The sequence below is a fragment of the Cibotium barometz genome, chromosome 48, assembly GCF_041138505.1.
Source record: "Cibotium barometz isolate CiBa-2024 chromosome 48, ASM4113850v1, whole genome shotgun sequence".
Taxonomy (NCBI): Eukaryota; Viridiplantae; Streptophyta; class Polypodiopsida; order Cyatheales; family Cibotiaceae; genus Cibotium; species Cibotium barometz.
In genome coordinates this window covers 8465917-8538005 of record NC_141093.1, presented here as the reverse complement: position 1 = coordinate 8538005, position 72089 = coordinate 8465917, and the positions used below count along the sequence as shown (strand labels likewise).

Sequence of the window (72089 nt, the reverse complement as noted above, 5' to 3'; positions counted from 1 at the left end):
ATTAAATAAAATATTTTATTAAATCATTCAACAAGACGTAACATTCGAATCTATAATATTACAAAAAATATAGAATATTGGCCTCCATAACTTTGTCTTTCATTGAACTTGCAATGCAGAAATATCAATGAAGAGAAAGTTGATTTTTTAGTTCCAACTCTATGGCATCTGAAAACCAACACACTCTTCATCTTTAATCCTTTTTTCCCATCCTAATCTTTATCGGTTTTGAACATCTATATATCACCATTAACGTGATCACCATTAATGTGAGAATGGAGGAAAAATGGAGAGAGCTACCCACAAAGAAAGGAGGGAAATTAAAAATTCATATTGAAAATTTTATTGAAAAATAAACCTTACAATCAAAGAATAATCATGGAATTGCTCAAACTATCAAAAATTCAAAATACTAAGCTAGATCATATAAATTATGCAAATCTTGACACATTTAAAATAATTAGAATGTCAATAGCATCAAAAGTCTAATTTCCCCTTAGACTTGGTTAGGGTAATTCCCATGAGTCTATTATAATATTAGTAAAACGTGATCCCCAAGAGAATGAATATTTTCAATATTTTCTTTTGGCTCTAAGAAAGAGAAAGCTCTTAGACGGCCCTTTCTAGGTGCAGATTTTTCCAAATGTTGAGTAAGAATCAAACACGCTTATCAGTAGATAACCCCAAAACCATAAACACGCGTCTAACAGCAACTTCAAGAAAAGAAAAAATTGCCGCAGATTTCTAGCCGCTCTCCAGGAGCTTCTTGTAACACAAATTGTGGATTATCAAGAGACCTGTCAAGCCTAATCACTTATCCATATGCTAGGCACCTATATGAGCATTAAACATAGTATATAGAGCTCAAAATTATCACAAAGTAGGTGCCCAAATCAGCCTGCAAACACGCGTAAGCTATGATGGATATCTCTCAGCAAGATTAGAGCTGCAAATTGACATGAGAAAATAGAAACAAGAAGCTCCCATTATCCACAAAGAAATGCCACTCACCTTTCAGTTACCAATAGAGATTTTGGTAAACTGATTGCTTTGTATCCGGGTAGTAGCTTATTTATAGTATATGTGCTTTTAGTACGCGGCTGTGGTGCTGTTGCCTAGATAGAGGGCTAAGTGGTCAAATTAAGCCTGAGGGCTAATTAAGCTTCTTTCTCATTAATAGGGTTAGCGTCCTTTGCGTGTGATGCAGTGCAGAACGAGAGAGGACGCAACAAATATCGCAGGTGACAAGAGCCTCACAAACAGAACAGGCTGCATTGACAAACCAGAGCTGAGAGCTTGCGAATGCGACGGAGACTTACCATAATCGAGCTGCTAGCTTGCTGAGAGATTTTGCTACCAAGGAACGAACAAACTTCACCTCCATCAAAAGCAACTGGTACGTTTAGTTAAGGACATAAGAAAATCAAGATCGTCAGCTTAAGTTGAAATTGCCGCTGCTTTTTTCATAAAAAAGGCTGCGTGCTTTTCCTCGCTCGAAGGACCAACTTCAACAGCACCACAAGGAACTTTTGGTGGTTCCCTATATATTGAACTTCACCATATATAGGAAATTTTGAGAGATTTCCTGGTTACGTTGATTTCCTATATATATCTAGACAATCGTATTCCCATTCACTTAATCCTCTATGTGTAGGAAATATGGGCTTATATCTGGGGTAATTCAATTTCTTATATAAGAAATATGGGCCAATATATAGGTAATTAAATTTCCTATATAGAGAGTATGAGCCAATATCTAGGTAATTCAATGTACTATATACACAATATGGGCCAATTCAATTTCCTATATAGAGAATGAATAAGAAATATAGGCTACTATCTAGATAATACAATTTCCTATATAGAGAATGGATTGCCTATGTGGAGAATTGAACCACAAATGAGTAAATGGTTATTTAAAAAAATTGGTTATTTTATACTTAATATTCAAGCATCAATATTATTACAAATTGAAATACTTAAATTCTCCTCTCTCTCTCTCTCTCTCTCTCTCTCTCTCTCTCTCTCTCTACACACACAAACACACATACACACATACAAAAAAAAAACTCAATGTAACATACGTGAAAATGTAGGTATGTCCTCTCATCTTATATCAAAAAGTAAGAGAATGATTTTACCAATACTAGCAGGCCCATATTCAAGTTAAACGGCCATATACCTTAGAAACTAAGGTTTTCTCTCTCCTCATCAAACAGATAGATATTCTCTCTCTCTCTCCCTCTCGTACGTAATCCAAAATCTTAGATTTTTATCGCTCTCTAATGTGTCGCAGCACTAATTCATGATTATAGTAAGGTTTTACACCTTAGCTAAAACATGTCCCTCTCTCCCCCTCTTAGTGTGTTCATGTCCATCTCTTTTTCTCACTCTGTGTAAAACATCTCTTAGAATGTAAATTTTAAATTAAAAAAAAACATATACAATAGTCTTTCTGTCTCTTTCACTAGGTCATGGCCCAACGAGAAAATACTACACATAGCGTATTTAATGCCTCTCTCCGAACTCTCCAGAGTACAAAAACCTCTAGAGCTTCGAACCTCCGGTCATCCACACGTCAAGATTTCATCTCTAAGGATCTCTAAGGTTACCTCTCACCACTTCAAATTAATTAATTGAAAACAAAATTGGGAAACCATATTAAGCTTGCACTAAGTTAAAATATATACAAATAGGACAAAAGATTTGTGTTGATATTGCAAAACAATGGGAAAGAACATTTTGCATGGGAATGGTGAGAAAGAGTGAGTGTTTTGATAGAATTTACCTACATAGCTTTCAAAGGGTAGCTGTAAAACCTCTTAACACTAGTTTGGTACCAAAACAGGACACTTGAGTGTCCTTTTTTGGGAGTTGCGAAAAAAATCAAACTCCTAATGTAGGCTTTAAAAACCAAAATGCTTCATTGGGCATGTAGAACATAACCCTATGCTTATGTAAAAAATGCTAAACATATAAAATGCCTTTTCATTTGGAAGTACATAAGCAACAAAGTAGCATATGTCTTGAAAAAGAATATTTTTCAGGATCTTTCCAAATATGCAAGCATCATTCTCTCAAAAAAAAAATCCAATGATATCAATAGCATTTTTCCCAAGATATTTTGATAGCATACATCAGGCCAAGGAGGTAGAAGTTCACCAAAAAAATCATTTTCCTTTCCTAGAATTTTTTTCCAAAAAGTTGCATAAAATCAGCAAAAGTAACGCGTATTATCAAAACTCAATCACGCTACTAAAAAATAATGTAGCCCTATCAATGAGAATATTGATTATTGGTTTTCATACTTGAGATGAGATAAATAAGCCATAATTTGATGTGTATGACACTAACTTAGCCTCCACTTAAGTAGGTTCTTATCGCCTAGTTCTAAAAAAATTATAAAAAATAAAAATGCAAAATTTGATCATCTTTTATCAAACACTAATCATAACTATGCTTGCACAAGTAGTCTACACCTATAGTTACAACAAATAATGCACTTACACAGTTTTTTCCTTTGATGAAAATCAAACTTAGGCTCATAATTAGACATTTTATGTATTAAAAACAGGTTGCGCAAAAGGCCGTGTATGAGAAGAGGCCCAAAAAGTGGCTCTAAAGTTTTGGAAAATTCAAAAAAAAGTAGTATTTACCCTATATAACATGGGTGCACCTCAAGTTTTACATTATTAGCTTGCATATGGAAGGAGAAAAATTCATGCTCCACTTGTATAAAAAACGTCATTTCAATATTAGCGAGTCAAAAATTTATCCAATAATTGTCGTTTGATGATTCTAAGATTTAGTTTACATCATGGGCTTTCCATCAAGCCAAGTTTCATGATCAAACTATGTCCCTTCTAAAAGTTATGTCCAAATTACTACTATTTTGAAAACAGCAAAAATCATACGTTTTTTTTTTTTTTCCGGAAAAAAATCATACGTTTTATCAGCATGTGTCTAAGAAAATTAAAATATTACCTTGCAAAAGCTAAGAAAAGTGCAATTTAAAAAATCTCAAGTATTTTTTGGGTCTTGAGGAACATCTGTGGATGTTAAGCATTTCAAAACTCTTAATAGATTGCCCACAAAAATTCATGAAAAATGCTAACTTTTCAGGACACTTTAGTGTCCTCAGGACACTTTAGTGTCCTCAGGACACTTTAGTGTCCAATTACAGAACTAGTGTTAAGATTTCATAATACCATATACGTGAGTTCATGATCTTTCTTAAGATCTCATATAATTTCATAAAATCTTTTTAGAGATCTAATGAGATCATAAGATCCGTAAGACTTCCTCTATGAGTCCATAGGATCACATAAGGGTTGAGAAGGGCTCATCGAACTTAGCCTGGTCCTAGTGCTTATAACATTTTGAGATGATCAAAGCTAAGTTCCCTAGGAATGTACCCACACAACAGATTTTCTCCTAGTCTTAGGTATACTAGCTGTGAGAGCAACATTGAGAGAGTGATGCCAATGTCCCACTCGTGAGATTGCTACTTTGTGGAGATACAATGTTTCTTATGTCATCTAAACCAATCACCAACCCACTCTCAAAACTAGGAATCTTTGGCATTGACATAGGAGATGCCAACATAGGAGAGCAAGAGATAGACACTAGCGCTACACTAGTGTAACTATAGCCATGATAAATTAATCCGCCAAAACCAGTGCAGCGCTATAGCTCTAATAGTGATATTTTTTTGCCCCCAATTGTAAGTGACTCCACGTCACTTAGATGAGAAGTTTTTAGCATTCAAAAAAACGTTATTATGCTACCCAAGTCAAACCTTACAAAAACACATATGCAAGTGACAAGTTAGAGAAGCAAGGAACTTGCTAGGAAATAGAATTATACTTAAAGACTTGAGTCTTAAAGTAAAGATATCATGCCATGAGTGCTTGGCCCATAAATAATTATAATAGTTCAAAATAAAAGTGGACACAATAGTTGCTTTATGCTCATAAGAGAAGTAAAAGTGGACACAAGAGTTGCTTTATACTCATAAGAGTTCTTTAAACTTAATATACATTTGCCATTGTGCTTCTTCCTTTTCATATTAAGGCAGTAGTCATAAACATGATTTTTCTTGCACGACTAGGAATCGTTTGAGAAGTAAAAGTGAACAAAAGAGTTGCTTTATGCTCATAAGAGTTCTTTAAACTTAATATACATTTGCCACTATGCTTCTCCCTTTCCATGTTGAGGTGGTAATCTTTAACATGATTTTGCTTGCATGTATACAATTTAGATTAATGTGGTCACCTTATAATGTCTAAGCTTGGATTTTATGACCACATAGTGTATGGTAGAAGCTCTTAAGATCTAATAAGACCATATATGAGGTCATGAAATTTCCTAGATCAATGTGATCATCCTTTAATGTCTAAGATTAGCTTTTATGACCACATAGTGTATGGTAGAAGCTGTCAAGATCTCATAAGACCATACACGAGCTCATAATATTTCTTAAGACCTCATAATTAATCTAAGATCTCATAATTTATGTAAGAGCTCATATAATTCATGTAAGAGCTAATATAATTTCAAAAAATCTTGTTAGAGATTAATCATAAGACCCATAAGACTTCCTACGAGCACATAAGATCACATAAGGGTTGAGAAGCGCTCATAGAACTTATCTTGGTCCTTTCACTTATAGAATCTTGAGATGATAAAAGCTAAGGTCACTAGAAATGACTAGGTTTCTTCTTTAATATCTTGCTATCATAGTCTTTCATGATTTCTAATCTATTGGAAACACTCCATTGTTTTTTCTAAAAGCTTTGTTCTTATGATTCCTTGGGATTTTCCTTATCTGATTTAAATCAAGACTTAGGGCATGGTTGCCAAATATGGATAGAACTTGTGAGTATTTCTCTATGGCTTTGGCACTTTCTAGTGGTCTAGCTAAGGGTTTGATTCACTGCATGTTCTATATCCATTCGTGCTTTCCTTGTTTCAGCAACATGAGCCCTCATGTGCTTCCAGGTTGTCATCTCAGAGAGGGTGATCATAACAATGGCATCTAAAACAGGCTCGTCTCATTTTGGGTACCTCCATTTCTTGAGCTTCCCATGCTAAGGCGATATTGTCACACAAAGCACGATTTTCATACCGAGCATGGGCTTAGCTTTGAAGGGCCAACCCGAGGCAATTGATGGATGCAAACATACTAGTCAAAGATTGACTATCACTATTCTCGGGATTTAAATCCTCACCTCTATTCAAAAATGGTGACCTTGCATTATAAGGTGTACCACCGAGAGCCCATCAATCATGAGCTTTTGATTGCCTTCACTCGTGGTTTTGTTTATGAGAATAGCACAACAACCCCCTTTACTACTGTTGACATAGGAAAGTATAGGGTTGTATGGGCTGAGTTTGCAGAGTCTGTTGATGCAAATGTTAAATAGACTACACATGAATGAAATATCACCAAGTGTTTTGATGGCCATGGTCACAAGTTGAATTTGTCGTTTGATTTGAGTGGTTCAAACAATCAACATATTCATATTCTAGAATTTTAATCATATCAATGTAAGATTATCTATTAGGCTCATGATTTAAGGCCTAAGATGATTAATATTAAGATATTGTATGATCATACCTAAAACATTACCTCTTTTGATATAATATTAGGGATTGGAAGATTTCACATAAGACTAGTTATTTATAGAGCTGTTATGAGCTATCATACTTATAGCTTCCAAAAAGATCAATAGTATGCTCCAATATCAATTTGATAATCTATCTTGTGAGCTATATGAATTATATAATATGAGCTATATTTAAATTTTGGTATCTTTAATTACAACACTTTTTACTCCTTTATTTTGTTTTACACCTCCACTAATGGTGGTGTATCAATATCACTCTTAGCATAGGCTAGAGGTAAGGCCATCATCGAATTCACTCATCTTCCATATAAACAACACACAAAAAAAGGACCCTTTGAGACCAAAGAACCAAATACAAAGACCATAATTAAGGTCTGAACATCTAGATATAATACAGGCTGTTGTGCTCACCATCATCAAGAGACACATATATGTGATCCACAAAGCTTTACTTACAATTAAGAGAGAACTTCACCTGTAGGCAACCGAAAGCTTCACCTATAGGCACCGAGATGGATGATGCTTGAAGGGTCGTCACGTGCACACATCCCTTCACGTGCGTGAGCTATAGCCATGATTAGTGTAGCCATTGATGATGGCCCATCCAAACTCTTTGGCATCCCCATATCACCACTCACCCTCTTCTACACTACTTGCATCCATCAAAGCCCTTGTCTTCATCTCACCACAATGAAATCCATCTTTGAATTCAATCGTAAAGATCATAGGTAAGGTCATATAGTAGGAGCTCTTATTGGCTCGAGCAAGACAACAAAGAGATTACTAGAGATGATTGTGATCTGACCTAAGATGACTTTAAGAATAAGAACCTAGATTGGCCCTAAGTGTTTATAAAATCTCGAGATGATCAAAGCTTAGGTCATGTGAGATGTTATTGGTTCGAGCGAGATAACAAAGATATTACTAGAGATGATCATGATCTAAGACCTAAGATGGCTTTAAGAATAAGGACCTAGCTCGGCCCTAAGTGCTTATAAAATCCTAAGATGATCAAAGCTAAGATCATGTGAGCTTTTATTGGTTCGAGTGAGACAACAAAGAGATTACTAGAGATGATTATGATTTAAGACCTAAGATGACTTTGAGAATAAGGTCCTAGCTTAGTCCTAAGTGCTTATAACATCTTGAGATGATCAAAGCTAAGGTCACTAGAGATGACGAGATTTTAGAAATTAATCTTTGAATTTTCACACTGAAAAATCTATGAGTTTAAAGAAGAATACTAAATGGTGAATGTATAAAAGAAACATATATATACATATATTTATAATATATATATATATATTATACACACACATACACACATATATATGTGTTATATATATATGTATATAATATATATACATATATATATATGTATATACATATATATTATAATATATATGTATATATACATATATATAATATATACATATGTATATGTATGTATATTATAATATAATATATATATATAGAATAAAGAATATATAATATATAATCTATATTATATGTTATATATTATATATATTATATATAATATATAATAGATAATCTATATTATATATAACATATAATCTATATTATATGTTATATATTATATATATTATATATAATATATAATATATAATATATAATCTATATTATATATATAATATATAATATATAAAATATATAATATATAACACGTACCCGTTACTAATTCCTGCCCGTTACACCTACCCCTGCTCTCTCTTAAATTTTCTGCAAAGATCTCGACGCCCAAATTTGTTTCATCTGCCCTCTGCCCCCTGTGCAGCTCATCTGCCCTCCATTTCGATCAGCGCCTCGACCATTTGCAGCCAATCAGCGCCTTGACCATTTCTGCAGCTGCACGGCGCGTGGTCGTGTCGACTGCTAGCATCACCTGCTCGCTCGCGCGCTTGTGTTGCACGTCACGTCTGCGCCTATAAGGTGGGCGCAAGCTGTGGCCGCCCAGTACCAGCTCGAGCAGCTACAGCTGCAACGCCAGGACACCAGGCCAGCGTGTTCGAGTTCGGCTATTCGGGCTAATTCGCCGGTGAGGACCGCATCACCATCGATCGCTAGTTACTGCCCGGCCCCGTCTCCAACGATCGGCTCGAGTCGCCCTACCGTTGGGAGGTCCTGCCAGCATCAGTTGGAACCTTCGACGCCCACCTAGCAAAGGTACGTACCCTCACATTAATTTATTTAATTTAATTAATTTTTTTAATATATATATATATATATATATATATATATATATATATATAGCTCATCCGTGCTCACACAGAAAGCGTTTCTCTTTTTTCAGCCAGTCGAAACTAATTCGAATTTTCTATTTTTTCTAAAAAGTATACAAATGTATGACTTTTTGAAAGGCAATATTGCAATTTATAAATTTTAATTGGAAAATATTATGTCTCATTTTTCCTACAAGAAATCACAAAACAACTTCATACAACTTGCAAATAAATAAATAGACTATTTTTAAAAATTGACATGATTTGTTACACACTCTTTTCAACCCACTCCTTATATATATATATATATATATATATATATATATATATATATATATATACATATATATATATACATATACACACACACACACACACACATATATATATATATGTATATATGTACATATATATATATATATATGTATATGTATATATATATATATATATACATATATATACATATGTATATATATAATATATATACACATTATACATATGTATAATATGTATATAATATATATACATATTTATATTATATATATATGTGTGTGTGTGTGTGTGTGTGTGTGTGTGTGTATGTATATATATTATATACATTATACATATGTATAATATGTATATATATATTATATATATACATATGTATAATGTATATAATATATATACATATATATATATATATATACACATATATATATACACACATATATATGTGTATATATATATACATGTATATATGTATATATAATATGTATAGTTAGTGTTTTAATTAATATGTTTTGAATATTAATTAATATGTATAATTTAATATATATATAATATTAAATTATATATATATATATATATATATATATATATATATATATACAGATGTATATATATGTATATATATATATATACATATGTATATATGTATAATATATATATATATATATGTATGTATGTATATATACATATATATATATATATATATATATATAACGTGTAATGTATAATGTGTATATATATTATATATACATATGTATACGTATGTATATATACATATATATATACATATGTATATACATATATATACATACATACATACATACATATATATATATATATATATATATATATATATATATATATATATACACATATGTAAATACATATATATACATACATACATATATATATATATATATATATATATATATATGTATGTATGTATGTATGTATGTATGTATATACATATATGTTTTGAATATATGTTTTCCACCCGTGTTGGTCTATTAATTCAAACACCATTGTGTGAGATTAGCTTACATCATTGTGTGGGATTAGCTTACACCATTGTGTAGTAGAGAGAGAGAGAGAGAGAGAGAGAGAGAGAGAGAGAGAGAGAGATGTTATATGTTGTATTTTTATAACAATACTACATTTCCATTTCAGATGGCAACAATAGATAATAGTCTATGGAGATGTAAATGTAATTACAAGTGCAGGCATTCACATCTTGGTTATGAAGATGTGAGCAAGATGTGAGCAAAAGGACATATTATTCACATTGTCACCAAGACTTACGTGGAAATATACATCCATCGGTTTTGGTAAATGTGAGTGAGCTTAATTCTATGGAAAATAATAGGTCGATGCATGGAAAGCCACCCAAATCATCTATTGGACGAAGGAAAGTGTGGTGTAGATGTAGAACATATTGCCACGGTGGAAGAATGGTTGCTCCATCAACTTATGCAAGGCATATGCGATTTGAAACTATTGCAACAAATCTTGGGTTGCAAACTTCAAGATTTGGCTCTTCAGAACTTAGAGAAGAAGACAATGGACCTTTGCATGGGATGATGTATGAAGATGATAATAATGTGTTTATTGATACACATGATGAACATTATGAGGAGGAGGAGGAGGAGGACATGGTTGACATGGAGTTGTCTTTGGTTGATAAAATCGTACAGAGGGTGATTGAACTGCAAGCACTTTGGGATGAACATCAGGCTTCAGTGGAATTTCAAGATAGTATGCTTAGGATTCTATTTGGAGACATGGGTGGTTCTAGGAATAGAGCAGATAAAGATAAAATCAATACACCAAGCCTGAGTAAACTATTAGTGCAGTTGCCAGAAACATGGGATGGAGATCTAGATGGCATAAGTGTTCCCACATGTTGGGAGCAGTTAAATACCATGTTTTCGACACTTGGTATGGTTCATGCAAATCGATATAGAATATGCCAAGGATTAGACAATTCTATACATGATGTTGAGCTCTATCCCACCAAGTAAAGAAGACAACTACATTGGCGACACTCTTGAATGTCAATGCAATAACAATGAAAGAGGTAAGAAAAAATTAAAGGTGATTGCTTAACATGCAATGAGAAGTGTTCAAAGTGTGCCAAGCTTAGAAAGGATATGTTATGTTTTGATTATGTTCCCATTGGTGAACAATTGAAGCTTCTTGCAAAAAGTAGATCTTTGTGCCATGACTTGTTGGAAATGTGGCGAAATAAAGAGAGATGGTTGGTATCTAATAGCTCTGATGATTTGAAAAGAATTTATGATTTTTGGGATGGTACAAAGTGTAATAGTGTTAAAAAGTTTTGGGATCCACAATCATATTTTGAGTTGCCCTTGATATGTGATAATGTCCATTGTAAACAAGCTAATCGAGCATGGCCTTCTTCACTAAAATCAGAAGAACTTCTAGAGGGTTGGAATGAAAGTGAGCAAATGTACAAGTTTATTTGTAAGGGTTGTCGAGCTCCAATACAAGGTCTCAAAAGACTTTGTGTAAGGTAAGACTTTTGTTATGTGTATATTCTCAAGCGTTATATATATTAAAGTGTGTTACATACTACTACACCTTAATGTGTTACATACTACTACACCCTAATGTGTCTTCTTTTGAATGGACAGGGAGATCCACGTAATTTTGCTTTATTATTACATTGGGATGGCTTCCAAGCATCAAAGATGACCCAAAAAAAATTTTGGTGTGGTTGAGATCAAAGTTCTCAATTGTGGGAAGAAATCTTTGATTGGAGTGATACCTGTGTTATTTATTCCATTCAGTTGCAAGAAAGTTGTTGGAAGCTCGAGCAAACTTTTCCATGTTTTTATGAAACCTTTGATGGATGAGTTGGAAAGTCTCTTCATACATGGAATTGACTTACACTGCAATTATCCTGTGTCATCTATCTTTGCAGATGACCACTTTTATAACCAAAGATTCCAAGCTCGTGCTATGCTAATGATGGTGACTGGAGACCATCTAGCTCAATGCAAGATTGGATCATGTAAAGAAGGTGGTCAAGCTTTCTGTCGTAGAGACAAAGCAATAGCCACTTTGGACAGTGCAGGCTCGGGGCGATACTTGTATGATCAAAAAAGGTATCAATTTAGATATGCTCCAATGAAAAGATCTACCAAAGAGATGTCCAAACATTGTTGGATATAGGTTCCGGGTTGGATGATATTTTACGTCATGGTAGCCATGATGGATTTTGGTGTTATATATATGAGCGTAAGGTCTCAATCTATGCAAACATCAAAACCAACAACAAGGACAATGAAATCTCTTATGCAAACTCATCGAAGAAGATTGTTTACATAGGTATTTATGTATATTCAAAAAGATGTTGATAGACTTTTGCCTCACCAAAGAATGTTCAGAGAGTTTCATCAAGCTCTTTCTACATACTTAGTAGATAAAGATGGCTATTATGAATGTCCTGAGTGGCATGCATTGGGTATTATGCATGTATCATCCATTGTAAAGGCCAAAGAATTATGGACCTTATCTACTATGAATGCCATACCAAGTGGATGCCAAAGAGCAATTCATGAAAAAGGTATTCATTGCAGGGAAGAAGCTAAAATACACTGGGATTGAGAGAGTAGCAGAATATAAGAAAGTCCTATTTAAGGGAGAGGTCTATAATATTTGGGATCAAGTTATGGTGAAATGTGATAAAGATGTAACATTAGTCTCCATGGTGGGATATTGGAAAGCATGCATAACATCTCTTTTCTCATTTCAGTGTAATGGTGAGTTAAGGCTACTTTTTGGAGCCAACTACTACAGGCAATGTATTGTGGTTGAGGGAGGATTTGAAAGGTTAGATGTTGATTATACCACTGGCATGAGTGTGTTACAAAATGTGTATTTGCCATACACATGGGATTGCATAAGGCCCTATTATTTCTTTACTTCATAAGTTTATTCCCTTTCAACATGGCAAAAAAATCATCGCATATGAGATAAAAGACCTAAGATTGAGAACACGCTTGATTCAGCCGAGCTGTGTGAGATGCATTCCACCTTGGCTAGAGGTGAATGATATTGTTCAGTTGAAGCCGAATTTTGATGTATTATGCTCCTCAATTGATCTAAAATATGCAGTTATTAGAGTAGTGAGTTACACAACAAAACAAGTGAAAGTAGCATGGTTAAAAATGATTCATAATCAAGAAAAGAGATGGAAGGTAGAAATGGAGGACAATGATTGGAAGGATTGGTGGTTATGTGTATCTATTAATGATAAATGGAAAGTTATCAAAACAAGGAGCATAATAATAGAGGGAGAAGCAAAGGTAGTTCCAATCATATGGCAATCGTAGCTCAGTTTCTCATCAATGGTACTTTTGGAGCTTAAGCAACTCTATGAATCGTTGGTATGTTTCAATGTACAATGAGTGTTTTTTATCTTATGTCATTTTATTCCTTATAGTTTTCTATTGATGTGCTTGCATGTAATATGTTCTCCTTGGATTGAATTTATGTAGGTTGGAGATGGCAACTACGAATGTGGACATGCAAGCAATGCTAAAGAAATTGATGTGTGAAGATAAAAATTTATTGGGTCTCATGAGCACAATCATAAAGTTCTCCAACCTCAAAGGAAGGTACACACGTTTTAACGATCTTAAATGTTGTAATCTTTTATATATAAAGATATACTAGTGTGTTTGTAATTGGTTTATGCATGTTATGCAAATTGTTTTCTATGTCACATGGTTATGCAAGCAATGGGGAGATTAAAGATAAGGAACCTCCTTTTTCACATGCTCTTGGCCAACAAGTCTTAGCAGGTGTTATTCCTACACCTACATATGATGAGGTGTTTCGAGCACCTAGATTGGTGAGTAGAGACCAAAACAAGCTCTATGGGAAAGAATTATTAGAGAAATGCTTCAAGGATCAACATGCCATTTTGCTTGGCAACTACCACCTTGTACGAAGGTGGTTTAATGGAGTTGATACTCCTAAAGATCTTCGCCATAACAAAGAGGCACAAGAAAAGATCAAGAGAATTATTTGTGAGCATCATCATGAGATTGCAACTCTAAAGTTCATTGAAGCTGAATATGTTTGGTTGGAGGAAGATATCTATAGATGCTGGGTCTCAGGTAGACAAGCAAATAGAAAGTACAATAAGAAGAAGAGTATCAAGGACAATGTAAGTGTTAATGTTTAAACTTATGAATGTTCTTTTAGAAACTAATAATTGGATTGATAATTTTAAAACTAATCTAATGCATTTGACATTTTGTGTTTGATAGAAGGATACATTAAAAGCACAAGGGATGACTCAATCCATAGATGAAGCAAGTAATGACATGGATGCTAGCTCATCACTTCATGTAAGTATATTTTATAGTTTTTTAAACCATAAATTGTATGCTTCAACTGTGTGTGTGTGTGTGTGTGTGTGTGTGTGTGTGTGTGTGTGTGTGTGTGTGTGTGTATTATATATATATATGATTTAAGAAGCTTAATACATAGTTCATCACTTTTTTTATTTGGTCTAAATTCATAGGTCTTGGAGCTTGCATTGACTCCTCAAGGAAATATTAATTCTAATGAAGAGGTAAAAGAACTAAACTTGATATTTTCTTTTCCTATGTAAGCAGCTTTTTTACATGGGTATGTTTATATTATATATTTATGTGGTTCTAGTTTTAACTTTATGTTATTTTACATGTCATGGTCTTAAAGACAACACTCAATCTTCAAGCATATAATCATTCTTATGAAGAGGTAAGAGCTAGAAAGATGTTTCATAAGGAGAATGTATAATGGTTTTTTCTTTGAATCATGTATAGTAACTTATGCAATGTTACATGTTTTGAACGTTTTGTTTAAAAGGTTTTGTTACTAATGTAAACTTTATAGACAAACTTTGAGATTCAAGCTAGCTCTCCTTACATTGATGCGATAAAAAATGATCAACCTATAGAGAATGTAAGTGTATTATATAATTGATTTTATTCTAAGTAGGATTTCTTTTGGTTTTATATTAAACGTATGCTCTTCTATATAGATGGATAACTTTATATTCGAGACAAAGAGGTTTGAAGGTTTGCAAGGTTATATATCCGATGAGGTGTACTCTTAGTCCACATAAAGATTTGATTTTAAGACTACTATTTTTTGAATTCTATGTGATTTTGATAACATCTTATAAACCAGGATTCTTATAATACAACAATGGAGGAGAATAATTATTCCTTTACGGAGCTACTACATCATGACACATCAAAAAGAGTGAGAGCCATAAGAAATCAAGAAGTGAGAGTATATATGACAAGTGAAGACAAGGTTTGGTTGAGTTTTTCTTTGTATATGTGATAAGTTGTCAATATTTCTTCTAATATTTTATTGTACTTATAGGATCCAATGTTGAATTTGGCTAGTATACGAATGAGGTTTCAAGAAAAAGTCGAATAAAGAGAAAGGTAATGCAAAACTTACAAAAGTTTTCTACTCTCTCTTTGTACTCCTATTTTTTTTCTCTTTCTCTTTTTACTTTTGTGATTATTAATGCTAGTTTTTGGCTTGTTTCAAAGGTAAGTGAGAAGTTGAAAACTCACTTGGAAGAAAGAAGTCACCAAAAGGGTGAAAATATTATACCAACAACCATTTTAAAGGTATTGTTAGATAGATGTATAATGTTATGATTCTCCTATTTTTAACGTAATGGATTTGATTTTTCTATTTTTAACATGATGGGTTTGATTTTGTTATTTCAAATAGGATTTAGAACACATTGGAAAATCAAATGTAGAGGCATCATGTGAACCTTTACAAGTAAGTGATATTATATTAGAGAAATTTATCATTGATAAGTTTATTATTTAGAATCTTTTTATTTAGGTAAATTGAATATGCTTTAAAATTTTATATATTTTATTATCATGAATGTAGGTGAGCCACATTTCAAAGGAGGATATGGAGGCAATCTTATTAAAGTACATGAGAGTGCATACAATCCAAGACATGTACTTTTCTCTTAAGAGTACATATGTCAATCTAAAGAAGGAGAATATTAGTTTCAAAAACTACTCAAAGGATATGAAAAGGCCTGGGAGTGACATTATGATTCATGACATTGTGCATTGGCTTATTGCCAATAAGAAAATCAAATTCAATGCACAATCCACACCTATTAGTTTAGAAGATGTAGACATAATCCCATGACATTTAGATGAACATGATGTATGTTGACTACTTTTGGCCCTCTTTTTAAATATGCAAGACTTTTTTGCTTAATCTTTGATAAATAAAGAGATTTATATTTTATAATGCTTAATAGAACTACTTAATCTATTATGTTGTAATAAGTAGTATATTAGCATGATTTATAGAACTATCTAGAGGATAAGCTACTAAGCATTCTCTATATAGAGAATCAATGGATTCACTATATAATTTCCTAGATACAAATAAGGATATCTAGGAAAAGTGCAAAAACTAGGAAAAATGTAACAGTTTCCTAGATAGGCTACCTAGAAAATACAATGCATGGATTTCTCTACATAGATAAATTTACATATATAGAAAAAAATTTCCTATGTAAGCAAATTTTTCTATATAGAGAAAATCTTCCTACATAGGAGATTTTTTCCTTTGTAGGAAAATTTGTTATATAGGAAATTTTTACTATATAGATAAATTTTCCTATATAGAAAAATCCATCCATTCTATTTCCTAGTTAGCTATCTAGGAAAGTGTTTCCTTTTCTCTAGTTTGCACTTTTCCTAGATGTGCTCATTTATATCTAGGAAATTATATAGTGAATGGTTTTTTTAACTATATAGAGGATGAACAAAAGTGCCTTGTGCACTCGCACCTGCATTCTTTGTCCAATCAGCGCTTTTCATAATCGAGCCCTTCAACGTTGCATAAGAGATGGCGGACCCCACCCCACGATCCATGGGCTTGATCAATCATCATAAGACTACTGAAGATTTAGAGCTATTAATCTGGCATGGTTGCATAGTGTTTGGGTGGATCTCTAGAATGTGATGGGCAATAACTACACAAACATTTGCTGGCAAGATGTAGTCTAATTGTTCCAAGGATATTTGAACTCCACAAGCATGGAATGGCTGTGGAGTGTTGCAGACATGCTTGTTCAAGTTTTAGCTCCCTATGTGCGTGATGAAACATCTTCGTATGGTATGGGAATGCACTGAGATAGAGAATAAAAAGGATGAGAAGTGAAGGTGGCCCATGCTCTTTTGAGGAGACCAACGTCACTCTACCCAAGAGCTAACGAAAATAATCTACCCATTTAAAAACTGTGGACCGCAAGTTAGTGAAGTGGGTAAAGGTGTTGCTTGACAGTCCCAAGGTCATGGGTTCAAGCCTACACTCTGAAAAACATCTACCCATAAAAACTCTGGACCGCAAGTTAGTGAAGTGGGTAAAGGTGTTGCTTGAGAGTCCCAAGGTCATGGGTTCAACCCCACACTTTGCAAGCAGTGAATAGTCCCAAGGTCATAGATTCAAGCCCACACTGTGCAAGCAGTGGATGGGTGTGTGTTGTGTTGCACTATGATTGATAGATCACAAGGTCATGGGTTCAAGCCCACACTCTACAAGGTATGAATAATCCCAAGGTCATAGATTCAAGCCCACACTGTAGAAGCGGTGGATGGGTGCAAGCCCACACTCTGCAAGCGATGAATAGTCCCAAGGTCATAGATTCAAGCCCACACTATGCAAGCGGTGGATGGGTGTGTGTTGTGTTGCACAGTGATGGATAGATCCCAAGGTCATGGGTTCAAGCCCACACTCTGCAAGCGATGAATAATCCCAAGGTCACATATTCAAGCCCACGCTGTGCAAGCGATGGATGGGTGTTCTCCTTTCTAATTCCTGGCAATTCAAAAAAAAACACCCTATCAACCACTTGAACAATAAGCGACATTGACATACTTGTTGGTATGTTGGATGATACGAGAGAGACTAAAACAACTGGCTTTAATTTTTAGATGGTAACACGTAAACTATGATGTCATAGCCATAGAGTCTTTGCCACACTCATACACATGACCATAATCAAAATGATTAACTTCATTAACCACTTACCAACATGTGTACAAATTTTGTGAGGCTTCTTTATATGCTTTATATTCAACAATATACTCATAACAATCAGAACTTTAGGAGTTCACTTTTTAAGAAGAAATTTTATAAAGTGGATTCCTCACAAATTTGGAAACGCAATGTGAATATAAACACCAAAACCTCGCTTCTTTATATGACTTTATTGACTCGGTTAACCACGTCGTGCCTCAATAAATAACCTAACGTCTCTTGTGTATGATTTTCTATTACAAAAGGGGACGACTCATTACACTGAAATTGAAAAGGAAGGCCCTAATTATTTGATACGGATAGGATATATATATATATATCGTGATCTCCCAACAAATGCATTTGTGGCTTTACTTGACCTTAGCTTTGCCGTAAGGTTCAAAACTGTTGACAATTAAATTGAAAAGGGAGGCCTAATTATTTGCATATATTATTAGGAGGAAGTGCCCGACAGCACACACAACGGTCATATTGGAGCAAAAGTTAGAGATCGTTCAACGAGTACACCTATGCTTTCGCATAAATAAATTAAAAAACGGTGGAACCGCCTGCAAGGAAAAAAATAAAAGTTGGGCACGTGGTGGGGGAGGGACCACATGGCCTTGCCGTTTTCCCCTAGAATGTGTGCACAATAATATATATTATCATCTCTGACCCTGCCTCCCATTGTTGCAAATACGATATTGCCGCCCTTTACGAGGCTTTGTAAGTGTACGCGCAAGACCCATAGCCTGCATAAAGCAAACCTGAATAAATAAATAACAAAATTTTAATCATAATGTACACATTTGGCATTTAAAATTTATAAACTTACTTGGATCCTTGTAAACAACCATCCCATTGCCATTGAAATCACAGTTCCAACTGTGTCTCCCTTGGAACTGATAATAGCTGTTCATAGCATATGATGCATGAGACTGCATGGTGTTGGGGTTGTAGCAGGACTGGCTTGGTTGTATTTGAGTGCAATCTGTCCCTGCTTGTTGGCATGCCCACTTAATGACTGCTTGCAGCTGAGCATTGCTTGCCCCAGTTTTAGCCACACACCACTGCTTATTTATCAAGGCAGTCGAAGTCCCAGAGGCGGTACCCTGAAATAATAATCCCCCCACCCAAAAAAAAAGAGTCATTTACAGGAAGAAAAATATAAACTATAATCAATAATCAATATTTGTATTTAGAATAATTAAATTCACATAGCAAGGATAGAGAAACGCACCTGTGTGGTCTTCTTCATGACACCACAATCATACACAGGCGTCATGTCCGGCTTGAAGAGACCATAGTTTCTCTCCGAAGCTGCCCCAGCCTTGAGATCTTCATTGAAAAGAGCAAATATGTAGGTCTCCACAGGGGTCTTAGGCTTGAGGGGTGTGCCTTTCCCAGAAGTGATGTGCTTGACAAGGTTAGTGTTGAAGGTTTTAGCATTTTCAAGGCTAACACCAGGCTCATACTGGTCTCCTAGTGAAGGCCATCCAGTCTCACCAACGGCAACAGTGACGTTGCGAAAGCCGAGGCGAGCGATGGCAGAGTAGACTGCATCAATCTGAGCATCAAACATGTTGTAATAGGTGAGCTTTGTGACATTGTCATAGTGAGGGATGGATGAGTTGAATAGGGCATATTGGAGGTTGGTAGAATTGGGCTTTCCTAGGTAACCGAAGAAGGGGTAAGCATTAGCAACGAAAGGGGAGGAGGTTTTAGCCAAAAATGACAAAATTGGGCCTAGGATAGCAGCAGGGCCAGCCCCAAAAGTGCCATTGGAAGGGGGCACAGAGCTTTGGAGCAGGCCCATAGAGTGAGGGGTGGTTACTTTGACACTAGTAAAGCCAGCTTGTTGACATGCTGTATAGAGGTTTTGCATGGCAAATTGGAGATCATAGATCATTTCTCCATCTGAGCTGGACAGAACCTCATTGCCAACTGAGAGGTAGCTTATCTTGGTGGCCGGCATGAAGGGTGCCACATTGCTCTTCACCCATTGCTCGGCAGTTGCGAGATCGGCCAACGGTTTGATCTGGTCATTGCCTATGCCCACCATGATCTCTATCCCTGTGTTGGCAAAGGCATTGAGGATGCCAGAGTCCACAGCGAAGAGCTTCACTTTGGTGATGATGGTGGATTGGATGAGGGTTACCACTTGAGATGGAGAGGGTAAGTTGTCTGCTACTGTGCCATAGTTTACACCCAATGGGACGTCACCTGCAGCAGATAGAAGCCACAGAACAAGTTAGCATGAGCTACAGACACACACACTCACACACACACAAAAATCAAGGGAGTTAGTTGAAGAGGGTTACCAGCTGAGGCGGATGCTATCAAAATGGTAGCAGCTACGAGGCCGATTAGAGAAGGCCAAGCCATGGCAGACACAGAGAGAGAGAGACGGGAGAGGGGGACCGATGAGAGCAGTATGTGAATCGATGAAGGCCGGACTTTGAAGAGACTGTTGGCTTTCTCTCACTTTGAACCTGGGATGGGGTACCTAGGTACATGTAGGTGCGGCTTTTTGTGCGTGGGCGGCTGCTGAAAATTGCAGCCGCGTTGGAAAAGCGACCTCAACAGCGCTCCAACTAGGCGCGCTCTGGAGACTGGTGGCATACGCGGCCTTCCACCTCCATAAGACTCCCACACCAACGACTCTAAAAGCACATGCCCCATTAGAAAATCAGTAAAAAAACAGGTGCACCTGACGGTAAGAGAAGAAAAAAAAATTACTCTACACTCGGAATCGCAAAAAGACACTGAAAACTTTTTTAAAAATGTTAAATATTTGATACTTTGTGTGACCCGAAACCAAAAAACAAAAGTTTTTTTATACCGCTTCTGTTTCCCACCAGTTCAGATATTTAACATTTGGTTTTTTAAGTAGTACTCGTTTGGAAAAAAAAAAACTAACAATTTAGGCCAAGTCTCCATAAAAGGCCGAATTTCCAACTGGTTTCCAATTTTCAAGCATTGAAGTAGAAGAAGATAAACGATTAGAAATTATCTTATGGTTGTGAGCTAAATACATAGGATTTTTGAAGTGTTCACTGCTCGCACAACTAGTCTCACCAATTTGATGGGGCGTGAAAATGGGCCCTTATGCCAATCCACACCACTGGGCCTTAAAGACTCTTATCGTGGCATCCACGGTCACCATGCACTGAAGATTGTGCGCACAAATCTTGACCGTCCATCTTCAAAGTAAACTCGGCCTAGTAAACTCGGACATGTAAGCACCGCAAAGTAATATAATTGCTTGACACCACATCATTTCATTACTTGAAGGTATAGTGTAGTGGTAAGATGTTTCCATCGGAAACCACGGTCTCAAATTCAAATCCTCTTTTGCACATAACATCTTCTTCCAAATTTTTCTAAATCCCAAACCCAAATTCACCCTCATCCCATGATGTAGTTTACTTGATGATGTAAACTACGAAGTAAACTATGATTTGTCGAAGCGAACTATGATTTCGAGTACACTAGGAAGTAAACTAAGATGACGTAGTTTACTCGACCGAGTTTACTTCATCCGACGGCCCCAAAAAGGCATCGTGATTTGGATCAATGCCATCCATTGATGCCAACTGACAAGGGTCTTTAAGACTCCATGGTAGATAGTGCTGAGGGTTGCCAACACTCATTCGTTGATGCCTACCGACCTTTTCCCTTTTGTTGAAGTCAAGAGCTTATCTTAGCCTTTGAGCAATGCATTGTGGGTGTGCTAGCTCGTCCGTCGCGTCCTCACTTCGTTGTTACACTAGAATGCTTCTTGCCAGAGGGGTGAAAGGAGAGTTCTCAATCCTTAGATAGATGTAAGAAGAGATGGTCCTTCGTGATGGTTCTCTCACAAAAAACAGGGAAAGAAGAGGCTGATCAAAGAGGGGAACCTTCAATCAAACCTATTCGAGCATGATTTCAAAATCATACAAGCAAGCCAGAAGATGGAAGAAAGAGAGCTCACAAGAAAACTATTGCAAGGGAATGATTTTATCTTGCTTATTATCAAAAATGACTTATATACAAATGACTAGTTTTCACACTAGGTTGACCAAACTCAAAAATAGGTTGGTCTCTATTACTAGTCTTAACAACTATGTACACTAAGTCCGTAGACTGACATTAAGCACATGGTAAGGTTTCTTTATATGTTCTAGTGTCGTCTTACAAAAGTTAAGTGTAAGTTCATGCATATAAGGTTACTTTATATATTATAGTGTCATCTTACAAAAGTTAAGTATACGTTCATCTTCCAGCCTGGGGTGTGCATCATCTGTTATAATTGTTGTATCCCTCTTGTGTGGACTGGGTGAGTCCTCCGCCTGCAGAAGCAATAACTGATCATAAATGTCACCATTCTGATTTCCAAACAACAACAAGTCAACCAATTGTGGATTTGCTAATTTGGTTTGCCGTGCCACGTTAGACCATAAGGTGCCCTCCCCAGCCAAAGGTAGTAGTTCTTCTAATTTCGAGCGAGGTGCTCGGAGAGGGTACGGTACATCCCACAGCGACGCACTTGTGGCCACTACCCCTTCCAGTCTTACATGCGACAGATTTAGTAGCTCATCCAGTCCTTCCATAGTTTCTTGAAAGAATTTTTCATAGTCCAGATTATGTAGGAATAACGTCTCTGGTATCACCTCTTCGTCCTCCACATGCTTCCTTTTTCTTGGACTAGGTGTATCTCAGCCCTTGGCCTTTTACCGATATCAAATGGCGCTGCTGTGACTTGCACTGGGAGCGATGTTACTTCTTCAAGTTCTTGGGGTGGTTCTTTCACTGGCACTGCTTTTGCTTTAGTCTTGGGCTGCAGTCGCGCAACAGGCCTGTCTGACATAGTAGAATTCTTTAGGGGGGATAGGTTTTTGAAGATTAGCTGAGCTGAGTCCTTTGCTGTGTTTCTTCTTCTATGGCTCGCTGCTGACAATGGCTTCTTGCTGCTCTAGTACTTCTTGGTATGACTTGATTTCTTGTGCGAGCTCAGCCTCAATTCTTTGTGTTTCTTCAGCCACATCTGGTATGATACCTCTCATCTTTCTTTTAGTCTTTTTTTTAATCCTCTATTGATTTCCTTCATTATCGCCTTAGTTTCCATGAGGGCAGCTTGTCCCTCTTGCATTTCTGGAGCAGTCAGCGCTGGTTGCTCTATTAGGAGTGCTAACTGCACTCTCTCTTCTTTTGGTTCTGGTTCTAGGAGAAGCCTTCGAGCCACATGGTTCAGTACCTGTATCATCAGGTACGGGTTGCATGTCTTTGACTGATGCGCCTTAAGGTAGTTCTCCATCTCCCTATGGTTGTAATATGCCAAGTCCTCCTCCTTTTCTTCATATGCCTTTGCAATTCGGTTCAGTGGCACCCTATTGCACGTGTTCGCTGGCTTCACTTGCATGATTAATGACATCGCACTGCATGCCTTTTCTATGGCTTCATCCCTGATGTTCTTGTATTCAGCTCCATTAGAGTTGTAGGAGCTCTTCTTCAACATGGCATCTAGGGGCATCTCGTCAAAGGCATGTGTGTATCTTGATTGGTGGTTGGAGCTACTAAGCCTCACGTATTAACTCTTCTGAGATCATTGCTTGCTCCGTGGTGCTATCTGCTTTTGTTACTGTCCCCCTCTTGGTGGCTTTGTCATACGTCTTTATATATTTTGCACAAAGTTCTGTGTCGATGTTTTGGGGGAGAACTTGTGCCATCCTTCCAAGGCCCACCTTCTCCAGCTTTTCTTTAACTTTTGCCTCTTCTAGAATCCGGAGACACTCCGGGATATGATATTGCAAGGCCACCTTTCCATGTGCTATGGATCTCCATATTGATGATGGCACCATGGAAAGCCTAGGCGTATGGACCCAGGTAGTTCATCTTCAGGCCCCATGTAGGTCTTTTCTTCTGGCTCACCTGGGATCCCATCGCACTGGCCTGTGTTATTGCGGGGGTCTCTGTGGCTTCTAGGTCTAAGGTTGACATTTGTACATGGAAAAAAGATCAGTCTATAGACTCGTGGGGCATGTGCCACTTCTTGTTGTTGTCTTATTTGTTTTTCTTTTTTTTTAATGGTAAGAAGGTTAATTGAGTGATGGGAAGGCTGTTAGTGGTGTGAGCAATAAACGAGGTATGTTAGCTATGATATGACAAGGTCAAATTAAGTACTGTGAAAGTGCAAGTCGTGAGGGGTAATCTCGTGAACCAGGGTAAACCCGTGAGTTGGATTTCCGTGAGAGTTAGTTCCATGAGATGGAAATCTGTGAGATTTAGTTTCGTGAGGTGGATTTCCCTGAGATGGAAATCCATGAGACGGATTTCTGAGAGTTAGCTTCGTAAGATGGATTTCCATGAGATTTAGTGTCATGAGATGGATTTCCATGAGATGGAAATCCGTGAGAGTTAGTTTTGTGAGGTGGATTTTTGTGAGACGGATTTCTGTGAGAGTTAGTTCCATGAGATGGAAATCCGTGAGAGTTAGTTTCGTGAGATGGACTTTCATGAGAGTTAGTTTCGTCTCGTGAGGTAGATTTCCGTGAGATGGAAATCCATGAGGCAGATTTCCGTGAGATGGAAATCCATGAGATGACGGAGTTCTGTAAGATGGAAATCAGTGAGACGTATTTCCATGAGACTGCAGGTTTTGGCCGTAGCCACCCATGAGACTACAGGTTTTGGTCTGTGAAGTATTTAGGTTTTGTTTTTCTGCATTTGATGAATGCATTATTGGATCAGATTGCAGAGCAGAGTTTTGTATAAGGATTATCACGAGGCAGTTAAAGATGATGACAGCGTTTTGACAATTTAAGACATTGTTGAAATGCAAGAGCTTTGTTCGACATGCAAAGACATTGTTTGTCCAGCATTTAATTGATTACGATCAATGTTTGAAAATATGAAAGAAAAGAAAAAACAAAGAAAGGCCCAAGCTCCCACCTAAACACATAGGTGTCGATTGAACACGAAGAAGCGAGAAAGAAGGCCATGCAAGGAAGGCGTGATTACGTTTGTGCACACGATGACTGATGATTGCAAAATGATGGAAAAAGGAAAGAATTTTGAATTTATGGCACAGCCGTCGGACTAGGCAGCTACCTTAATGAAGAATGCCATGTGTCTTCCTACGATTGGTCTAGAAAAAGTAATCGTTTCACAGCGTGAACCATTTCATACTAGTTCACAACATGAACCTTTTAAGAGCAGATCACGGCGTGAACCTTTTTGTACCAGTTCACGGCGTGAAGCATTTTGGATCAGTTTACGGCGTGAACCTTTTTGGATCCTGTGTATGTAAGATTGATACCCTATATTTCTCTTCATGCTCAAACATTCAAACATGCATTTAAAGGAGTGAATGATACCCAGTTTTACCTTGTATCCATTTTGTGACTAATGGATACCTTCATCTTTTTATTGCCATGGAAACCAAGGTGGTACTTTGGCACTTCTTCTGGGTAGGTGTTGTTGCAGGTGTTTTAACTACATGTGGGAGTGCTTGATTCTTCCCTCCACCCAACTGAACAGTGTTTCTATTGAGTCCTATATGGATTGGGGGTTGTATTAGTGTCCATTTGTTGAACCTTTTTTTTCTCCTTTCAAGGTCCTTGCCCAGCTCCTTGATCGAGGTGGTTACAGGTATTGGTTTGGCTATATTTAACCCATCTTGTTGGGTTGGCTTCTTTCTCCACACCAGTGTTTGTGCACATTTAGCATTGGTTTTAGTTGGGAGTTGGTTCTGAATGCCTTTACTACCCTTTCCTTTGTATCTAGAGGTGTTTGCAACAACGGTGGCCACTGGGTGGGGTTTGGGCACCCATACTGTCGTATTGCCTTGGTAGTAACCTTGTGCCATTAGCAAGTCCTTTCGGACCCATTAAGGTGGAAAAGCAAGTAAAATCGGCAAGAAAGGCGCTGAGTGTCAGTATGGTGTAGTTGGTTGCATTAGATGAAGCCCCGACAGTCAATATTGTAACTAGATCCGCCGATGCCAAGGTGAAGGCACAAGATATTGTAGACAAGGATCCTAGATTGGCCACATCAGGAGGTGATAAGGCATGAATTGTCCACTTGGGTTGCCAACCAGCCGCGCCAGTTTATTCTGAAGTGGGGCATAGTGCGGGTCCTATTCGGGAAAGCGAAGGAAGTAATTCCAGTAGCCAGAGTACCACAACGGGAATGGACTTACAAATGATTTGTGGAGTGTTGTTTTGTTTGAAGTACCGCCAACTTACCTATGAAGACCATTTCTGTCCCTTCTCTCGCTTTTGAACCCTTCTTGTTGATTCCTTATCGACCCCCTTCTCCTCCTTGTAGAGCTGGTTTCCATGTTGACCCTTGCGCACCCAATGCTGTGTACCCTATGACTTGGTATGCTTTTTGCGTAGGGATTGCAAATTGCTGCCTTTTTTGCTTTATGAGTTGATGTCACCGTGCTTGGTGTTTCTATCTCCTCAATCATGGCCTGCTTCCCTGTGTTTATCGGGCTCCATAAGGGTACATATATGACATTGTTTCCCTCGTTCAGCAGTGCTATCCTCTTCTCCCATTGGATATTACAGTTGCTGGTGCAAATCCAAGACTGTTCTAGGATCATTTCCTCCGATCACACTGAGTTCCCTCTCTGCAGCCAAGTTTATCTCCTCTCCAACCTCTTGAACCTCATCATCTTCTGCTCTTGAAGGTTCCTCTGACCTCTCCTCATCTCCTTCTATTAAAAATTTCTCATTCTCAAGGAGCAGATGCAAATAGCAAATAAACCCGTAGTGGTAGTCAACAAGACGGCATTTATGCTTATACTGGGCACTTACTGTGTGTTTTCTTCGTATCCCCTGGCACCAATATCCCTATTTACCTTATATCTTGATGATATGGAACAAGATTATCCACATGCACATACTGAACATTGTCTAGGATGACTACATCATTCGAAGTTGTCCCCTAGTATTGCTGCTCTTTCTCTTGGAGATATAAGCATCCAAACAAGATCATACTCTCAATGGAGACATTGCATGTGAACATACGTGAAATTTGAGGTTGGAGATGGTGCTGGCCGACTTTGTAATTGAACAATTTCTTGTTAGGTGTTTCTTCAAACCCAATATCGAGTTTGACCTCGATCTCAAAAGGATGCATCTACAAGCAGACAAAAGATGTCAAAATGATTATTAACTACATAGCAATGAAAGAATAATGGATATTTATAGTGCAAACGTTAGTACAACATGATTCACGGTAGAGTTGGTGAGTGAATCTTAATATCACGTTGTGCTAAATCAGAAGCTAGCGGCGATACTATAACTTTTCATTATGACACAACTATGGGCTAGCCAGTGATCCCCCATAAAGTTCTATATTCAAGCTATACTAAGTTTGTATTGTTAAAATTTCAGCAAACACAACTATGAGAGAGAGATATGGAATAGGGTTCCATATCCGAGCTAAAAAGACCTTGTATATTGCAAGTCAATACAACACAATTTAGGTTGGACACTGGTGAGGGAAAACCTTATATCGCGTTCTACTGATTTGCACTATACAAGGTCTATATTGCACTAATATGCATTAAAAGCTAGTGATACTACAACTTATCAATACAACACAACTATTGGGCCACCCAGCGATCCCCCATAAGGTTACTAACCACGTATATTACAAGTTAGTACAATGCGATATAGCGTGGATGTTGGAGAGTGAAGCCTTTTATCACGTTGTACTGAATTATAATATGCTAGGCCTATATTGCACAAATATGTAGAAAACACTAAAATTGGCTTCTAAAGCTTGTGAACCTAGCCTATTTTTATTAGGCCTATTTTGTGCAATATAGGCCTATAATATGCTAGGCCTATATTGCACAAATATGTAGAAAACACTAAAATTGGCTTCTAAAGCTTGTGAACCTAGCCTATTTTTATTAAAAATGCCAGTACAGGCCGGTGATCTCCCATAGGGTTCCAAATTTGCTCTATACTGACCTTGTATAATGCAAATCACTACATCACGATTTAGGGTGGGCATTCTCTAGTGAAACCCTACATCGCATTGTACCGAAGCTCAAAATCATTTTTCAATTATACTACATGATTTTCATAGGTAAAGGAATGATGCTTTACAATCATTTTTCAATTATGAAAACGAACATTTTAAGACCGATAAAGAACTCACCTTAAAATTACCTTAGGGTTGGAGACTGTCACACGGATCAACGTTGGGAAGATTATATCACCTAGGAGAATTGCCAACAGCAGTCACACCATTGCAGAGGAGAAAGAGCAAAAAAATAGTAGAAAAAAAATCCAAGACTTTCTGTCATGCTATCAATAATGCATGTGGGAGTGCGTGAGTTATCCCACGGTCTTTACATGTGGCATGATTACATTGGCGGCGGTTGCTCTTGTTCTTTCACACGGGTGATAGACATGTGTCACTCATGCATTTGATCATCATTGCATGCCACGTGCACCTAATGCCATTACTTCTGACATCATCATGCGACGTCACACCTACTTAAGGGGGGACCCCTTCTATTGAACCCTTAATCGTCAAATTAAGCAGCGAGCTTTTCATAAACAACAACTTATTTTTATCAATTATAATCAACGTGATCTTCTCTCCATCGTTTTTTGCCATCTCATCCCTTCGTGGATGACATCCTGTTTTGAGACAACAAGTGTTCATTTCTCAATCCAATGTTTATTAACTTGTGTCATGTCTTCTTCTTCCTTTTCTATGTGGACTCCCGAGAGATTCCTAACAAAAAACATAGCACTCCAACACTGCTCTCCCCTGTAACGTGATCACTACAACACGAGGACAACACTTTTATAGGCTCTCTCTCGTGTTGTATTGATTGGTACCAGTACTTGTAAAATAGGTGTTTAACATGTGTAGGCTTCCTTCATTATATGAAGTCAATACAACGCGATATGGGGGTTTCAATGTGTTGGAAATCTTTCCATTTACATTGTAGTGAATCCAAAGTTATTTCCTTGTTTATTATTTGAGCCTATTTTGCGTTTCTTTGATTGTGAATGCATTACAATAATGTGATTTCTTGGTTTGAATATGTTGTTTGTTTTCATATCATGTTGTATCTAAGCCTATTTTGTGTGTTGGAGTTTCTTTCATTGTGAATGTAATACAATGCGATATGGGGGATTCAATGTGTTAGATGTCCTCTTATCGCGTTATAGTGAATTTTATCCAAAAAGTTTTCTTTGTTTGTCACGTGAGCCTATTTTGCATGTTGGAGTTCCTTTGATTATGAATGTAGTACAATGTGATATATGGGGGATTAAATGTGTTGGATGTCCTCTTCTCGCATTGTAGTGAGTTTTATTCAAAATTTGTCCTTATTGGTCCTTTGAGCTGATTATATGTTGGAGTTTTCATTGTGAATTCAATATAACGGAATATGGGGGGTTCAATTTGTTGGAAGTCTTCCCATTGCATTGTAGTGAATTTAATCCAATTTGTTGGAAGTCTTCCCATTGCGTTGTAGTGAATTTAATCCAATTTTTTCCCTTGTTTTTCTTTTGAGCCTATTTTGTGTGTTGGAGTTTCTTTGATTGTGAATGCAATACAATAATGCAATGTTTGGGTTTGAGTGTGTTCATTGTCTAGATATCGCGTTGTAGTGATTTTTTTCCAAAATTTTTCCAGGTTAGTCATTTGAGCCATCCGCCTAATTTTGTTATAGATGGCATGGACAAAGAGGACTACGAGGGCCTCCTCGTCAAAGAATCCTAAAATAGGTTAGAAATTTGCACCACCGGGAAAGAATATTTCCAGCCTTTGGTCAATGACGTACGATCAGCATAGGTCTGTTTTACGTGAACTATGAAAGGTGCAAAGGCACATGTAGTGCATAATTCCAAATCTCCCATTCTAGCGCCTTGTGAGATCCATTTGCAAAAGGAACCACTATGGTGTGCATTGGTAGGGCTCGGTGCTGGGTTGCTTACATGAGGCTGTCGAGGATTGGCTCATTGAGCATTTTCACGAAATCTACGTTCTAGATGCCTATGCACATAGAGTAAGAGTAATGTCAAAGGACATGTACTCGCTACGGCTTCTTAGGTTCAAATATGACAAGTCCCTAGAGCTAGTGAGTCTCACTGATACAAAGATAAAAGATATCCTAGAGATACCCCCTGAGGGAAAGAGTTACTATCACTGAAGAGACAAAGATCAATCATTCGTGTGTAACACACGACACAACTTACAAAAGATCAACAACAAAGATAGAAATAGGGAGGCTGATAGGCTGAGGTATTGAAAGTCTCTTGCCTAAGAAAGGCCAATGGCCAATGGCTTTATAGATTGACCACTAATGGGTCTTGACCTTGTAATTAGATTAAAACATTGATGATGGAAGAGTGAGTTCCATCATGCATGTCTTGATCCAATCTTTACCATCATTCGCCTCTCCATAGTCTCACAATCTTCTAACAAAATCGTATGCATAATGTTCGCCTCCCAATGAAATACCTGGTCATAAAAATAATCAATGCTAAAAATAACTAATGTCACCCTAATAGAATTTTCTACAGACACAAACAACCTTTATGTTTTGATTTCACCTGAATGTAACATCTGGCATTGTTACTTTACATTCAAGTTCATCTTCTATATCCTCTTTACATCCCATCCCGCCCCCAAAAATTGGTTCATCCAATCATTATCAAGGGACCTCACTTGATATGTTAACTTTGTTTTCTTGACATCCTCACATGATGCAAACATTTGTACAAAGGCGCTAAATGGTATAAACCAACTCAAATGGACATGCTTAGAACCTGTTTTGATGGTTTCATTGCTGCATGCATATCTGTTCTTATCTTATTCTTGTATGCTGCAATGATGTATGTGCAAGAATAAACCCATTCTTAGTTAGATAATGGTGGTAGTGGGATAGACTCTAGTCTACCAACATTATCATTTGCATTAGCCAAAACATACATGGAATTATAAAAGAAGATTCCATGTGCTGCTAAATGGTTGGGTGGGTTATCATATAGCAATGTGCCTATCTCTATGTGGTGGAAGACATTGATTCTTCCATTGATGCACTCTGCATTCTACCACTCCTTCACATTTAATGGATATAAAGCTGTAAGAAAATTTTCATGCTTAGCTATAGATCACAAAACAATTAGGTATTGAACATAAAAACAAAGACTACTTATTGAATCTTACTATTTGTCTTAGATCTTGTACTTTCATCATGGTGATGTAGCATTATGTCCGTGTGCATATAAACATACTGCACAAGGATCTCGATTACACCATTTAGCTACCTGCTGCTGCAGAACTCCATGATCATATCTTTCCAATGCTTGTTACGATCACCAATGTCTTTTCATTTTACCTTGAACGCTCCTGGAGTGCTAGGTCTCATTGTGATCGAGTCTGACTTCCTGAATGCTTAGGGATCCAGTTGCCATTAGCATCCTTCCTATTGAAAAGCTCCACACTTTCAATGCTACAGATGTGTTTTCTCCTAAACCTTATCTACAAAGGGGAAAAAATGTTACCATTTTGTTGGGCTCAACAATCTAAATAATGAAAATAAGACTTTAAATAAATGTTGTGAACATTGCACTCCGTTTTCCTTGCAGGTCGTGTTGACAAATAACCCTCTAAGTTTTCACAAATGACATCATGGTCAGGAATATTAACGAACATAACAAACAAAATAAAATCACAAAGAAATCATGATTAACAAACATTGCTTAATTAAGTTTACCAGACTATTAAGATGGAATAAAAAAGAGGCTGAGAGAAGAAGACAAGATGAAGCAGATATGGCAGAAATAAGTGACGTTGTAAGAGAGGCGGGAAACAAATAGAACTAAGTTCAAATTGTGGAGAAAGTCTTCACTCAGAGTAGCTTTCAATTAGTTTGGCCTCCTTTCCTAATATATACGTTTTGGTAGGTGGTATTTAGGCTTGACATTGTTCTATTTTTGAGTTTTATGCCAATATATTTTATTCCTTCTTTTTGAGCTCCAAATTGTGGAGACCACTCTGACAAAAAAGATACATATTATGTAGATCTAGAATCCAAGCACTCTCATTGGCTAGCCTTATATTATTTTAATGGGCTCTAAAAGGGCCCATTTGGAGCTCAAATTTTCCCTAATGTACGCAGCTCGAAAATCTTACAAATGGAAAGGATTTCTTTGATAAGTACCAAGATTGGCATGAGAAGAAGCAACAATTCACAATAGAGAAGCTGCAACTCATAGCTTGCTCCAGCTTGCCTCCAAATGAGTAAGTCAAATAATGTTTGAGAGTGTAATGTATGGCTGCTCTATTTGTGTAGAAAGATCAAGTTGGTTCAAATATTTGCTAAAGGAAAGAATGCATGAAGACTGCACATGAATACGAAAAACTTGCATTCTTCAACAAGCACGTGTATTGGCATCACTTAATAACCACATCACTTAATATGAAGTGCAAAATGGAAGAAGAGAAGCCAATCTTGCAGGAGGTTCATGCTAAAGGAGAATCAAAGGGAATAATGTCCTTGAAAGATTGATTGAGCGATTGTAAAGCAAAACACTTCAACACTGCATTTGTGTCTTGGCCAAAAGCAACATTGTGGTCTTTTGTCAAGGCATTGGCTTAGCCCACACCTCATGTGTACAACAAGACGCACCATATATAGATATGCTTAGAACAGAATAATTCATTCCATGATCTTGTGCACCAGAGGTATGCTAATAAGACTACTTTTGAATTGTCCTATTTATTACAAGGTGGTGGGTTTTGATGAAGGACATATTTTTTTTCCCCAAGCTTCGTCATCCCACAGATGGGTGGGTGTTGATTGAGGTCAAGGATAATGGCATATATCCAAAAATATGGATAGAAGAACTTACTAAAAAAGAGGTCTGGAGTTTTATTAAAAAACAATCTTTTATGCATCCTCCTATGCATAAAATCAAAATTGATGAAAATAACTCTTTTGAACTAAAAATAGATTTCTTTATGCATCTTTCTATGCATAAAATCAAAATTGATGAGAATAACACTTTTTGGATTAAATTAAATTCTTTATGCATCTTTTCATGCATAAATCCAATTTAGTAGGAATTACACTTTTAGAATAAAAGAATTTCTCTTATGCATCTAATTTATGCATAAAATCCATTTATCATGAAAATCACACTTTTAATATATATATAAAATCTTTTATGCATATGTTTATGCATACAAATCATTTATGATGAAGATCACTCTTTTAATATAAAAGAATTTCTTTTATGCATCCATTTATGCATAAAAATCATTTATGATGAAAATCACACTTTTAATATAAAAAATATCTTTTATGCATATGTTTATGCATACAAATCATTTATGAAAATCACTCTTTTAATACAAAAGAATTTCTTTTATGCATCCATTTTATGCATAAAAATCATTTATGATGAAAATCACACTTTTAATATAAAAATATCTTTTATGCATATAAATCATTTATGATGAAAATCACTCTTTTAATATAAAAGAATTTCTTTTATGCATCCATTTATGCATAAAAATCATTTATGATGAAAATAACACTTTTATAATCAAAATAACAATTTCAATATGCTTCCTTCTATGCATAGAATTTAATTCTAAAGAAACACTTTTTTAATAAAATATTTTTAGTATGCATTTTTCTATACCTAGGATGAAAAATAACACTTTAAGAACACATATACAATGGGAGTTACTCTTTTTGAATTTAAAAAAATAAAACTTATTTTACAAAATTTTAGAAAATTTTACCATTAACCTCCTTTGTATTGTTGACCATTTTTCAATTTTTAACTCTCTAAAATTAATTAGAATTTCACCAAGAGTATTTAAATCATTCTAATGTAAACATTTTCTACTTATTTAAGAGAAACATTATGAAAAACTTGATTTTATCCATTAATCATTCATCTAGGATAAAGAATGGTTGGATTTACTAAAGAAGAGAGGGGAATGCCTTTTTTTCAATGAGGCATAACATCATATTCATTTTAGAGAAGACAAAAATTATAAAAACCATAAAATGAACAGAAAAAAGAGAGAACTTCCAACTTACGAAGGAATTTGAGAGCTTTCCTTTGGCTTGATGGTTTGAGGGATGTGGCCACCAATCTTTAGAAGAGGGAAGGTCAAAAACTAATGAATTATGAGTAAATTCACAGTTTTTGGCTCTTGGGAGAAGCAGGGTAACAGTGCAAAAAACACTATTAAGCTTCAACAAAGGGGATGGCTTCTATTTATAGGAAAAAGTGAGCCTCTAACCAAGCAAATTGATTCTAGAATTTTCCAGATCAATTTGGTCAATTTTTGACCATTTTTAGGTCAGTTTAGCTTACTTTTTGGAACTAAATTTGGAGAGAGGAGAGATGAAATATCTCAATTTTTTATAATTTTAAACTCCACCACACATATGAAGTAGGCGCCTCCTTCATGAGGGGGAATCCCCATCTTGAGGTGTCAAAAATTCATTATTTCACTAAATATCTCTTCTTTTTTAACTAATATCCTTGTCCTTAGTCAACTCTTCATCTTATGTGAGTATTTACTCATTTGGGGGGGGGGGGATTTTCTTTATTTCTTCCATCTATCTCCTCCACACATTTGGATGAATCTGATTGGCGCCTCAAAACCTTAATTTAAAATTTTCAGAAAATCTGGACCCCCAAGATAAGGCCTTTTGAATAGATTATATTTCGAATGCACCTTCTGAAAATCTTTTTGAACTTCTGTTTCGGGGGAACTTATTTAAATATGAAGAGATATTTTTCCATCCAAAAATATCCAAAATCTAAATAATCTCTCTCTAGAATATTTTCTCTCTCTAGGCCAAAACAAGTAGAAACAAGGTCTTTTATATTTCTGAAGAGGGATTTGACTACAGGGGAAGATACTGGACATCCTGAGAGGCTAGGGAGGAATCTTACAACACTAGGTTGGCAAAGTTTTTGGGGGCTTGAACAAGTCTGAAAATATAGGAAGGCCCTCATCTTTGGGAGGATGTTCAATGTCGTGGGTAGATTTTCCAATAGGCTTGCCTATAGATAAGGACACTCTGCTGGTCCCTCGCTAGAACATTTGGAAGAAAGAGCTTGTTGAGGTTACATGTGTTCTTGCCAATTAATTCTTAAGAGAGGATGGAACCTTTGTAACCACTTGCATCACTGATCATTTTGGTGACATAGTGGAGACAACAAGAGTGTATGATATAGCTCTACAATGCACTTTATATCTTGAGTTGCAAAAGAGTTAGTAATAATTTTGATAGTTGGGGTGTTTGTTTGGCACCCACCAAGCATCCGCGACCTCCAACATATATGAGAATGAATGGTAATGATGCATCAGCCTAACGAACTGTTGGTTTACACACTACACTAACCTTTTGAGTGAGTCCCTCCACCTAAAAGGAAATTGTGCTCCTCATATTAGAGGGATAGATAATCATCCCACTATGGGGTGCAGCTGAGCGGCCCATTCAGACTGCAAGGTATAGAATAAACACTACGCACTTTTTGTTGGTAATGATTCAATACAGTCATGGACATTAATCTAAAGCTTTTCTTCATTTTGATAGGTGGCTCCTTGTTGTTGGTACTTTCACAATGGAGGGGGAACTAGTCCTTGATTGCTTTGTAGAGGGACTAGTGTCATGTGGCTAAGGCATGCAATGAGCTTTGCCGACATTGTATAAGCATAAAAAATGACTGGCTATGATATAATCAACAGTTTTCTCATTTGCAAGATGTGCCCCGTGGTTTCAAGAAAAAGAATCCAAGAAAATTTTTCAAGCAAGCACGTAACCTTAAATTTTATTGGAGGAACCTTGGCGTGGATGACCTCAATGGTTGCCGGGGCATGATGCATATGTACTACGTGGTGCTACTTCTACAGCTCGACAACTTTCTTAATGTTCACCACACCACCTGGAGCTACCAATATAGCCCGGCAACTTGCTTATTATCCACCACCACCTAGAGTAGGAATGACACCGGTAAATGATGCCATACCCTTATGGTATACCATAGCCTAACATGACCAACCCATGTTAGTATAGGAATTGGGGGGGACCTACACGACCCAACACAAACCAATAAGATCATGCAACTTCAAGTAGTGATGGTGCCCCACATGGAATATGAGTCATGGAGATTTCCTTGGATTTGGTATTGATGTTTTTCCAAGGATTTTGTATTCAATGTCTCATGTATGGAAGTGACTTTTATCAATATCTCTCAAAAGTGTGCAATGTGTTGGTGTGTACATGTTTCAATAACCACAGAGAGAGAGAGAGAGAGAGAGAGAGAGAGAGAGAGAGAGAGAGAGAGAGAAATGCTAGAGGTACCTATGTATTACGATTTCAGCCAAGAACACTTATTGATGTTTTCCAAGAATTTTGTATTCAATGTGTCATGTATGGAAGTGACTTTTATCTATATCTCTCAAAAGTATGCAATGTGTTGGTGTGTGCATGTGTCAATAACCAGAGAGAGAGAGAGAGAGAGAGAGAGTTAATGAGAGAGAGAAATGTTAGAGGTGCCTATGTATTACTATTTCAACCAGGAATACTTATTGATGTTTTCCAAGGATTTTGTATTCAATGTCATGTATGGAAGTGACTTTTATCAATATCTCTCAAAAGTGTGCAATGTGTTGGTGTGTACATGTGTCAATAACCTGAGAGAGAGAGAGAGAGAGAGAGAGAGAGAGAGAGAGAGAGAGTGAATGAGAGAGAGAAATGTTAGAGGTACCTACGTGTTACGATTTCAACTAAGAGAGTGAAAGAGGGAAAAAGAGTGTGAAAGACAGTAATGTTAGAGGTACTATGTGTTACAATTTCAACCGCTCGCTAGTTTCACAGAATTGCTCGCCAAAAAAAATCACCCTGCTTTTTGAGGTTGTGATAGAGAACTTCTACCCATGCCATCCTTGTGCCTGCATCTACAGACTTCACCATGCCATATGTCTTTTTGGACATGCAGTAAGGTTTGTGGATGAGGTTTATCATCTCCACCACAAACCTCATTTTCTTCTGTCTATCCTCATCGGCAGTTCTAGTTATCTTAGATTCCTTGTCTTTCCCCTCTAGTAGACTGAATTTTGCCTTGAGGTCATCATCTTCCGCTGGCTTGATCTCAACTTTACCTTCTGTTGGTAGTTGGAACACCTCTGCTGCCACAGGAACAAGGGGGTGAACTCCCTCCTCTCCTGTTTAGGTCCAACTTTTCTAGCCACTCAGCATGTTTGTTTGCTTCCTTATACATAGTGGATGATAGGTATTCAAATTTCACCATCCTCTCAATAGGGAATAGCTAGCTAGTGTTGGGTGAGGAGGCAAGGATCACAACAAATCTTAGAAATGAGGGGGCAAGTAGCGCAATGTAGCAGAGAGCTTTTGCATCTTAGAAACATGCAGCCCCTAGGTGATCGAGTGAGATGCTTCAGTGCCTCCTGGCCATTGTCATGGTGCATGCCTCCCCTTGGTATGGCCTTAATTGCCTACTATTTTAATGATTTTCCATAATTCCAGTGCCTATTACACAAGCCGCGAGGTTATTTATGGCTAGGTAGTGGTGGGGAAAATTTGATGTGACACCTTTCCTTTTCCATCCATGCACTTTTTATAGGGCAGCACCATCAATTTCCCCACCACCTCCATGCAATTGCCAAAGCTAGTTCCTCGATGTCCACACATGCTGAAAGTACTTTTACACCAACAGTATCTATTTTTAAATTTTGTGCTTTTTCCCTTTTTTTCCAAAATCATGTCCCGATTCCCATTCCTGATCTTGACTAGATTCGAATTTTCCAAAATCATGTCCCGATTCCCATTCCTGATCTTGACTAGATTCGAATTTTGCTCCTTGGATGCTTTTTGGTTCTTGGCATGCTTGTCCTTCTTATGTTAGCTTTATTTCAAAAGTCCATCTCAAAGAGTCTAGGAAGTTTGTTCTGATCCAAAATTCCATACAACAAGTTCTCTCATGTGTCCAAAAACTACAACACCCAAAAAGTTACTATGTTCTAGAAATCATCATCCTTCTATAATTTCCTTATGCTTTTAACATTTTGATTTTGGTTTACATTCTATTTTTCTTGGACTTATAGGCGGCTCGGTAGGGACCTCATGGGCCTCTCCTCTCGCCCTCATACCTCATTCTTGGACTTACAGGTGTCTCGGTGTAGGAACCTTGTTGGGCCTCGCCTCCAGCCCTCATGCCTCATTCCTAGACTTACAGGTGGCTTGGTAGGGACCTCATTGGGCCTCTCCTCCGGCCGTCATGCCTTATTCTTGGACTTCTAGGAGACACGGTAGGGACCTCTCTCAGCCTCTCCTCTGACCCTCATGCCGCATTCTTTTTAATGTTTTTGTTCATATAATATTTCCAGGAAACATACAACAATTTATGTATTTGCAATTGTCCAATTACTCACCATTGTAAATTCATTAGGTCATCCCGATGGAGTCAGATCTAGATGTCTTGACCCTCTATTTGGATTCCTATCACCTCCTCGGGTTCAATGATCAGGACTTCTGGGTTGTATTATTGGCCAAACCTCTCTATGTCTACTTTGAATATAGTAATAGTCGGTCAAGATTATCTCAGGACTCGCTCTTCTTCTTCATCTTCCACTCCTTCCAAGTAGTTTAGTTCCTATGAATGCAATGGTCGGCTGGCCAAGCTAATCTTATCCTTTCCTGCAACCGAGATGCATACATTCTTCCTTCCATTCTAGATTGCAGTGTTGGATTTTTTTGCTTCTGAGCCTCGGTCTTTGTGGATGACTCCATCGTTCCTCACTAGGGAGCTTGAGGACTATTGACACAAACACTAGGGTTGGGAGCGTGGATCCTCTCACAAGGAAGTATACCCACGCCAAGGATGAGTCAACCTCACCGGCTAGACATGCAAGACCTATGCTCTACACTATCTATGATGCTCTCCAACCACCACCTAGCACCACAATATCCCTACAAGCCTCTCACACACACCACTAACCACTTACTCACCTCGCTCACACAGAGAGATAGACCAAACCCACAAGAGCATAACACTGTATATCATGATACTAAAAGGAATGATACAAGAGAGACTCTGCTCCAATACAGAATGTGCTACAATCTGTCCTCCCAGAGGTGTCTATCTGTGAGAGTGTGTCCGAGATTGTCTGTGTCTTGCTACTGGCTGAGAGAGTGATCGATGGTGCTCAAGAGGATCTCTCCCTACCTTGGGAAAGGGAGAGGGGAAAGGAAGATGGTGCTCAAGATCTCAAAGAGGATCACTCCCTGCCTTGGGAAAGGGAGAGGGTGCCTCCATGAGTGCCATCAGAGTTTTCCATGCACATTGGAGATGTCGAAGGGCACTGGCAGTGTGACGCGGTCAGTGATGTCGAAGGGCAGCAGCGGTTTAGAGGGGTCAAAGAGCACAGTGATCGACGATCAGTGTGATGTCGAAGGGCAGTAGCGGTCAGAGGGGTTGGAGAGCACAGTGACGGTAGTCAAAGTGGTAAGAGAGCACTGGTAGTAACAGTGGTCAAAGGGAACTGGCGGTCAAAGAAATCGAAGGGCACCGGTGATGATGGTGGTCAGAGCCATCGGAGGGCACCAGCGGTCGAAGCAATAGTCGAAGCACACTGGTGTGGTGACGACAGTTGGAGCTATCAGAGCGGTCAGAGGGCACTGGCAGTCAGAGCGAACGAAGGGCACCGGTACTGTGATGGTGGTTGGAGCCATTGGAGAGGGCAGCGGCGATCGGAGCGATCAAAGCACACTGACGGTGACGCCGATCGGAGCTATTGGAGGGCACCACTGGTCGAAACGGTCGGTGGAGTGTGGAGGACCTAGTGCCCCGCCCACTATTACTCAATTCACTGTCCCCCGTGAATGCCACAAAAAAAACAGGTGGTTCTCTGGCAAGCTAAACTCTGGGCAAAGCATCCGATAGGCGGGCTCCCAGGCATACCTCATACAATGATCGTTCCAGAGGAAAACCTTCTGGTGGAGAGATACACAAATAATAAAAATGATGCAAATAGGCTCCATGGCAACTTCATCCCTGGCTAGCTTTTTCTATGAGCTCTTGGGCACTTCATCAGCAAGCCATCACTACCTATATTACCCCACTGTCATCCCCTGGGCAAAGCATATGGCAAGAAGGTTACTCTGTACATAAAAGATCTGCTTCTCATTAATAGAAAAGACCCGCTTCTCCCAAGCATCAGTAGCATGTGCTGCAGTAGCCTCCAAGAGAACTCATGCTTCAAGTTTAAGACTACTCATAAACTACCACAAAGATGGTCATACCAAGGGCTCTCTAGCCAAAGAGAAGAGCTGCACATGAACATGTTGTGTTATTGTACTGCACAGCAATAAAGAAGGGGTGTTCCCTTGAGAGTTTCTCTCTGCAACCTAGCTACACCCCATGCCAAGAGCTCTTTAACACATTCAGATGATCCTCCACGTGCTGCAAAATGCAATGGTGTGCTTCCGAAACCACAACCGCTTCCACCAGATCTTGTGGTCGGTGTACACATGAGAGACCCCTTACTTAAAACCAAGCAAACTACTGTAGAATGGCTGGACCCAGCTGCCAAAAGTGTAGAGGTGTAGCTCCACATGTTTATGCCACTGTGGGCATATGGGCAAAATCCAAACTCGTGGGACACAATCAAGGTGGCCCTCTTTGCTGCATAATGGAGGCATGTCCTCCCATTGGGAGCATCAAACATAAGGATATTACCTCCCAAGGCCACAAGCCACTCAATGCAAAATACCCTTCCATTTTTATAAGCAAGCATGAGAGGCATCTATCGATGATGATTCCTTGCTTTCAATGACACACCCTTCTCCAATAGCAATAAAATTACCTCAGATTGGCCATGTGAGGCAGCATAATGCAAAGGTGAGAGGTGGAGAGAGGGTTCCGCCGATGGGGAGTGATGGGAGGGGGGCGGTGACTATACATGGAGGGAAGTGAGGGCAGTGAGAGAGGGGGAGGGGGGTCGGGTGAGTTATCGAGATGGGTGAGGTGAGAGAGGGGGGGTTGGTCGGTGAGGGGGGAAGGGGTGGGCATGGTGTTGGTGAGGGGGACAGGGGGGTTGGTTGGTGTGGTGGGGGGAGGGGGAGGGGGAGGGGGAGGGGGGGAGGGGGTGGTTGGTTGATCAGGGGGAAAGGTTGTGGGCATGGTTGGTGAGGGGGACAGGGGGGTTTGGTCAGTGGGGTGGGGGAAAGGGGGGAAGGGGGTGGGTTGGTCGGTCGAGTGGGCTGGTGGGGTGGGGGAAAAGGCATGGTCGGGGAGGGGTGAAGTAAGAGGGGGAGAAACCTTTTGGTTTGTTTTTTATATATATAAATATTATTATTATAATTGGTTTTTTTTAAAGGGGGGAATGGGGTGGTGGGGCGTGGCAGGAAGGTTTGCCCAGAGTACAAATCCAAGAGGCTAGTCAAAGAACTCAGCTTGACAATGTGCTAAAATTGATCAATCTCCTTTCTATCTAAATGAACTGCCCTCAGAAGTTGGGCACATCCTCCTGTTGGCTGGCATAAGATGGTAGAACAGCTTCCACATAGCACAACAGTTTGGGAGTGACTAAACATCATGGTGAGGCTAAAACATCCTGACATTTCACATCCATGAAGACGAAGGAATTTGGAGATTGCACAAGAGGTTTCAATTTGTGTTTTTTCTTCTCCACTGGAGGTTACAGTAAGTCAATGTCATTGATGATCGCCCAAGGCGGAAGGTTGAGGATAGCTCGTTAGCACTACTGCGATGGCCTGCAGCACCAACGAGCTCCATCAATGGTGCACAGCCACGAAAGAGAGGGGGAATGGGGTGGTCGGTGAGGGGGGGGGGGGAGAGAGAGAGAGAGAGAGAGAGGGGGGGGGGTCGGTTGGTCGGTGAGGGGGGAAAGAAAGGGTTAGTGAGTGACGAGGGGTGATGGTGAGTGATAGATAAGGAGGGGGGGTGAGATTTGGTGAGGTGAGGGTTGCAGGAGGTTGGGTCGGTTAAGAGGGAGAAGGTGGTCGGTGAGAGAGGGGGCACGGGTGAGTGAGCAAGGGGGGTTGGTCGGTAGGGAATGACGCGAGGGGGAGAGAGCTGCTGCGGGGGGAGTGAAAGTGGGAGAGGAGTGGGGGGTGGGGTAAGGAGGGGGTTGGTCGGTGGGGATAGAGAGAAGGAGAGTGGTCAGTGGGGAGTGAGAGAGGGGGTTGCCTTGTAAGCTCTGCGCGATAGGCCCACAATACACCACCCAAGAGGGCTTTATCCCATTGGTGAGAGTTCTCCTTGGCTACCCATAATAGGGACTTGCAAAAGATCTTGTTGGTGCTCTCCACTTGCCCACTCCACTTGCCCATTAGCCCTAGGGTAGTATGAACAGGACCTCCAATGGAAGATTTGATAATGTGCGAGCAAGGTATCTATGACTTCATTCACAAAATGTTTCCATCTATCACTAATGATTTCAATGGGACACCCAAACCTCGTGAAGATGCTCTCATATATAAACTTGGCAACTATGAGAGTGGTGTTGTCTCGAGTGGCTCTAGCCTCAACCCATTTACTCGCATAGTGGGTGACCAACAAAATGTACTCGCTATGCCATATAAGAATATGGCATAGCGGAAAGAGATAGCAAGACAAAGCACAATAGACAATGCAATAGATACACAATGGAGAGAATTTAAAAATTTTGATTATACCAAAGAGGTACAAGTGATGGTGCTTTCCACCCGTGCGCTCTCAAGTAGATGGCGATCTAGACAGACTCTGGATGGAGTATGTACAAAGTGTAGAAGGGGATGGATACTCACAAGCATTGGATACCTTAGCTCATGGCAACCATGTCCATATATAGTACTATCGGCGGTGTGGTAAACGTGTATACAATGAGGGCGGTTACATTGCATAGACACAGTCACTGCTCGCGTATTAAGAACGCGGCCCACTGACCACCGCCCACTAATGATGGACCTGGTATCCAAGGGAATATTTTAGGTGACCCCATCGGCATCTAAGCCGAGGTTCCCACTAAAGACATATGTACCATGGCTACTCCTCATAATGGGGGCCTAACAAATGTGCATTAGACATCAAAGTTAGATACATGCTAAGAGGCAGACATTGAGTGTATACTAACAAGCTAGTGGTGGGGTGGGACTTTGGGATGATGGGACCCACAAAATCAATGCCCCACTTCTCAAAGGGTTCCCAGGGTGGTGAATGGAGAGGCAAGTAGTGCCTACTATCTAGTTTGGGTCTAGACCTTTGATATATGTCGCATTGTTGCACCAAATTTTTGCAGTCAAAGAACAGGGAGGGCCACCATAGACTAGACTACATGATCTTCCAGGTAGTGACAAGGACAGGTGAGTGACCTCCACCTAGTCCAAAATGCGTATCCTCCATGATGAGGGAAACCACATGAGGGTTGATACATCTCCTCAATACTTCATCCTTGCCCCTCTTGTACAACTATCCTGCAATGAGTTGATAAGGCCTACTCTTAAGTAGAAGAATCCTCTTTGCCCTGGCATTGGCATTCTGGGGAAACCTATGTCCTGATACCAAATAGGGGTGGCATCCACCGCAAACATGCTGTCCGAGAGATCATCACAAATCCGATCTTCAGAGCCTGGCTCCCCACTTGGGATTCTGGATAGATGATCGGCCATGACATGGTCCTTCCCTAGGTGGACCATAATCTCAAAGTCAAATTCTTGAAAGAGAAGGAGCCATCTACAGATCCTGCCGGCCACCTAGGCTTTATTCAATAAATACTTCAGGGCTTGATGGTCCGTGATCACCACAAAGTGATGCCCTAATAAATAATGTCTGAATTTTTGAAATGAGTATACTATGGCCAAAGCCTCCCTCTCTGTGGTGGAGTAGTTTCTCTTGGCCCGATTGAGCTACCTCCTTGCATAGTGAATAGGCCTATCCATTTTTCGTTTTACATATGGCTACACTAGCACTACTCCTACTGCTATTACACTGGCATACGTGTGCACATGGAAGATCAATTCCCAATTTGGGGTGATGAGTACCGGAGCATGCACCAGCATGTGCTCGATAAAAGTGAAGGCTCTCTCTTGATCAGGCCCCCAATGGAAGGGAACATCCAATTGGAGCAAGCGGTTGAGTGGAAAACAAATATCTGCATACATGCGGACAAACTGGCATTGGTATCTTGTATGCTCGAGCAATTCTTGCACATCTTTAGGATTGGACAAAGGGCCTAATCTAAGAATAACAATGATCTTGTCAGGATCCAGAGAAAGACCATCGGCTGAGATGATGTGACCTAGCAAGGCACCATGACCCACAAGGAAGTGGCACTTGAAGGGGTTAAGGCGGATACCAAATACCTTGCACTTCACGAACACCAAAGTGAGTTGAGGCTGGTGTTCCTCTAGAACCACCACCTTGAGCATGCCTTTTTTTTCCTATTGAAGGTAGAGAAGTCATCCAAGAAGATGCATAAGAAATCATTCAAATACTCTTGGAAAATCTTGGTGGCGGTCCCTTGAAAGGAGGTTGGGACATTGCAAAGACCAAAGGGCATAATCCTGTAGGCATATGTTCCCCACTGTGTGACAAATGTTATCTTAAGTTGATCCTTCTCATCGATCACTACTTGATTTCAACCGCTAAACCCATCCATGAAGGAATAGAGCACATGACCTTGGCAACGTCTTCTAGAATCTGCTCTATGAAGGGCAAGGGAAACCCATCTTTGATTGTGCACTGATTGAGGGGTTTGAAGTCAACACATATCCTGATCATGTTGGTCTTCTTTTTGGGAATCACCACTATAGGTGACAACCACTCGGAGTGCTCAATGGGAACAATGATACAAGCCTCTTCCATCTTGTCCAGCTCTTTCTTCACTACCTTGGAATATTTTGGGTTCATGTGGTAAATGCCCTTCCTGACTCCCTTCTTTTAGTGAAATTCTGTGAGTGCAAATGGTTGGGTCTATCGCTGGGAGGTCCTTGTAAGTCCATGAAAACACATCTTGGTACTCTTTGAAAACATTGGAGAGTGGAAGGGTCCTCCTAGACCCAAGTTGCCACCAAGATGGGGCGTGGCTCCTCTATTGTGCCCAAGTTCAACTCTCTCACCTCCTCATGGTGGTAAGTGGTGGGTGGAAGAGGAGCAGTGCCGAGTGCTACTGCTTGATGGAGAGATAAGGGGTCATGGGCTGGGGTGATGTCCAGAGGGAAATCACCAATGCTTTCTTCCATCCAGCCAATGGGTATCTCTTTTACTGGCAAGGCTTCTTCCCTAGTCTTGAGGTTCTCTGCCCTACACTCTTTGGGTATGTCTAGGAGGGGTTATAGGTGCCTCTAATGACTCCTCTTGAGAAACCTTCTTGCGAGGTTGTCGAGAAAACTCAGGTTTCCCTAGACCTATGACCTCTATCTCTTCCTATTGAGGCACTGGTGCAGAAGAGGAGGCTAGACTGAGCAAGAATTCTATCCAATCCCGTACTACTTCTTCTTCTGAGAGCTCTTCTTCTTTTGGGACACCGTTTGAATGGGTTATGGGTCCAACTCCACTATGTCCACCATATTCCATTGGAACCCCTTATAGGAATTTAACCAATTCCATAGAGGCTCTACTATATCTCCTTCTGAGAGAGCTGAATGGATCCCAAGCCTCATCCTTCTGAGCTGAATGGATCCCAAGCCTCATCCAATGGTAATCCTTTCCATTCCTCCTGCTCTTCCTTGTCATTGGGTCCTTCCTCCCAAATGGGAATCATGCCATGTAAGGCAATGCCCCTTGCACTCTCATCGAGGCTTTTTCCCAAGGGCAAGGTCATTGTCCCCTCCAGGTTAGGGATATGCAAAATTTCCTGACCCCAATCATGGATCACCTGCTGAGCTGCCCTCAACCAAGGCCTTACAATGAGTAAGTTGTAGGCCCCTCGAGCTGATGGGAGGTCTAACACCACAAAAGTCATTTTGCATACTAATCCCTCAAAACTGATTAGAACTTGCTTGACTAGTCCCAGGGCATCACTTCTCTCTGGTCTACCACTCGGATGGTGAAGGGAGCTGGCTCGATCATTCGGAGACCCAAGATTTTCCTAGTAGCTTCAAGCATGATGTTAACACTAGAACCACCATCCACAATGGCCCCTGTAATTTGAGTTCCTCCCACGGAGACTATCACCCTTGGGATTCGGTGATTGGCCACTCCTGGGATTTGAGGCATACCCTTGCTTGCTGCCTCCTGGACCGTCGCCCACTACTACTAGATGTGGCTTCTCAGTAGGGGGAGTTGGGGGAATGACCAAGGTAGGCACCTCTTCCTTCTCTGTGGTGGTGGGTGGTGTTTGAATGAATTCCTCCACAACCTCCTTTTATAAGCTTGGTCCACAATGGATGGGTAGACTGCACCACCAGGGAGGCAGGAGTTGGTGTCTTTGGGGCACCTTAGGACCGGCGGGTGGTGGCTGCCACTATTTGAGTGCTAGCAATGGGAGGTGGCATCACTGCCATGATTGGAGTGTCAACCTTGGGAGATGGCACCACTTCTTCCACCATGTTAACCAGTGGGGTTCTAGGACAATCCCCAGTGTAGTGGTCTTGAATCTTCCTAGGAAATGGAGGCATAGGTGCAAGCCTTTTGGTACAATGTAGTGAGCTTGCATGTGGCCGCTCCCCCCACAACAGTAGCATATAAGAGGCCAGGTGGGGTTGTTGGGAGGACGACCATTGGTTAGGCCGAGCCCCATTGTGAGCAACCGGGGAGGAGATGCCACATAGACCACCAAGGGTGGGTTTTGATAGAGTTGAGGTGTTTGTGGGACTGGCACGGGCGGGAGGTACGGCTAATAGGTTGGGAGAGTTCCTGCTTGATATTGGATCTGCATAGGCAGGGGGTTGTATGTTAGGGTTTCTCTAGGATGAGGGGTATTGGTGTATGCTACCATGGTTACTGGAGCTCCCTCACATGATGTAGGCGGTGGTTATGGAGGGGTTTGTACAAAAGTAGCCATGGGGGAGGGAAGGGTATGTGGGGCAGCTAAGTAGGACGGGCCAGTGGTGACAGGATTAATATAAGCTTGGGATTGGAGGGTAGCTACTCCACCTGATAGAGGGTTCAAGAAGGTTGTTGGGTTTGGTTGGTGGTTAGGGGCCTGGGCAGAAGTTGAAGCACTACTAGTTGGGGTCACCATGTAGTCTTCGGCGAAGGGATTAAGTGGGGTGGCACCTTGCTTAAGTTGTTGTTGCATAAGGCGAAGTCCCTTGAGGTAGTAACACTCATCCTCATGGCGGCCCGCCTTTGAGAAAAATGAGCAATATTTCTTGGTGGGACAATCATTTGGAAGATGGGCTTGTGAGCTACATACCGGGCCCCATGGACTTGTCTTGGGATCTTTGACCTTGAGCTGCTCGATCTCCTTCCTGAGCGCTACCACGGCCACGTCCTCTTGTTGTGACCTTTTGAAATCTTCAAGCTCCTTCTTGAGCTTAGCTAGATCATCCATCGGAGCGGATGTAGAAGCTATCGTCAGGGCTAGAGGAATAGTCGAAGGAGCCGAAGACATGCTAGGGATAAGTGGGGGACGAAGAGGTACTGCGCTCCGCCATCATGAGGTGAGCATTCTCCAATTGTGTAGCTATGACTTGGAAGTCTTGCAAGGTGCCTTTGGGTGGAAAGGTCTCTCTCATCTTCATCCCCATTTGAGTAGGGAGTGCTCGAAGAACCCACTGTTGTAGCATGTAGTTTCTAGGATCTTGGGGTAGCCGAGCGACCAAAACTTTAGCTCTTGTGACAATTTGGGCCACTGACTCCCCTGCCTTCATAGAGAGTTGGTTGAGCTCTTATGAGTAATGAGGTCGATGTAGCTCCCTGGCCAAAAGGTAGCCAAGAACTGTAACCTGAGGGTGGCCCAATCCAGGAAGTGGTTGATGGGAAATTGACTGTACCACACTGGTCGCGGCACCTTCTTCCAGCATTGTTGAGAACAAGACCAAGCGTGCATCATCTCGATCGAGACATCTTGAGTCACACATAGTGAGGAACCATTGCACATGATCTTCTGCATCTTCAGTGATGGTACCTGTGAAGGTTGGTAGTTTAACTTGCACACAATTAAGAACAGTAGCCAATGGCTCTAGCCTTAGAGCTGCCATAGGGTTAGAAGAGGAAGATGCTAAGGGAAGAGTATGGGAACAAGGAAGAACCCTGCGAGATGACTAGTTTGAAGAGGAGAATGAAGGGGTGAATCACCTCTAGAAGCTCTAGTCTTCAGGGACATGCACAACACTCCTCTCACCACCACGATAAAAAATCATGAAAAAAGAAAAAGAAATTATTTTGAGACTATTCTTGACCTCTAGGAGAGTCCCACCGTGATCACCAAATTTTGTCTTGACTCCATCAGTCCTCGCTAGGGAACTCGAGGACTACTGACATAAACACTAGGGTTAGGGAAAAGGGAGCATGGATCCTCTCAGGTGTAAGATTCCTCCCCTTATGATCTTGTAATTATTCCCCTCTTTGAAATAAAAGAAAGATTCTATTTTACCCTGTTTTGACCTAGAGAGAGAAAATGTCTAGAGAGAGGTAATCCAAAATTGAGAGAGGTAATCCAAAATTGGGATATTTTTGGATATAAAAATCCTCCTAGCGTCTAAAATGGTTTCCCCTGAAACAAAAATTCAAAAAGAACTTTCCAATGTGCATTTGGAATTAATTGAAAATAAGTATAAAGGACCTTAGCCTAAGGGTCTAGATTTTTTAGAAATTTTTGGATTATAGTCCAATTAAGGTTCCTATGGGCCAATAGGATCAATCCAAGTGTGGGGAGGAGATAAATCCAATTTATAAAAGAAAAATACCCAAAAATGAGTAAATGCCCACTTAAGATGAAGAGTTGACTGAGTACAAGGTTTATTAGTAAAAAACTATGTATATTACTAAAAAAATGAGATATTTTGGGTATAATGATTCAATTTTGACACCTTGGTAAGGAGAAGGGGGCTCTTCAAGGAGGTGCCTATTTCACATGTGTGGTGGAGTTTTAAACTCAAAAATATTGTGATATTTTTATCTCTCCTCTCTCCTGGATCAAACCAGATCAAAAGGGAGCCAAACTAGATCCAAATCTTGTCCAAATTGAGCCAAACTGAACCTGGAAAATTCTAGAAACTAGTTGGACTTGGTTAGAGGTCTCCCTCACCTATAAATAGATCCTTAGCCCTTTGTAAAAAAAATATAAGAACTATGCCATGCTAGTATTATACTGAAATAATGATATTTTCTATTATCCTCTAAAAATCCTCTACAAATTCAAGAGATTGGAGCTTCTCTCTCTCTTCAATCTTCCTTAGAGTCTTCATCAACATACCAAACCAATTGATTGGTTGGGGGCCCTCTACATTGATTAAAGGATCAAGCAGTCTAGGAGGTAAAGTGTGGTTTATGGTCTTTTTTTTTAAATCTCCAAATATTCTCTCTTCTCAACCCCTCTCAAGCTTGAGAAGCATTCAATTGAATGGTTTCTTAATACAATTGAAGTTCTTTAATGAATTGTAGTGATAAAATACATAAATTTTTATTTATGCTTAAATTAAATGTTTTTTTTTAGCATGTCTCCCCCCCTCCCCCCCCCCCAAAGAATGGTCATTCCTATGACCTATTCTATATTCAAATGAAGCTTTTCTAATCTAAAAGTAATTTCTATGCATGTCCAATTGAGGCCAAATAAGTGGCTATTTAATTCATGGAAAAATTAGGAATCAAGTCCATAATTGGATATTGATCCAATTAATGGTTATTCTATAATATGATATTACTAAACTTTATGTTTTCAAAATTATTGAGAATTATCAGTAATAGCAGCGAAGCTATGGTAAAATTTCTGAAAAATTAACACATAAATCATTTTCATTCATAATATGAAAAGAGGACTTCCTACCATATTCTAGGATTAATCATCCTAGATTAATTGAATGATTCTCATTATAATTATGAAAATTTTGATTTTTATGTTTATGCATAAATAGTTAATTAGAAAAAAGAGAAATTTCTAGTAATTAATTTTTATGTTAAAAGAGTAATCCCCATGACAATGGAAATCCATGTATTCCAATGAAGTAAGAGAAAATTTGGGATGCTAAAATAATGTATATTTTATTTAAAAATTAAAGAAGGATTTTAGTTTAATTTCTCTTTTTGCATAGATAAATTTAAATGATGAAAGAGGAATTCCCACCATATTGGAATTCAAATATTTAAATGAGGAAAGTGTAATTTTTAGCATATTGAAATTAATGGGTATTTATTTAAATTCAAATATGAATTTTAGATAAATTTATTTTATCTATGAGAAATATTTAAATGGTAAAAGAGAAATTCCTATGACATTTGGAATTCCATCATTTAGATGGAAAAAGAGAAATTCCTAGCATATTGAAATTAATGGGTATTTTATTTAAATTCAAAGATAAATTTTAGATAAATTTATTTTATCTATGAGAAATATTTAAATGGTAAAAGAGGAATTCCTATGACATTTGGAATTCCATCATTTAGATGGAAAAAGAGAAATTCTTAGCTTATTGAAATTAATGGGTATTTTATTTAAATTCAAAGATGAATTTTAGATAAATTTATTTTATCTATGAGAAATATTTAGATGGTAAAAGAGGAATTCCTATGACATTTGGAATTCCATCATTTAGATGGGAAAAGAGAAATTCCTAGCATATTAAATTAATGGGTATTTTATTATGAGAAATATTGATGATAAAAGAGAAATTCCCATGACATTGGAATGCAAATAATTAAATGCAAAAAATAGGAATTCCCATGGTATTTGAGATCCAAGAAATTCAATGGAAAGAAGAGGAATTTTTAGTATAATTTAATTTATGATTATTTATCAAAAGTGGAAATATGGGTAGAATTGATTTCTGTAAATCCCATGAATTCCTTTATTCAAAAGAGGAATATTGAATATAATTCAATTTAGGAATTGAGAAGGAATATAGAAATAGTCGTTCGAGAAAAGGAACCTTTAATTAGGCTAAGCAATTAGTAGAAATTTAGAAAAAGTCCCATTATCAGAATCAAACTAGAAAAAGCTATTAAATGGGAATAGCATGTGAAATGGATGTGATAAGATGTGAATGGATGTGATAAGATGTAAATAGGATGCGATAAGATGTAAATAGGATGCGATAAGATGTGAAATAGATGTGATAAGATGTAATAAGATGAAAATAGAATGTGATAAGATGTAAATAAGATGTGATAAGATGTGAATGGGAATGGATGTAATAAGATAAAAACAAAATGTGATAAGATGTAAATGGGATGCAATAAGATGTGTATGAGATGTGATAGGATGTGATAAGATAAAAATAAGATGTGATGTAATGGAAATGGATGTGGATGTGTATGTGAAAGAATGGATGTGGATGTGTATGTGGATGAATGGATGTGGATGTGTATGTGAAAGAATGGATGTGGATGTGTATGTGGAAGAATGGGTGTGGACGTGTACGTGGAAGAATGGATGTGAATGTGTATGTGAAAGAATGGATGTGGATGTGGATGTGAAAGGATGTGATATCATGTGAATCGGCGGATGTAAATGAATGATATGGGATGTGAATGGATGAGAGGTGATGTGATGTGAATCGGGATAAGAATAAATGAGATGAGATGTGAAATAAATGTGATGTAAATTGAGATAGATGTGAATGAATGATATGTGATGTAAATGAATGATGTGTGATGGGATGTGAATATGGGTAGATGCGAGTGGATGAGATGTGATGAGGATAAATGAGGAAAGATGTGATGAGACAAAAAATAATGTGATTGGATGAGAATAGGGATACATATGAATTGAATATGGATTAAGTAATGTGGGGACAGATGTGGAACAATGTGAAAGACGAGAGTTCATTATAGAAACTGTATTTATGACCTGTTTTTAAATGACTATTTTATGTCAATAATGCTAGGGAAGCATTTTGACCGTCTTGAGAATGAGGTCATGGAGACCTAACTGATAAAGTTGCAACAGCTGCTAAGATGGAGAGTCAACGGAGGACGTCTCACGTAGCAAGGTCGGCTGAGGTCTTGACCAGCCTCAGTTTGATTTAAATGGTAAGCTTCCAGTACGGTGGATGAGGGACCAAGGAAGCAGCCTAGGAGTGAAGCGCTAGGTGACCTAGAGGGTCCTAGAGGGTGCTGACTATACGGTGCTCGGGCTCTGGGTCGCCGAAGATACCCACACGTGTATCGTGGAAGATACTAGAACAAGGAGTAAGAGTTGTTTTCTGAATTCGGGCATGGATCTGGTTGATTGACCTTGCTGGTCCTCAACGGATGAGTCCATGGCTCTTTATATGGATCTGTTGGTTGATCTTGCTGATCTTCAGCAGAGATTCCATCTTGATTTTTATAAGTGAATATATTGTCGGGTACTATGAGCTAGGAACTATCGACTGAGGGACAGGTGGTGGTTGTTGCCAATGATGCCATAGGTACACCGATGAAGGAATGATTGGAAATAAGGATTCAACCGGATATTTTGGAGGATTATGATGAGTGACACTATGGTTTCATTAAATGATTGTTTTAAAGATAGCTGAATCTGTGAAAAAAGAAATTTCATATTGGGTGTGTAAGTAGTGTGACTAGCATTAAATTTGCATGAATATCCGGGCCTAGGAACTCTTTTCCCTGGTACCCTAGACAAAACCTAACCAAATTCCTAATTAGATCCTATCACTAAAGTGGTTGGGCGGTTGGCTAACCCATGGGACTAGATGGGGCTAGGTTGGACTGATGGATCTGTAAAATGAGACTCAATTCTGTTATAGTACGATAGATGAAGTAAATCCTGGATAGTAATTGTTCTATGGAAAAAGAATCAATGGCTATGCCTCTCGATGGAAAAAAGCGTTGGTTTCTATGATCCAAGTGCAAGTTTCTTCCTTGATCTGACCAAGTGACTCTCAGGTTTGGTCGGATCAGTTTAGTCAGTAATAATGACCTTGACTACGTTAGAGTACAAATACCCTGGAGGAATCGCCTGTGCTTTATGGGTGAGGGAAGTTTTTCCGGGTTCAGTTTTGGAAGAACCGAGGGATTAGTCTCTTGTCCGGATATCCGTGGGCGAGGCCCCGAGTGAGAGGCCTTGCCCCGCGTAAGAAGTGCTACTTCCGCTGCTAGTACCCTCGAATCCATTGCGCGGAGTAGGCAGGGATCTTTCATCAGGGAAGTATACCCACCAAGGATGAGTCGACCTCACCAGCTAGACATGCAAGACCTATCCTCTACACTATCTACCATGCTCTCCGCCGACCACCACCTAGCACCGCAGTATCCCTACAGGCCTCTCACACACACACACCACACACACCATTGACCACTCACTCACCTCAATCTTTGTGGATGACTCTGCCGTTCCTCGCTAGGGAACTCGAGGACTATTGACACAAACACTAGGTTTGGGAGCGTGGATCCTCTCAAGGAAGTATACTCGCCAAGGATGAGTCGACCTCACCGGCTAGACATGCAAGACCTATGCTCTACACTGTCTATGATGCTAGCACCACAGTATCCTGACAAGCCTCTCACACACACCACTAACCACTCACTCACCTCACTCACACAGAGAGATAGACCAAACCCACAAGAGCGTAACACTATATATCACGATACCAAAAGGAATGATACAAGAGAGAATTTGCTCCAATAGAGAATGCGCTACAATCTATGTCCGATAGAGAATGCGCTACAATCTATGTCCTCCCAAAGAGAGTCTGTCTGTGAGAGTGTGTCCGAGACTGTGTGTGTCTTGCTTGCCGAGAGATTGCTCCCCTTATCTCCTCCTTGGGTGTCCTCCTCCTTGAACTCCCAACCCTCATCATGTAGTGTTAGAGGGAAGATTGATGATGCTCAAGAGGATCTTGAAGAGGATCTCTCCTTGCCTTGGAAAGGGAGAGGCGAAAGGAAGATGGTGCTCAAGATTGCGAAGAGGATCTCTCCCTGCTTTGGGAAAGGGAGAGGGGTGTTGCCTCCATGAGTGTCATCGGAGTTGGCCATACACGTCGGAGATGTCGAAGGGAATTGGCGGTGATAGGGGCAGTCGGAGATGTCGAAGGGCACCGGCGGTCGGAGGGATTGGAGAGCATCGGCAGTCAGGCACCAACGATGATGGCGGCCGGAGCGGTCGAAGGGCACTGGCAGTTGGAGAGTGGTCGAAGGGCACCGGCAGTCGGAGCGATAGCACACCAGCAGTGACAATGGTCGGAGCCATCGAAGGGCACCGGTGGTCGAAGCAATCAGAGGGAACTAGAGGTCGAATCGGTTGAAGGAAACCGGTGGTGATAGCAGTCGGAGCCATCAGAGGGCACCGACGGTTGGAGCGGTTGGAGCACACCGGCAGTGACGGTGGTCAAAGCCGTTGGTGGAGTGTGGAGGACCTGGCTTCCGCCCATAGCCTTCCCAAAAACATGGGATACGCTCCTGCGATCTCAATCATCTTTAATACAATAGTGAACATACATCCTGCTATCTCACTTTGTTCTCCTCTGATGATTCCAACTAGTTGAACCCTCCGTTGATCAACCACCTAATCTAGAATGGAGGAGCCTGCATTTATGTGATTCCTAGATTCTTAGCTATGCTACCTGATATTATGTTGACTTCAGATCCTCCATCTATGATGACTCGAGACACCGTCTACCCTCTTATTTTTACAGTCACTTTTGAAATAGTTGTGTCGCAGTCCTAAGCTATTTCCACATTTCAACATTCTATAGTCAGCTTCTCCCTTTCCAGACTTGGCATAATTTGGCTTCTACTGATCCTTCCTTCTTCCTTATTGTTATCTTTTTGCTTCTCTTTACCTTCCCCTATCAGTTATTTTACGCAGACTCACCCGGATCCTTTTCCACTTCCTTTTCCAAGATGCTTTTACTGCTTTGGGCTATTGTAGGCCCGAGTTGGCACTCCTGCATCCCCCTAACTGAGTCATCTTCACACTGCCTAGCAGCTCTTTGCCTCCTGCAATGTTTTCTCTCTTCCTGAACAGGCTTGTACTATCTGCGTTTGTGCCAGCACGCTCATTCCGAAGTGAGCTTTTTTGCATCATCTGCAACATTTCTTACACACTCTACACAAGTTCAGTGTGATTAGTTTTCGATCCCCTTCCTGCCCATCTCACTATTCTAGCTTCTTCTTTCAAATCAACATCTCTACTTGTCTTCATAGTCTTGACAAATCCTTGTTACGACCTTGTCACTACCATTACTAATGGTGACTTTTCTTGATGCTCCACTTCCCATACATCCACCCTATCACCATATTTACTACTGCATTGGCTCCTCATGTGGTCGCCTCCCTTTGAAACCTTGATTCTTGCAATTCTTGTTGATGCCATTGTAGTATGGGACATTCCATTTGCCTATTCCCATGATTGTTGCAGTAGTAGCATATCAGTCTAGCTCCTCTTTTTTCTGAATCTTCCACCTCCTCCTCTTCCATAAGGTTTTTTGTTTTGAGGTCCAGTGGAGACGTGATTGATGGCTACAACCTTTTGTTGTTGTGCTGCTGCCTTTCCATCACTCTCAGATTCTTGTTCCAAGTGGTGTAAAGGCATGTGTCAATGGTGTGGTCACTCTTATTGTAGATAGCACATGGCTACTATGTGGGTTTGTCTGACACTCCTTTCATGTGACCCTAGTTATTAAACTTCGTGCACTAGATGCCCGGTCTCAATCCAAATCCTATGTGTCCCCTGGCAAGCTTTTGGCTATGGCGGCCTTCAGTTCTTCCTAAATATCTACTGCCTACTTCCTGCCTTTGTTTTTCCAAGGCTTTTGATCTTCGGCAAAAACCGAATCTTGAATGGAGTCTGATTCTAAGGTGTCTTCTCCGAATTTGACTCGGAAGTTTCTTCTTTCTTTTTTGTTTTGTCATCTCCTTTTTTTTTCTTCTTGAAGTCCTTGCTTGTCTGCTTCAAGATCCCTTTGGCTTTGGTTGCTCCTCCCCGCCACCTTCTTAAAGGTGAGGGTCTCCAAATCATAAGAGGCTACCGCCTTCTGGAGCTCATTCCTCAATCCTCTCACAAACCATTGACTCAACGTGGCTGGTCCATACACATTAACAATGCTATGAATTATGTTGCATAATCTTTTGTTGACCTCTCCTTTGAGTCAGCCTTTACAGCTCTTTGAGTACCTCAATGGTGGTCTTGTCTTTTCGGAATCTTTGTAGGAAAGCTATTTTCAGTTCTTCAAATGTTTGGAAGTGCTCTAGACCATACTGAGCATACCAGCCTCGTGGATTTTTCACCTAGGGTTGTTGTAAAGTACTCTATCTTCTATGGCACTGGCCACGAACATGGTCTTGAGAGGAAAATACATGAGTGTCTGGACCCTCCTCACTCTTGTCCTTGAACTTTGGGTATTTTAGAGGCATCCTTCGAAAGGCCAATGGGTTCTTCTTCTTCTTTGAAAGATCTCTATCCCCACCGCGCAACGAATTCACGGGTGCTAGCAGTGGAAGTAACACTTTTTGTGTGGGGCAGGGTCCCTCACTCAGGGCCTCGCCCACCACGGATATCCAAACAAGAGACTAATCCCTCGGTTCTTCCAAAACCAAACCCGAAAAAACTTCCCTCGCCCAAAAAGCACGGGCGATTCTTCTAGGATATTTTTACTCTACGTAGTCAAAGCCTTAACTAACTGAACTGATTTGACCGAACCCGTAAGTCCCAGAATCAAATCAAGGAAAAGATTGCACTTGGATCATAGAGACCAACGCTTTTTTCCTCATTGAGAGGCACAGCTGTTTTGATTCTTTTCCATAGAATAATTTTTATCCGGGATTTACTTCATCTATCGTACCATAATAGAATTGAGTCTTATTTTAGGGATCCATCAGTCCAGCCAGTCGCGTGGGTTAGCCAACCGCCCAACCACTGTAGTGATAGGGGATCCAATTAAGAATTTGGTTAGGTTTTGTCTCGGCTATCTGGGAAAAGAGTTCCCATGTCCCCTAGCCGGACATTCATGCAAACTTAGAACTAGTCACACCACTTACACACCCAATATGAAATTGCCTTTTTCATAAATTCAGCTATCTTTAAAACAATCTTTTAATGAAACTATAGTATCACTGATCATAAACTTCCAAAATATCCGGTTGAATCCTAATTTCTAATTTTTCCTTCATCAGTGTACCTATGGCATCATTGGCAACCAGAACGCTCACCACCTGTCCACTCAGGGGCCTTTTCAATAGTTCCTAGGAACCGGTAATATTTTCACTTATAAAAATCAAAAATAGAATCTCCATTGAAGATCAGCAAGATCAACCAACAGATCCATATAAAAGAGCCATGGACTCATCCGTTGAGGACCAGCAAGGTCAATCAACCAGATCCATGCCCAAATTCAGAAAACAACTCTTACTCCTTGTTCCAAAATCTTCCATGACGCACGTGTGGGTATCTTTGGCGACCCAAAGCCTGAGCACTGTATGGTCAGCACCCTCTAGGATCCTTCGCAGGTCACCTAGCGCTTCACTCATAGGCCGCTTCCTTTGTCCCTCATCCACCGTACCGGAAGCTCACCATTTAAATCAAACCGAGGCTGGTCAAGACCGAGCTTGCTATGCGAGACGTCCTCCATTGACTCTTTGTCAGCTGTTGCAACTTTATCAGATAGGTCTCCCCGACCTCATTCACAAGACGGTCAAAATGCTTCCCTGGCATTTTTGACATAAAAGAGTCATTTAAAAATAGGTCATAAATACACTTTCTATAACGAACTCTCATCTTTCCACATTATTCCACATCAATCCTCATTTATTTCATATGTATTCCCATTAACATCACATCATTTTCCATCTCATCACATCTTTTCTCATTTATCCGCATCAGTTCTCATCACTCGTATCTACCCATATCCACATCTCATCACATCATATTCATTCACATCACATATCACATCTATCCCAATTTACATCACATCTCATTCACTCAAATCCCGATTCACATCACATTTCATAACATACACATTTATATCCATTCTTCACATACACATTCACATCCATTTTCATCACATATCATCCACTCACATCCCATATCAGTCATTTACATCCTGATTCACATCTCATTCATTCATTCACATCTCATTACATCCATCCATTCATTCACATCTATCTGATTCACATCGCATCTCATCATAGCTATTCACATCACATTACATCCATCCATTCATTCACATCTATTTGATTCACATCGCTTCTCATCACATCGATTCACATCACATCACCTCTATTCATAGAATTTAAACATAGAATTTAAGAGAATTCTATGTTTAAATATGAAAATAATTCCTTTATGCATCTCTCTATGCATAAAAATCAATTTTAATGGGAATAACACTTTTGAAATAAAAATAATTCCTTCATGCATCTCTCTATGCATAAAAATCAATTTTAATGAGAATAACACTTTTGAAATAAAAATAATTCCTTTATGAATCTCTCTATGCATAAAAATCAATTTTAATGAGAATAACACTTTTAAAATAAAAATAATTCCTTCATGCATCTCTCTGCATAAAAATCAATTTTAATGAGAATAACACTTTTGAAATAAAAATAATTCCTTTATGCATCTCTCTATGCATAAAAATCAATTTTAATGAGAACATAAGAATACTTGCCATCTCTTTCTTGATTGGACACTCAACTACTCGATGAGGTCCAACACAATGATAGCATTGCATAGGTGGTTATTTAGATACATTGTTTAAGTCTTGCCCTCGCGGTGTTGTTACTCACCCTCCATCACATAATGACTTAGGATTTGTCGAGGTGAGATACTTGGTTTCATTGGCTTAAAAACGATATTGTTAGCGCCATCTCCTCGTCACCTTCTTCGAAAATCTCTACCAAGGTCAACTAGTGAACTAGGGTCACTCTTGGACAAAGGAGATTGTGGCAGAAGGACTGGTGGTGGCAAGAGTACATTAAGTACCTTGAGAATACCTTGCTAGACTACTTCATGGCTAGGCTAAAGTGCACCCTTCAAAAACCGGTGTCGAATGAAGCCTTGTAAAGATGCTCTTGTTCCATATCATCGTCATCCATACCTTTGGGATCATCCTTAAAAAGATACCGCACCATATCATCAAACACTTCCTCTTCCACAACTTCGTGGGGTGCAGGGCTATTGTCATCCCTTTCTCACTCATCTCTGAGACAATAGATCCCGAAGCTCTAGCATCATCTCGTCAACGCTTTGCGTGCTCTCGCCGTGTGTAGGGCACCATGTTAGGGTGTGGTACTTCATCCTGCTTCAATTAGAGTATATATATTACAACTCCATTAATTTAATTTGGATACCATGAGTCATTTGAATACTATCAATTTACATCTACTCACCTCTAAACCTGTTCGATTCCATTCTCCATACATGGAGATGTGATTCAAGGTAATTCGACGTGCTCGTGCAATGCATCCTTGACATCGATTACACATACACTTGATCCTTTGTCCCAACCACACACATATCTACTTTCAGTTTTGTGCATTATTCTCATCGTGAACAATTGCTGAATTCTGAGCATTGAAGTTACCGATCTACCCTGAAGCTTTCGCATGTTACACCATGCTTCCCACAACACACGCCAGAGTGACATGGGGATATGCAACCTTGAGCTTACTTGAACAGCAGTGCTTCCATGCACATTTCCAAGAGCCCAAGCCGAAGGCTGGCTTTTTGACACCCTCGTCACACCAACCTTGATGTATCGAGCAACCTTCTGGGGGCCAAATTTATCCGATGAGGATTGGCAGCAAGTTGAGAGGCCCCAAGTCATGATGTTCTCCCATATGATCAACAACAAACAGGATGTAAATAAATGATATGGGATGTGAGTGAATGTATGTGATGATAATGGATGTGGATGTGTATCTGAAGAATGGATATGGATGTGTATGTGAAGAATGGATGTGAATGTGTATGTGACGAATGGATGTGAATGAGTATGTGAGAGAATGGATGTGGATGTATGTGAAAGAATGGATATAGATATATATGTGAAAGAATGTCATGTGATGTAAAGAGATGTGATGTGACATGAATATATGTGGATGTGAAGTGATAGATATGAATGTATGGATAGATGTGAGTAGTCGTACATGTGAACGATTGGATGGATGTGGATGAATGAGATGAGATGTGAATGAATGAGATATGATGTGGATAGAAGTGATGAGAATGAATGTGATGGATATGGATAGAAATGATGAGAATGAAAGTGATGTGATATAATGGTGATAAGAATGAATGTGATGGATATGAATGAATGTGATGTGATGGGATGTGAATCGGGATAGATTTGAATGAATGAGATGTGAGGTAAAATGAATGAGATGTGATGTGGGTGAATATGATGTGGTATGAATGAATGAGATGTGAATGAATGTGATGTGATGAGATGAGGATATGGGTAGATGCGAGTGGATGAGTTGTGATGAGATTAAATTGAGGAAAGATGTGATGAGATGAAAATGATGTGACTGGATGAGAATAGGAATACTTAGGAAATGGTTGGGGAATTAAATAATGTGGATTGATGATGGAACAATGTGAAAAGATGAGAGTTCGTTATAGAAACTCTATGTATGACTTGTTTTTTAAATGACTGTTTTATGTCAAGAATACTGGGGAAGCATTTTGACCGTCTTGTGAATGAGATCGTGGAGACCTAACTGTTAAAGTTGCAACAGCTGACGGAGAGTCAATGGAGGACGTCTCGCGTAGCAAGGTCGGCCGAGGTCTTGACCAGCCTCGGTTCGATTAAAATGGTGAGCTTCTTGTATGGTGGTTGGATGAGGGACCAAGGAAGCTGTCTATGAGTGAAGCGCTAGGTCACCTGCGAAGGATCTTAGAGGGTGCTGACCATACGTGCTCGGGTTCTGGGTCGCCGACGATACCCACGCGTGCGTCGAGGAAGATATTGGAACAAGAAGTAAGAGTTGTTTTCTGAATTCGGGTATGGATCTGGTTGATTGACCTTGGGGGTCCTCAACGGATGAGTCCATGGCTCTTTTATATGGATCCGTTGGTTGATCTTGCTGATCTTCAACGGAGATTCCATTTTGATATGTGAATATATTGCCGAGTACTATGAGTTAGGAACCATCGAAAAGGCCCCTGAGTGGACAGATGGAGTGGACAGGTGGTGAGCGTTCTGGTTGCCAATGATGCCATAGGTACACCGATTAGGGAATGATTGGAAGATAGGATTCAACCAGAGATTTGGAGGATTATGATCATTAAAATTGATTTTATGCATAGAAAGATGCATAAAGGAATTATTTTTATTTCAAAAGTGTTATTCTGATTAAAAGTTGATTTCTATGCATAAATAGATGCATAAAGAATTGTTATATCAAAATTAGAATACTCTTAAAATCTATGTTTAAATTCTATAAATGGATGTGATGTGAATAGAGGTGATAAGATGTGAGCTGAATAGACGTGATGAGATGTGATGTGAATCAGATAGATGTGAATGAATGGATGGATGAGATGTGAATAGAGGTGATGAGATGTGACGTGAATAGATGTGATGAGATGTGATGTGAATGGATGGATGGATCTGATGTGAATAGAGGTGATGAGATGTGAGGTGAATAGAGGTGATGAGATGTGAGGTGAATAGATGTGGGATGAATAGATGTGATGAGATGTGATGTGAATTAGATAGATGGGAATGAATGGATGGATGGATGTGATGTGAATAGAGGTGATGAGAATGCGAGGTGAATAGATGTGATGAGATGTGATGTGAATCAGATAGATGTGAAAGAATGGATGGATGTGATGTGAATAGAGGTGATGAGATGTGATGTGAATTAGATAGATGTGAATGAATGGATGGATGGATGTGATGTGAATAGAGGTGAATAGATGTGATATGAATCAGATAGATGGGAATGAATGGATGGATGAATGTGATGTGATGAGAGGTGATATGAATCAGATAGATGGGAATGAATGGATGGATGAATGTGATGTGAATAGAGATGATGAGAATGTGAGCTGAATAGATGTTTAATGAGATGTGATGTGAATCAGATAGATGTGAATGAATGGATGGATGTGATGTGAATAGAGATGATGAGATCGTGAGGTGAATAGAGGTGATGAGATGTGAGGTGAATAGATGTGATGAGATGTGATGTGAATGAGATAAATATGAATGAATAGATGAGATGTGATGTCATGTGAATCAGGATGTAAATTAATGATATGGGATGTGAGTGAATGTATGTGATGATAATGGATGTGGATTTGTATGTGAAGATTGAATATGGATGTGTATGTGAAGAATGGATGTGAATGTGTATGTGGCGAATGGATGTGAATGAGGATGTAAGAGAATGGATGTGGATGTATGTGAAAGAATGGATATAGATGTGTATGTGAAAGAATGTGATGTGATGTAAAGAGATGTGATGTGACATGAATATATGTGGATATGAAGTGATAGATATGAATGTATGGATAGATGTGAGTAGTCGTACATGTGAACGATTGGATGGATGTGGATGAATAAGATGAGATGTCTATGAATGAGATATGATGTGGATAGAAGTGATGTGGTGATGAGAATGAATGTGATGTGATGGGATGTGAATCGGGATAGATATGAATGAATGAGATGTGAGGTAAAATGAATGAGATGTGATGTGAGTGAATGTGATGTGGTATGAATGGATGAGATGTGAATGAATGTGATGTGATGAGATGTGGATTTGGGTAGATACGAGTGGATGAAATCTGAGGAGGTTAAATTGAGGAAAGATGTGATGAGATGAAAATGATGTGACTGGATGAGAATAGGAATACTTATGAAATGGTTGTGGAATTAAATAATGTGGATTAATGATGGAACAATGTGGAAAGATGAGAGTTCGTTATAGAAACTCTATGTATGACCTGTTTTTTAAATGACTGTTTTATGTCAAGAATACTGGGGAAGCATTTTGACCGTCTTGTGAATGAGATCGTGGAGACCTAACTGTTAAAGTTGCAACAGCTGACGGAGAGTCAATGGAGGACGTCTCGCGTAGCAAGGTCACCGGAGGTCTTGACCAGCCTCGGTTCGATTAAAATGGTAGCTTCTAGTACGATGGATGAGGGACCAAGGAAGCCGCCTATGAGTGAAGCGCTAGGTCACCTGTGCGAAGGATCCTAGAGGGTGCTTGCTCGGGCTCTGGGTTGCCGACGATACCCACACGTGTGTCGAGGAAGATATTGGAACAAGGAGTAAGAGTTGTTTTTTGAATTCAGGCATGGATCTGGTTGATTGACCTTGCTGGTCCTCAACGGATGAGTCCATTGCTCTTTTATATGGATCCATTGGTTGATCTTGCTGATCTTCAACGAAGATTCCATTTTGATATGTGAATATATTGCCGAGTATTATGAGCTAAGAACCGTCGAAAAGGCCCCTGAGTTGACAGGTGGTAAGCGTTCTGGTTGCCAATGATGCCATAGGTACACCGATTAAGGAATGATTGGAAATTAGGATTCAACTGGAGATTTGGAGGATTATGATCAGTGACACTATGGTTTCATTAAATGATTGTTTTAAAGACAGCTGGTTCTGTGAAAAAGGTAATTTCATATTGGGTGTGTAAGTGGTGTGACTAGTTTTAAGTTGCAAGAATATCCGGCGAGGGGGCCTAGGAACTCTTTTCCCTGGTACCCGGGACAAAACCTAACCAAATTCTTAAATGGATCCCATCACTACAGTGGTTGGGCGGTTGGCTAACCCACCGGATTGGATGGGGTTAGGCTGGACTGATGGATCCCTAAAATGAGACTTAATTCTGTTATGGTACGATAGATAAAGTAAATCTCGGATAATAATTGTTCTATGGAAAAAAATTAATGAGGAAAAAAGCGTTGGTCTCTATGATCCAAGTGCAATCTTTTCCTTGATCTAACTATAGGACTTACGGGTTCGATCAGATCAGTTCAGTAAGTTAAGGCTTTTGACTACGTTAGAGTAAAAATATCCTAGAGGAATCGCTCGTGCTTTTTGGGCGAGCGAAGTTTTTTTGCGTTCGGTTTTGGAAGAACCAAGGGATTAGTCTCTTGTCCGGATATCCATAGGCGAGGCCCCGAGTGAGGGACCCTTCCCCATGCAAGAAGTGCTACTTCTGCTGCTAGCACCCCTGAATTCGTTATGCAGTGGGGACAGGGATCTTTCATCTGGTATCCTAGCAAACTGGCTAATGTGGATCAACCGAGAAGCCAAAAATGTCAAAAATTTATGAAGTAACAGTACAAGGTTGTAAATATGTGATAAAATTCATACAAATTGTTATTCAGAATGAAATTCATAAATTGGTAATTGGGTTTTCAGACAGAAGTACCGCAAATATATGGATTCCCTGACTTGCTTGAGGCCTAGACATGATGGTATTTACCTTATAGTTCCAAGGACCGTGACCACCCGTATATACCGAGGGTATGACTGCAGCTCTTTTTTGGCACTATATACAAGTAAATCTAAGACTTGAAATTATAAGCATAAATGCCATCTAGATGATGAATTCGGAAGTGGTTGATATGATTTTTAAATTCTGGTTAAGAACTGATGAGTTGATTTGGATTCTGATTGAAAAATGATGATTCTTAAATTTTGGTTGAAATGTATAAGCTGAGCACAAAACCACAATGAGGATGAATAGGACAAGTCCCTATGATGATGTTCATAACTGGAATGATGTTAATGACTTCAGCAAATCACTATGAGATTAGTGGATTGTGCTGACAGTTTGCTACTGTTAACACTTGACCCAATGATTCAAGTTAAGGGATGACAAACTAAAAACCTGTATAATTGAAATTCCCCTTGGAGGAATGTTTAGATGGAAACTTTGGTCTAATGGATCATATTTGTGTTAAGGATGAATGATATTGCACTATTACTCTACTCCTACCTAGAACCAATTACATTGAATTTTCTTGATAATTCAATTGTTTTTGGCTGAATCCTCTCCAAAGTAATTGGTGGGGCCACTCTTGCTTCAAACAAGAGTAGAACCCTCAATCCCTCAAGCCAAAGGAAAGCTTACAACTCTATGTAAGCTAGATTTTTCTTACTTTTTAAATTTAAATCTATGGTTTTCTTATTTTTTCTTGATTTATAAATCATTAAAGAAAATTCTGATGCTATGCCTTGATGAAAAGGCCATCCCCTTCTCATCCTTACAATTCAGCCTTTCTTTATCCTAGAATGTTTAACAAAAAGATTAATTAAACTTTTCTTATTGTTTACTCTTTTAAAAAGTGAAAATTGAGTAGATTAGAGTCCTTTACATCTAATTGGGGTTAATCTAAATTGAAAATAGAATGTTAAAAATGAGAAATGGTCAGCCATACAAAGGAGGTTATGACAAAAGTTTCTAGAATTTTGTGGAAAAGAAAGTTTATTTTGTGTTATTCTCATTAAAATTGATTTTATGCATAGAAAGATGCATAAAGGGATTATTTTTATTTCAAAAGTGTTATTCTCATTAAAATTGACTTTATGCATAGAAAGATGCATAAAGGAATTATTTTTATTTCAAAAAATGTTATTCTCATTAAGATTGATTTTATGCATAAAAAGATGCGTAAAGGAATTATTTTTATTTCAAAAAGTGTTATTCTCATTAAAATTGATTTTATGCATAGAAAGATGCGTAAAGGAATTATTTTTATTTCAAAAGTGTTATTCTCATTAAAATTGATTTTATGCATAGAAAGATGCATAAAGAAATTATTTTTATTTCATAAGTGTAATTCTCATTAAAATTGATTTTATGCATAGAAAGATGCATGAAGGAATTATTTTTATTTCAAAAGTGTTATTCTCATTAAAAGTTGATTTTTATGCATAAATAGATACATAAAGAATTTTTATATCAAAATTAGAATCCTCTTAAAATCTATGTTTAAATTCTATGATTGGATGTGATGTGAATTGAGGTGATGAGATGTGAGGTGAATAGACATGATGAGATGACACCTTGGGCTAAGAGGAATTAGAGAGATTTGATTTGATGAAGCAGCAATGGCAAAAACTCCTCAGAAAAACGGCACCCCTTAATCTGCGAAAATCTGCGATTTGCGCTGGCAGTTTGAGATGATTCTTACACAGACTTGACCACAAGAGAGTTGGCTAGCTAGGGTTAAAAGGGTTTGGCTAATGATTAAGTATGCAAGGAGCTAGAGCTCCTCCACCAGCTGGGGGTGAAGAGGTGAAGTGAAAAATAACTAAAATTTTGATTATTTCCTAATTATCTACTAATCTTGATTAATTAAATAATGGGCTCATAAACCTGATGGATTCTAGGCATGGCTCTGATACCATGTTGAAATTAGGGCATTGTGATGAGCTATGTGGATCAAACACTAGAATCAACATCATTAACAAAGTGATTAGCAAATAATTAAGATGTAATTAGTGGGTAATTAACAAAGTGATTAATGTAGGCATGGATACTCAAAAACCAACAAATTCTCATTAGGGCAATGCCTCAATTTATAGAGTTTACATCAAGCATCTAATCCCACTGATTTCTCCTTGATTCACTCCACCTCTTTTCCCTAATTCTCTCCACCTCTTCACTTTTCCCAGAATATCTCCCACACTTCCCAGAATATCTCCACACTTCCTAAATCTTCTCATGCTACCCTTTATTCTCTCCCAGTAGATTCTTCTCACCTTTTCACAGGTTCTTTCACATTTACTCATTCTCTTTTACAACCTCTAACCAAGGGCTTGTTCCCGCACACACCCTATTCACTTGTATTTTCAACATATATGAAGAATGGATGTGAATGTGTATGTGAAGAATGGATGTGAATGTGTATGTGAAAATGGATGTAAATGTGTATGCGAAGAATGGATGTGAATGTTGTTGAGATATCGAGCTCATCTAGTGAGGCGGTGGACACCGATGACCCTGGGGGATAGGCCCCACACTTACACCACTGGCATGGTTGCAGACCAACATTTATAAGCACATCTATGCATCAACTCCATCACATCTATCCCTTGATTTGCCTCTTTCTGAAACATTATATTGTTCCTAGAGTTCCATATCTCCCATAGACAACAGTAGTAGCTAATAGTATTAAAAACCAAATTAGTAGCCCATCAGGTTTAGAAAATCTTCCCAACACCCAGTCTCCCCAATACCCTTGCAGCCCTATACTGCTTGAGACCCATTTCCCAATCTTTCCCCAAGCCCCTCTGATGGTTGGACAGTCCCAAAAAACATGTCTCCCATCCTCTAATGCTAACCTGCATGTAGGGCATATCCCAAAGGTGAAATTTCTCTGCATAAAATTTTATACCCAATAGGCAGAGCCCACATACATATTCTCCACAAGAAAATTTGAGCCTTCATAAGGATATCCAGTTCCCATAACATCCTCCATCTCTTCATCTAGATGTAAGAATTCCAACTAACCCTCCAAATTTTATTGCAATACCAAACATTCACTTCACTCTTGCTCATCTCTTCATACAAGACCCTAGTTACCCCCATATCTAGCTTGACTCCATTAAACCATGCCTAGTCTTTTAGCCCAACAAGTCTCATCAGATGCAGTAGATACCCATCCCCTCTCCAGTTCCACCAATACTTGTCTCACCAACTGCAATTCCCTTTGTTGGAGCATAAACTCTTCCTTTAACTGTCCCAACTTCTTCCATCCCACTTGAGATCAATACCAATAGACAGCTAACCTCCTCAATCCTTTGTCATTCAGCTTTGTGGCTCACCTAATGTCCAAATGGGCTAGAGGGAGAGTGAAATTATGGATCTACCATAGACCAAGACTAAGCAAATAGTTCCTTGTAGATTTTATACACCCGTCCCATTTCACCAGCCCCAACACTTCCTTCCAGTTAGCACATAGGAACTTGCAAATGGGGGAACCTATAATTTTTAGGGGAGCATAAGATAGAAGCTTATCTTTCCAACCTAGTCCCATCCTCCTGCCTTTGAGTAATACATTAGAATCCTCAACCAGATGTCTTAATAACCTGGACTAAGTCTCCTCTTGATGTAGGCATTTAGTAGAATCATGGCTATCCTTGCTTTAGCATGAGTGAGTAAGTGCAAAATCCCAATGCCTCCTTCCCTTTTAGGCAAAGGTTGCAACTTTTCTATTATTCCCTCCATTTCTCCATAGGAAGTCCCTAACAAGGCCTACAATCTTCCTCTAGTGACATTTTCTAAAATCCAGTAGAGGACATAGCAACATAATGTAAGCATTTAGCACCACATTGCAGATGACCACCCTGTCATGGAATGGAACCCTAATACCCTCCCACTTCTTCAGCTTATTTAAGAATCTCTCAATTGCCCAATTAGTCAGTTGTTTGTTTGGCACCTCCACTCCAAAAGGAACTCCCAAACGTCTGATTATCTCCTTATTACATCACACCTCCATCTCTCCAATTCAAAATCATTATCTTCAGTCAAACTAATGATCCTAGATTTATGGATATTACACCTAGAACCAAAGGCCTTTGCAAACTCCTACATAATCCATAAAGCTTGTCTCAAGTTATCATTATCTGCCCTCAAAAAGAGCAGTGAATCATCTGCAAAAGATTGTATAAAAAGTTGCTCCCCACCCCTCAATTTTAACCCAGTTACCCTTCCTTTGTCACATGCATCTTCCAAAGCCATAATCAAGGGATGGAAGGCAATAGCAAATAGCAAGGGAGCTAGGGGGCATCCCTATAATTTCAAAACCCCCCACCATTCTTCCGTTTAGCAGCAATTAAGATTGTCCACCCACTGTAAGAGTATATATACAGGTAGCCATCCTATTTCCAAACCTTAACCTTTCCATGACCCTGGCCACAAAGGACCAATGAATCCTCATAGGCTCTCTCTAAGTCAAGATGTGCAGCATAATGCATCTTTGATCTATTTTCTAGGCCACTTCTCTACCCAACATGGCAACAAAGATGTTATCATAGATAGATATCCCTTTAATGAAGCCATACTATTTTTTGGATATTACCTCCTGTACAATTGGAGCGATCCTCAAAGCAATAACCTTGGCTAGTATTTGTATACCATTGTGAGCAGAGTAATGGGTCTCTAGTGATTAAACATGTTACAGGTTGCCTGCTTGGGGTTGAATTTCACAACACCCTCTTTTAAGTCCTTATCCATTCTCACAGTATCAAAGGAAACCTTATATCCCACACCAGATCCTTGATAGAGGGCCATAATAAAAAACTCTAATGATAACCCATCCTAGCCAGGAGATTTCTCTTTCCCAAGATTTTGAAGGGCTAACCAGCATTCTTCCATTTCCACTACTCTTTCCAACCATCTAGCCTTGTCAGCTTTCACTCTCTTGCTGACCAGGTCTAGAAGTCTGTTGTCTACTTGAAATCTCCTTTGAGTGCAATCTTTCTTTATACTCAATGTGGATCCAAGGAATTCAACCCAATTCTTGGCCACCTGATCAATATCCCCCAGTTCCTGACCATTCTCATCCCTAACTTATCCCATCACTTTCCTATTTCCTTTTTCTTTAGCTAAGCTAAAAAGATACCTGGCAGGTTTCTTCTTATTGCTGCAAGATTTCCATCTAATTCCTTTCTCTCTCTCTCTCTAGGTAGCTTATCATCCTCTCTTCTCAGGAATGTCTGACACTTAATGTACAGGTTAACCTCATCCTCGATCAGTTTCCCGGTTTTTTTTCTTTCTTATAGGAATTCCAGCTGTTCACACCAAATCCCCCTCTCTTGTCTTTTCTCTTCAGCTCTTAATTTTCCCACTCTCCTAATGATGCCTTGAATTTCATTAGCAAAGGATCTCTACTAGGACCCCTTTCTACTCCCTTTCCTTCTCAATCTGACAATGGCATCTTCTGTGCAAACAATAAACAGATAATCCTTGAGCAAGAGGTTATTCACTCTCAATTTTCTAGGTGGAAAATGTTTAAGTTTACCCTCACCTCAATCAGTCACATGCCATCCCCATCAATGGCATGTGATCAAATAAAGTTGAGTGCACGGGTCAATTTCAACCTTCAGAGTGTGGGGAATCCAAGAGGCCCGTTGACCAAAAAAAAAAATCATGTCAATTCCCAAAGCACTGAAGACTAAAATAGGTGTGGCCGGTTTAGAACCCCAGTTACCCAAATTCCATCCATCATCCAACCCTAACTTCCCTCTCAGACTTTCCCATTTCCTTTTCTCTTGCCCCATTAAGATGGTATTCCCTCCACACCCATCCATATGTCTCTTAACCATATTGAAATCTCCCAGAAGGATGTAAGGACAATGAATATCCAATTTGGCAATCCACTCCCACATCTCTCCTCTCACCTTATAATTATGGGCCGCATAAATATTGACCCCCGACATCCTCTCCCCATCGATTTGAACCTTAAGTACCAAAATCCTACCATTTGGGTGATTAGCTACTACAAATTTAAGTTCTTTTAAATAATGGTCAATACCCCATTATAGCCTGAACTCACCCCTCCATACAAAACCACCCAGTCCCAAAATCTATCCCTCCTATAGAACTTCTAGCCAAAAAGGTTATGATCCTGAATAGCCATAATCAACAACCCCCATTTGTTGACTAAACCCCAAAAAGTAGCATTCTTCCTCTTATCTCTAAGCCCCTTTCACATTCCATGTGCATCTTTTAATATCCTTACTCCTATTCATCCTAAGCGAGTATTAGGGACCATATCCACCACCTCCTCCCCTTCAAGCTCCAAGGCTCCGCATGCTCAATGTCCCTCCACGCTATTTCCACCTACCAGTTAAATTTTCCCATAGAGGAAGTTTCATTGTTGTCCCCTCCTCATGGACTGAAAGGGGCTAGAATTACTCTGGGATTTTCTACCCTCAACTGCTTTCTTGGGGGGTTCACCTAAAAATATGTCAGTATAGCACATGAGTTCAAATGAAGGGGTTTTTTAATTCAAAATTTTAAGGTGAATTTACAAAAATACATATACATAAGGGTTTTTCTAATAGATTTTGAAAAAAACCCATAAGTCCATTAAGAAAAAGGGGTCATTTTTTAATTCATGAAAAATTCATAGGTAATGGGTTATTTAAATACCCCTTGAACACACATGATACATAGGGTTTGTTAGTAGACTGCTTTGTGCAGAGGTTTGTTTTGCGTCTTTCTGCCTTCCTCTTTAATTTGCATAAGGCTAGCTTTCCCCTTGGGCCTTATCAATAACTTTAGTCCAACCTCCTTCCACTGGCCCCCGTCCCTTAGGTTCTAGAGTCTCCTTCCCTTTCTCCTCTTTCCTCTTGTCCTCAGTATTCATCTCCCTATCCCTGGCTTTGCTTCCCTTGCTAGACTCACCTTCGTTCTTCTCCTCACTACCAATTTTCACATGTTTCACTCCTCCACAATTTTTTTCAATATGTCCAAAGTCGCCGCACCTTAGGCAGGCCCCTGGAAAGATACCGAACTTGAGTTTCATTTCCATCTTCCCTAGCTCACCCAACTCCACTTCCAAGGTTTTAGGGGTCTCTACCAAAGTATTCCATGTAATGTAGACACTATTTGATTGGCGACCACTATCTTCTTCCTTTGGGATATACAAAATAAGACCTAGTGTGCTGGCTAGCTCTCCAAGTGCCGATCTTAGCGCTGCAGGCCTAGAATCTCCACCCATATTGGGCAAGCCTCTTGCAAGCTCTTATTCACATCAAAGAGAGGATCAGAAGGCACATCACGTACCAACTTCT

The 72089-nt window shown here is 39.3% G+C and overlaps 1 protein-coding gene and 2 long non-coding RNA genes across 3 annotated transcripts; 2 read left to right on the top strand and 1 right to left on the bottom strand.

Annotated features, from left to right (window-relative positions):
- Positions 1 to 14685: 14685 nt before the first annotated feature.
- On the top strand, positions 14686 to 15118 carry LOC147610781 (uncharacterized). Its single transcript, XR_015263960.1, has 3 exons — positions 14686 to 14744; positions 14873 to 14914; positions 15050 to 15118. It is a non-coding gene; the product is annotated as an uncharacterized LOC147610781 (long non-coding RNA).
- Positions 15119 to 15711: 593 nt separating this feature from the next.
- LOC147610780 (uncharacterized) lies at positions 15712 to 16313 on the top strand. The gene is made up of 3 exons (XR_015263879.1): positions 15712 to 15804; positions 15911 to 15964; positions 16082 to 16313. It is a non-coding gene; the product is annotated as an uncharacterized LOC147610780 (long non-coding RNA).
- Positions 16314 to 18658: 2345 nt separating this feature from the next.
- Positions 18659 to 20737, bottom strand: LOC147610779 (glucan endo-1,3-beta-glucosidase 7-like). Its single transcript, XM_086785262.1, has 4 exons — positions 20560 to 20737; positions 19479 to 20461; positions 19074 to 19350; positions 18659 to 18990 (listed from the first exon to the last, which is right to left on the bottom strand). Exons 1-4 carry the CDS (start codon positions 20621 to 20623, stop codon positions 18953 to 18955), a joined length of 1362 nt encoding a protein of 453 aa, XP_086641388.1. The 5' UTR covers positions 20624 to 20737; the 3' UTR covers positions 18659 to 18952.
- Between the last annotated feature and the right edge of the window lie 51352 nt (positions 20738 to 72089).

What these genes read in the sequence shown, in the direction of transcription:
- LOC147610779 (XM_086785262.1), bottom strand. Translation starts at nt 20,623, where the DNA reads ATGGCTTGGCCTTCTCTAATCGGCCTCGTAGCTGCTACCATTTTGATA. An exon ending in GATAGCATCCGCCTCAGCTG is followed by an intron (nt 20,462 to 20,559) that starts GTAACCCTCTTC and finishes TATCTGCTGCAG; the next exon opens with GTGACGTCCCATTGGGTGTA. An exon ending in TCATGAAGAAGACCACACAG is followed by an intron (nt 19,351 to 19,478) that starts GTGCGTTTCTCT and finishes TTATTATTTCAG; the next exon opens with GGTACCGCCTCTGGGACTTC.